Below are 71,586 nucleotides of genomic sequence, written 5' to 3'. Positions count from 1 at the left end.
TTTATATTATGTATTTTCAGGGAAAAGGTGTTGAAATGAATGTTCAAGTCTACTGGAGTCATCATCTTCACTTTTAGCATTTTCTCGCATAAGAGTTTTTATTTTTATTTTGGGACAATGAAGAAATTTTATTTAAAAAAAAAAAAAAAAAAAAAACACTACAACTAAGCAACATCAAGCTGCAAACAAACAGCTATTTATCAAATACAGAAAACATTATTCTCCACACCCACATAACACTCAATCTTGAATAGAAATCTTGACTTTCTTACAGTCCTTAACCATGCTCTAACCTCCTCCCTAATGGCTTTAAATCTGGTTTCATTAGTGATGATGCTGAAAAATATCACCAGTAAGCCACACGGTCTTCGCGCGCTCGAATCAGCACCTGCACAGCAAAAAGAAAAGACCTAATAGAGAGCACCGGTGTGGTGCCGGCCAAATACCCTCCGAAAGTCAAGTCAAAACTATTCTCACAACTCTAGAGTGCTAGAGAGGGTAAATTATGCGTACTGTGGTTTGTGAGGGTGCTTGGGTTTTTATAGTAGTAGGGATTGACCCATTTTCCTTGGAGTAGAAGTCTTTTCCTTGTAGGAGTCTTCTTGGGTGTATTTTACGGGATCCTTTCCATATAGGAATCCCTCTTAGGTTTCTCAAAATGTGGAGGGCAAGTCATTTCCTTACATACGCAAACGTGATTGGCAAGCAATCTTTGACTAATGCCGTCAGCTTACGCTATGCCTTCAGTCTTAATCCCGTCAGCTTCAGGATCCCTTAAGCTTTATGATCCTATCAGCTTCATGACCCTGTCAGCCTTAGGGTGTGCCTTACCGGTGCTTCTCCCTACAAATCTCTTCCGTTGACAGTCATCAAATGAGGGCTGACGGTTTAGTCGTTTCCTGTCACCTATAAACCGTCGGCTTATCTTTTTGTGATTAATCTCTCTTTTATCCTTATCAGTTGCCCCCTACTCCATATCTCCGTCACTTTATATACTGAGGGTTATGGAGTTAACGTTCTTGTTAATTGATCATTGTTATATTCTTTAAGGAAGCAGGAAAATTATTTATGAGGAATTCCTCGAGCCGTCGTGCATTTAATGCTTTGGACAAATGGCGCGTTCTCATTGACTTTGCTTCTGACGAGGGCGTCGTTTCGTCTTCCGCGCACTTCCACTCTTATATATATAAGCGGCTCCTCCTCCTCATTTCCTCTATTTCTTCTTTGCTGATCTTTGAAAGAGAGAGACCATTGCCCTGAATTTCGTCAACTCATTCCTTACTTCCGTCAGCTTGTCCATTGCTGCCATTGAAGCCTTTTTTCTAAGAAAGTCAACTTACCAGTAAGTTCTATTTCCTCTTTTCTTTCATTTTTACTTATGCCTGAATAATTCTTTAGTGAGGACGTCAGCTTAGGTACTTAGATTGGATCCGTCACTTGTAGGTAGTCAGATGTCAAATGACGCGTCGTGTGAGGAGTTGTCAGTCCGCGAAGGAGCGGGCTATGACGAGGCCTTTGGTTCTGGTGATGACTCAGACTTCTCACCTCCGTCAGAGAGAGAAACGTCGGCCCTATCTCCCGACAGTGATGAGAGTTATATTGAGAGGGGTAAGGATGAAGTAGAAGAGGGAAGAGGGGAGAATGGAAGTGACGGAGACAATGTTGATGTTGACGGTGATGAGGAATCTAGTGGAGGGATCTCAGAGGGTCCAGGGGATAACCGTCCTTTCATTCTTCCTGAGGATTGGGCCGTCAACAAGTTTTTTCCTATGATGAGTGATAAGGTTTTTAGGGAGTTGCGCGCCCGTTACCAAATTTCGGACCATATCCCGATCTGTCTCCCTAGAGAGAATGAGAGATACTACTCAAGGAGAACTGTTGACGTTGGCATGTATGATGCCATGTTTGCTGCGGGTCTAAGATTGCCGCTGACGGCCCTACACCGTCAGCTAGTTGATTTTCTGGGCCTATCCGTCACTCAAATCGCCCCGAATGCCTGGAGAACTTTCATAGGTGCTGAAATCCTGTGGGGTCGCCTTAGTGGAGGAAACCCTCAGCTTACCTTGGATGAATTCTTTTACTACTACAAACCCCATCACATCACCTCATCTAAGGGGACATACCATTTTAATGCCCGGAAGAAAAGTTTGAGGCTAGTATCAGATATGCCAGATTCCAATAGGAACTAGAAAAGTAGATATTTCTTTGTTGAGGGGACGGATTGGGTTTGCCGTCAGGAGGAATGGGCGACGATGCCCCATGGTTATTTTGACAATACTTGGGCCTTTGTCAGGGATTCAGGTTAATCCCGTCAACCATGTTTCTTTAGTTTTGAAGTGACGCTACTAACATTCTTTCTCTCTTTTTTTTTTTTTTTTTTTCTTTTCAGCTAATACCCATCCCCACATAACTGACGAACAGGAGGAGTTCATCCATCGGGTTCTCGAAATTCCTTTGGAGGAACGAAAGTGTAGGGATTTGATCACCCTTGACACTATTCATTTATACTGCGGGGGTCCAGAACCGTCAGCTAAAGCCCGAAAATTGGACGACTTTTCTCGCCAACGTGAGTAGATTCCTTATTACCTCCATCAGTCTACTCCTCCGTCTGTTGTTCTAACTGTTCGTTTTTTTTTTTTTTTTGTGTAGAGATGGAATTTGCTAAACAAAGAGTGAGGGTTGCCGCAACCCGTCAGAAGGAGGACAAGAGGGCAAAGGAGGCAAAGGGCAAACCTTGTCAACCCCTAAGACCATTGCTAAGCCTACAAAGAGAAAGCTCGACGGGAGTGATGGCCGTCCGTCTAAAAAGGCCGTCGTCACTCCTGGGGATAGTACTCTAAAGGAAAAATCCCCTCTTAAGCCAAGCCATGGTGCGGGCAAGGGGGTAATGACTTCCTCAAGTCTTGTTAATATGGGCCCCTGCTGCCTCTTAACCCATAAGAACTATGCCGTCAGGGAGGTTGGGTCCTTCATAAAACCGACGAATATAAAGCCTTGTGATTTGTTGGGGACGAAGGATTTAAGGGCGTCAGCCCTTTTTGATCTCACCAAGGTATGCTTGCTACCTTTTGGTCAAATTGGTTTTATTTTGTTTTGATAAACTCTGACTGACGTCTGTGTTCTCTTCTCAGACCTTGGTGTGCGTCAAGGCCCTTCAGGACCGTTGCGTTGCCAAGAAGGGAGTCGTCACCCAGGTCTGGAGGCATAATACAAATCTTATGAATGAACAGGGGCAGTACAAGGATGTCGTCCGTATGCTAAACCAAGAGCTGAAGGAAGTCAAGGAGAAGCTGGCGGAGGCTGACTGTCAAAATGAAAAGCTCCAAAAGGAGGTGACGGATCTAGGCCAAAGGGTGCAGAAGGCTGGGACTAACGCGATTCGAGATTTTAAAGCGTCGCAATCGTTCATTGACTCTTGTATCGAGTATTATGGCACTAGGTTTGACGATTGCCTTAAGCAAGTCGCATTGGCATTCCTAGAGCTGGACTTGTCTGGAATTACAATGGATGATGGAGATGACGGCTCCCCTGAGCCTAATCTTACTTTGGAGAATGATGGTGTCGTTGTTCTGGCCCAGCCTGCTGCAAACCCTTCTACTCCTGCTTCCAACACTCCAGCTGTGATTGTAGATGTTGAAAATCAAAAAGCTAACGAGAATCCTGCTAACGCTCCTGCTCCTTAGTTCTTTTTATTTGTATTTTAACCTTGTATTTCAATCATTTAATGTGTATTTCAATTACTTTTCAAACAATCGTTTAAGTGCCCATTTGGTTTTTTTTTTTTGGGCTTTTATTTGTATACAGTTGCATTTATTACGTGGCATGTTATTCCTGTCGTTTTCATATTTTTTAATCAGTGATTGTGCCAAGCGAAGTCCTGGTAAGCATTCCTGTCTGTTTTGGGAACCCCGTCAGTTTTTCGAACTGGTTTGGAAACTTCGTCGATATGGTCTTTGTGCGATTTATGAGTCTGTCCATCTTATCCTTTTGGGTTGGATAGTCTCGTTAGTTTCACGGGCTTTTCCCTTGGGTTTACGACCTTGTTCGTCATTTTTTAAGGTCCGTCGGCTTGGTAGCTTTATTCACGTAATGGTTTCGTCACTTTTGGTAGCCTGTCGGCTTTACAGCCTCGCCCATCAATTGTCACCACTTTCATCATTTTACTTACTTTAATGTGATCGTCAGTTTTCTAATTTCCACTCATTTTATGTACTTAACGTAAGCCCGTTGGTTCTACAATGGCCTCATCCATTTGGTGAGACCGTCAGCTTTTTTGCTTCCGTCCGTACTTGTGGACTTGATGAGTTTAATATTTTTGTAGGCTCGTTGGTTTTAGAACCATGTCCATATGATGATAGTCTCATCTATTTGGTAAGACCGTCAGCTTTTTAGCTTTAGTCTGTCATGGACTTGATGAGCTTGATATCTTTGTAGGCCGTTGGTTTTAGAACCATGTCCATATGATGATAGTCTCATCTATTTGGTGAGACCGTCAGCTTTTTAGTCCATGCGTTATGGACTTAGTCGTTTACTTTTGTTGTTCACTTTTGTGAACTTAGTCGTCCACTTTTGTGAACTTTAAACTGTAGATTTGTAAAATAGAAACTTCAGTAATTCTTGAATAAACTCCTCTTATTGCCATGCATTTGTAAATAAAAGTAGTTCTAAAACCAAATCCTACCCTTTGGCTTAAAATAAAAAAGAGGTATTGTTGCAAAAAACTAAAGTAAATGATAAAACTGAGGAGTAAGACTAAAATTTGCTGAAATGTAAATAAAAAAGGTTGGTCTTCAAGTTGCCGCTTCTACTGGTAATACTTTTGTAAGTGCTCAGTGTTCCATGGATGTGGCAGCTTCTGTCCGTCTAACATCTCCAGGTGGTAAATGTCTTTCCTCTGCCATGACGTAACTCAGTAAGGTCCTTCCCAATTGGGGCCGAGCATCCCTTGGGTAGGGTCTCTAGCGGCGCCCATGACCTTTCTAAGAATGAGATCTTCAACTTGGAAGTCTCTGTGTCAAACCCGAGAGTTGTAGTGTTTGGCCATGCGGTCCTGGTACCTAGCGAGCCTTTGTTCTGCCGCCGCCCTGATCTCGTCCACTAGGTCAAGCTGTAGTCGCATTGCCTCGTCGTTTTTGTTCTTGTCACGGTTATGCACCCTATAGCTCGTGAGCCCAACTTCGGCCGGGATGACTGCTTCGTTCCCGTACATTAGTCGGAACGGTGTCTTCCTGTGGGTGTCCTTGCCGTCATCCTATATGCCCATAGTATGCTTAGCAATTCTTCAGGCCATATACCCTTTGCCCCCTTAAGCCGAGTCTTGATAATCTTGAGCAAGGGTCGGTTCATGATTTCGACCTGGCCATTAGCCTGAGGGTGGGCGGGGGAGGAGTAGTGGTTCTTTATTCCTAACTGCGAGAAAAAATCCCGAAAGGAGTCGTTGTCGAATTGCCTCCCATTATCCGTGACAAAGACTTTAGGATTGCCAAACCTGCATATGATGCATCTCCGGACAAAACTTCGTACGTTCTTCTCCGTAATGGTGGCCAAAACTTCAGCTTCCACCCACTTTGTAAAGTAGTCAATGCCACTACCAGGAACTTTAGCTATCGTACTGCTGTAGGGAATGGTCCCATAATATCTAATCCTCATTGAGCGAACGACCATGGGGCCGTCATCAAGGTCAGCTCTTCGGTTGGCTGTCTAATAATATTGCTGAATCTTTGGCATTTGTCACAGGTCTTAACATAAGCCTCGGCATCCTTCTGCATGGTGGGCCAATAGTACCCTGCTCGCACAAGCTTGTGCACCAATGATCTTGACCCTGAATGGTTTCCGCAGATTCCCTCGTGTACCTCCCTCATGACGTAGTCTACCTCTTCCGTACCCAAGCATCTCAGATATGGACGGGGGAAGCCTCTTTTGTACAGGACGTCTTTTATTAAGACAAACCTTGCCGCCTGGACCTTCAGCTTTCTTGCAACCTCTTTTTCGTCTGGCAAGACCCCGTTCTTTAAGTATGAAATTAACAGTGCGGTCCAGCTACTGTCAGAGCCTATTTCCTATACGTTGTTGGAATCTATTAGTGGAGAAAGCTGAACAAAAGAGAGTACATTACCAGAGATGATCATATGTTCTGCTGAAGCGGCCTTTGCAAGGCGATCGACTCGCTTGTTTTCTCCTCTAGGGATTTGGACGATTTTGGCCTCTAGGTCATCTACTCTTGCCTTTACTTGATCAAGGTACCTCTTCTTCCTTTCGCCCTTGCACTCGTAGTCTCCATTTACTTGGTTAGTAATGACCTGAGAGTCGTAGTAAACGACTACCCTCGCGGCTCCTGCTGCTTTGGTGAGGTCGAGACCTACTACTAACACTTCATACTCTGATTCATTGTTAGTAGCGGGGAAGTCGAGATGGACCATACATTCAACTGTATCTCCTTCGGGCGATAGTAGTATGATACCGGCCCCTCCAGCTTGTCTGTTGGATGACCCGTCCGTATATATGCTCCAATGAGGGGACTCTTCTACCCCCTTGTCTTCATCATGAGTGAATTCTGCTATGAAGTCTACGACGATCTGTCCTTTGATGGCGGTACTGGATATCAAACTCGCTCAACTCTATAGCCCATAACGCCAGTCGACCCGCAGCTTCAGGATTGCTCATCGCCCGTCGCAAGGGCTTGTCAGTCAGGAAGTTCACCGTATGGGCTTGAAAGTACGGCTTGAGCTTACGAGCCGCAGTAACTAATGCAAAGGCAAGTTTCTCTATAGGTGGGTATCTTTCTTCGGCACCGCGAAGCACTCGACTCACGTAGTATACGGGCTTTTGTACTTTTTCTTCTTCTTTGACTAAGGCAGCGCTGACGGCTATAGGGGAGACTGCTAGATAGAGAAAAAGCTCTTCTCCTGGCTGCGATGGGCTCAGCAATGGCAGGGAGGAGAGATAAGCCTTCAACTCCTTAAATGCCTGCTGACATTCGGCAGTCCACTCGAATGATCTCTTTAGCTTGCGGAAGAAAGGCAAACACTTGTCCGTCGCCCTCGACACGAACCTATTTAGCGCTGCTATTTTTCCGTTGAGGCTTTGTACCTCCTTCACATTTCTCGGTGGCGCCATCTCCATAATGGCCTGGATCTTGTCCAGGTTGGCCTCAATCCCCCTTTGGGACACCATAAATCCTAGGAATTTTCCCGCCGTCACCCTGAAGGCGCACTTTCCTGGATTGAGCTTCATGTTGTAAGAACGAAGGGTGTTGAATGTTTCTTTGAGATCTTCCAAATGATCTTCCCTTCGACTTTTTACTAGCATGTCATCAACGTAGACCTGGACATTCCTCCCAATTTGCTGCGCGAACATTTTATTCATAAGTCTTTGGTATGTTGCGCCCGCATTCTTCAGGCCGAAGGGCATTACTTTGTAACAGAAGAGGTCTTGATTGGTCACAAACGAAGTTTTCTCTTGATCAGCTTCGTGCATTCGAATTTGGTTGTACCCCGAGAAAACGTCCATGAAGTTTAGCAACTGGTGCCGGGCCGTTGAGTCTACTAGGACGTCGACCCTTGGGAGGGGATAGCTATCTTTGGGGCAGGCTTTGTTAAGGTCGGTGAAGTCCACACACATCTGCCACTTCCCGCTAGCTTTCTTAACCATTACTATGTTCGCCAGCCAATCGGGGCAGTAAACTTCCCTAATGAAACTTGCCTACTGTAGTTTGCAGACTTCTTCCGCTATGGCCCGATCTCGTTCGGGAGCAAACACTCTCTTCTTCTGTCGGACGGGTGGAAAGGAGGGCGATACATTTAACCTGTGCACCATGACTGAAAGGTCTATTCCTGGCATATCTTCATGGCTCTAGGCGAATACGTCTCGATTGCCTCTGAGAAAGGTTATGAGCTCTTAACGGATTGCGGGGTTAGCGAGTGTTCCAATTTTGGTTGTTCGGCTAGGATCGGAACTGTCAAAGGGTATCTATTCTAGCTTCTCTACTCGCTCCATCATCGTCTGGTGCTCTTCTATATTTAAGGCGTGGACCTGATCCTCCATCTCCATCATGGCCACATAGCATTCACTCGCGGCCATCTGACTTCCGCGCAGCTCCCCTACTCCATAGTCGGTAGGGAACTTAATCATCAGGTGGTAAGTTGAAGTTACTGCCTTCCATGAATTGAGCGTGGATCATCCGAGGATAGCATTGTAGGCAGATGAGCAATCGACCACTAAGAATGTTACGTCCTTGATTATTTGCTGGGGGTAATCGCCTACCACTACGGACAATGTGACCGTGCCCAGGGAGAATACCCGGCTCCTTCCAAAACCCACGAGCGGGGCATTTGTCGGAATCAATCGCTCCTTGTTGATCCTCATCTGCTGGAACGCCAAGTAGTATAGAATATCTGCTGAACTGCCGTTGTCGACCAACACCCGGTGCATGTTGTAGTCTTCTACCCATAAGCTGATGATGAGCGCATCGTTATGTGGATGGTGAAGGCGTTGCGCATCCTCTTCTGAGTACCTGATAATGGGGCCTTCTCTTCGTGCTATCTTTGGCACGGCCCCTGTCAGCTGAACATTTTGTACCATCCTAAGGTAGGTTTTGCGGGCCTTTTTAGACGACCCGACGACAGTTGTTCCTCCTACGATCATCCTTATGTCCCCTATCGGGGGTCTCGATCGCTCATTATCCCATCGGGAGTGTTGGCCTTATGGGGGTGGATCTGTTTTCTCCTTGCTAACGAACTTCTGCAGTTTTCCTTGTCTGATAAGGGCCTCGATCTGCTGCTTTAGGTCATAGCAATCGGTCGTATCGTGACCATGGTCACGGTGGAAGCGGCAATATTTATCCCTAGACTGTTTGTTGGAATTACTCTTCAGCTTTCCAGGGAACGTCAGAGCCTCCTCGTCCCTGATTTGCATTAGGACTTGATCTATCGGGGCGGTCAATGGAGTGAAGCTTGTGAATCTTCCCCCTAGGGGCTCAGGGCGTCTCTCATCCCTTCGGTCTCCTGTCCTTGCTTTCTTCCGGCCTTGGTCCTACCGGGTGTCTTCCTGCCTTTCTTTTTTCTTAGGCCTCTCTTCTCTGGCCAACAGCGCGTCTTCGGCGTTCATATACTTGGTGGCCCTGTAAAGCACTTCCGACATGGTCTTCGGGTCGTTTTTGTACAGGGAGAACAAAAACTTACCCTTCTTCAGCCCATTCGTGAATGCTGCTACAAGTATCTTATCATCGGTTTCGTCGATCGAGAGTGCCTCCTTATTGAAGCGGGATATGTAGGCCCTCAACGTTTCCTCCTCTCGCTACTTGATGCTCATCAAGCAAGCTGTAGACTTCTTGTACCAATGTCCTCCAATGAAGTGTGCAGTAAATTAAGCGCTTAGCTCCTTGAAGGTGCTGATGGAGTTGGGTGTTAGCCGGCTGAACCAAATTCTTGCCACACCCTTCAGTGTCATAGGGAAGGCCCTACACATGATCGCGTCTGCCACTCCTTGAAGGTGCATCAGGATCTTAAAGATCTCTAGGTGGTCTAGAGGGTCCCTAACTCCGTCATAACTATCTATCTGTGGCATGCGGAACTTACTTGGCAGGGGGAAAGAGTTAACGAGCGCGTTGAACAGTGAGTCAGTTTGGTTAATGAGGTCTTCAAAATCGCTGGACACTCGTCTCTTAAGAGCGTTCATCATAGCTTCCATTTGTTCCTTTATCGCCTGCATCTCTGCAATAATAGGTGGCGAAGCCGTATCTGCGAGGGAAGGGAGGCTCACGTTCTAACGCTCCGGTCTGCTTGGGGCATTACTGGCCTGGGGTCCTTCTTGATTCCTTCTATCAGCGCTGGTTCCTTCTTGATCTGTTCCTTGGTTGTCCAGTGCCGCGATTTTCTGGCGCAACTGCTCTTCCAAGTCGCGATTTTGCTTGCTATGTTCTTCTAGACAAAGCTTCGTACGTTCTTCTCCGTAATAGTGGCCAAAGCTTCAGCTTCCACCCACTTTGTAAAGTAGTCAATGCCCACTACCAGGAACTTCAACTGTCGTACTGCTATAAGAAATGGTCCCATAATATCTAATCCCCACAGACGGCGACAACTGATGATGTTGAAAAATATCACCAGTAAGCCACACAGTTTTCGCGCGCTCGAAACAGCACCTGCACAGCAAAAAGAAAAGACCTAACAGAGAGCACCAGTGTGGTGCCAGCCAAATACCCTCCAAAGGTCAAGTCAAAACTATTCTCACAATTCTAGAGTGTTAGAGAGGGTAAATTATGCGTACCATGGTTTGTGAGGGTGCTTGGGTTTTTATAGTAGTAGGGATTGACCCCTTTTCCTTGGAGTAGAAGACTTTTCCTTATAGGAGTCTTCTTGGGCGTATTTTGTGGGATCCTTTTCATATAGGAATCCCTCTTAGGATTCTCAAAACATGGAGGGCAAGTCATTTCCTTACACACGCAAACGTGATTGGCAAGCAATCTTTGACTAATGTCGTTAGCTTACGCTATGCCTTCAGTCTTAATCCCGTCAGCTTCAAGATCCCTTCAGTTTTATGATCCTGTCAGCTTCATGACCCCGTCAGCCTTAGGGTGTGCCTTACCGGTGCTTCTCCCTACAAATCTCTTCCGTCGACAATCATCAAATGAGGGTTGACGGTTTAGTCGTTTCCTATCACCTATAAACCGTCGGCTTATATTTTTGTGATTAATCTCTCTTTTATCCTTATCAATTAGATTTCATTTACCCTACATCTTCTGTTCATCATTATTTGTTTTTGATACAAAGAACTTAGCCGGTCATTATTATTTGTTGTTTGATTTTAATCTATATTATTAGCTTACGCATATCCCCTTGAGAATCATTGCTCTTTGTTTTGAAGTTCCTTACTTTTCTTTTCCAATTGCATGCATGATATGATTCTTATTTTCTTTTTCCCAATTACAGTTGATATTGGACGAGCACGACGTACAAAGAAAAGCAAGGAAGGTGAAGAAATATCCCAATGAACACCTCAAGGAGGTGGAAATAGTTGGGTTTGCGGGGTGTGCAATAGACATTCAGCTTGTTGTTTACTTACTCGAAAGTGTTGGGTATGTTTTAAAATTTAAGCCCATGATGTTTTGTTGTAAAGCCCAAGCCCATGCTCTAGAATTTTCCTTGACTGGCATGGAAATTTTTGGCAGCAAACAGAACCTTCAATCTTCTCATATTTCCTTATAAAATAGTCAGCCGCACCTTCTCATATTTTGCAAAAAATACATAGCGGCTTGTGACATCAATGGGAAAGAAAATTCCTTTGTTTTTGCCTTTCCTTTTTCACTCTAATCATCTTTAGCTATTTCCTTTTTTCTTTTTAGAGCTCTAAGACCATCAAAATTCTGCATGTATTATATTAGTTGAAAACCAAAAAAAAAAAAAAAATTACTTTGATACTTTAGCTACTCCGTTTTTGTTGGAAAATTTTCTCTTGGGCATTTATGACAAGTTTGAAACTCTGTTTGTGAGTGCACATTAATAGAGTTGTCATTGTATCCTGGAGAGCGACCGCCCGAGCCATTTGCACTGACGGATTCATTCCAGTGGGGGCGAAATTGCTTCTTAAGGACAGCAGATTTAGTTTCGTGCCTTAGCGATAAGTTTTACTTAATCCTTAATTTTATACGCTTTTGCACTTGTCTATTTTGCTTATAAGTTAATTTGAGCATATCTTGTTTTATTGATATATTATTGATATTGCTTTGTAGCTTTGTTAATCAATTTGGACAATTTTCCAAACTATAATTCCAACAATCTTAAGAAGCGATTTATGTTCTAATTGATTAACAAAATGTATGATGTTCCTAATGTTGTCTTTAAATATGAGGCAGCACTTGTTTCGGAAATGAAGTTAGTCAATAACATAACTGATTGGGTAGTGGACACTAGGGCTAATAGACACATTAGCTTCAGCAAGGATTTATTTCTTAATTATAAGGAAGTAATAGATAAAGAGAATGTTTATTTGGGAGACTCTGGTACTGCAAGAGTTGCTAGAAGGGGAAAGGTACTTTTGAAATTTACTTCAAGTAAGTCTTTAGACTTGCACTCTGTTCTTCATGTTCCTAACATGTGTAGAAATTTAGGCCTAAAAATTGTTTTTGAATCTAATAAGATTGTCCTTAGTCAAAATGGTGATTTTGTGGGCATGGGATTTTGTCATGAAGGCTTATTTGTGCTTGAAACTGATTGTGAGAACATGAATATATCTAGCAACTCTTCTGCTTATATTGTTGAGTCTTTGGATCTTTGGCATGGTAGGCTAGGGCATGTGAATGTTACAGCCATCAAAAGAATGAAACAAATGAGCCTAATTCCAAACTTAACTAATTCAGAGCATTCAAAGTATGAAATATGTGTAGAAACAAAACATTTCAAAAAACCTTTCAAAACTGTTGAAAGGAGCTCTGAACTTTTAGAACTCATTCATAGTGACTTAGGAGACTTCAAAAATTATATGAGTAAAGGAGGTAAAAAATATTATATGACATTTATAGATGACTACTCTAGATATACAAGAGTATACCTTTTAAGTAGTAAAGATGAAGCTGAAAACACGTTCATAAAATTTAAGACAAAAGTTGAAAATTAGAAAAATAAGAAAATTAAAAGGCTTAGGTCTGATAGAGGAGGAGAATATGGTTCAGCTTTGTTTAAAAAATTTTGTGAAGAAAATGGTATTATTCGTGAAGTCACTGTACCTCGTACACCTGAACAAAATGGAATAGTTGAGAGGAAAAATAGAACCCTAAAGGATATGATGAATGCCATGCTCATTAGCTTTGGTCTTCCTTCCAGCATGTGGGGGGAGGCTATCCTTTCTGCATGTCATGTATTAAACAAGGTCCCACATAAAAGGATTAGAAAAACTCCATATGAACTATGGGAAGGACGTGAACCAAACTTAGGGTACTTGAAGGTGTGGGGTTGTTTGGCAAAGGTTGGAATTCCTGAACCACATAAAGAAAAGATAGGTCCTAAAACCAAGGATAGTGTTTTCATAGGATATGCACAAAATAGTCCTACCTATAGGTGCTTAGTTTTGGAGACTAACACCATAGTGGAGACTAGGGATGCTGATTTCTTTGAGCATATTTTTCCTATGAAGAGAACAAAACTCACTAATGAGTCATCATCAGTCATACCCCAAGTGAGATCAAGTTCAAACTTAGATGAAAACCACTCAACACAAGAGTCAAGATGTAGTAAAAGACCTAAAAAAGGAACCAACTTTGGGCCTGACTTTATCACTGCTTTTCTCATTGAAGATGACCCAAAAACTTATCAAGAGGCCATGAAATCAGTAGATGCAACCTTTTGGAAGGATGCAATCCATAGTGAGTTAGAATCAATTATGGCTAACCATACATGGGAATTAGTTGAACTCCCTAGAGGATGCAAGACCATTGGTTGCAAATGGGTGTTTAAAAAGAAATTAAAAGCATATGGGTCCATAGACAAATTCAAAGCTAGACTAGTGGCAAAAGGGTATACTCAAAAAGAAGGGATAGATTACTTTGACACTTATTCACCTGTGACAAGATTAACTACAATTAGGATTCTGATTGCTATGGCCTCAATACATAAATTGATTGTTCACCAAATGGATGTCAATATAGCATTTTTAAATGGTGATTTAGATGAAGAAATTTACATGGACCAACCAGAGGGTTTTGTGGTTCAAGGACAAGAAAGTAAAGTGTGTAAACTTAGAAAATCATTGTATGGTTTGAAAAAAGCTCCTAAACAATGGCATGAAAATTTTGATAACACTTTAATTTCTAATGGATTTGTTGTGAATGAATCTGATAGATGTGTGTATAATAAATTCTCTATTGATAGTGGTGTTATCATATGCCTATATATGGATGACATGTTAATTTTAGGAACTGACATGGATGTTGTAAAAAGTACTAAAGATCTCTTATCTTCAAACTTTGATATGAAAGACCTTGGAGAGGCTGATGTAATTTTGGGAATAAAAATCATAAGGAATAGTGAAGGGATTACACTTTCCCAATCACACTATATTGAGAAAGTACTTAAAAAATTCAATCATTTTGATGGTGACCCTGTGAGAACTCCATATGACCCAAGCATACATTTAAAGAAAAATAGAGGGTCTCCTATTGCACAATCTGAGTATGCTAAAATAATTGGTAGTGTGATGTTTCTAATGAATTGTACACGCCCTGATATTGCATATGCTGTTAGTAGACTTAGTAGATATACACATAATCCAGCCTATGAACATTGGAATGCACTAACTCGTCTCTTGAGATATTTGAAAGGCACCATGAATTTGGGCCTTACATATATAGGTCGTCCAACAGTATTAGAAGGCTATTGTGGTGCAAACTAGATATCAGATAATGATGAGACCAACTCCACTAGTGGTTATGTTTTCACCCTAGGTGGAGGAGCTATATCTTGGAAGTCTTCTAAACAAACCTGTAATGCTAGATCAACTATGGAGTTTGAGTTTGTTGCTTTAGAAAAGGCGGGTATTAAAGCTGAGTGACTTAGAAATTTACTTGTTGATATACCAAAATGGTATAAGCCATTACCATCAATATCATTGCATTGTGATTCCCAAGCTGCAATTACATGTGCAAGCAATAAAATTTATAATGGGAAGAAGAGGCATATACGCCTAAGACACAATATAGTGCGGCAACTCATAAGCAATGGTGTAATTGCCATGGAGTTTGTACGGTCAGAAAAGAATCTTGCAGATCCTCTGACCAAAGGGCTAACTAGACAATTGGTCTATGATATATCAAGGGGGATGGGACTTAAGCCTATTGAGTGAATCACCCATGATGACAACCCAACCTATGTCTACAAAGGTTCAATAGGCATCATGGAGAGATTCAAGATAGCACTATTAGTGAGAATGAGATCTTGTTGTCCCTCCCTATGGTGCAGATGGTGCTTACTACCAAACTAGTGAGGTTGAGTTTAAGACTCTTAATGAATTCATAGCTTTTATAGGTGGTGTGTGATAGTACACACTTGATGAATTCAACTATGTGGGTGTGGAGGTGGGGCCGCCTCCTATGAGAGTGAGGGCAAACTCTCTAGAGCACTCATGAAAATCCAAGTGGGGCGCATGGCCAAAATGTGCCAAATCGAGAACTCGTCCAAGAATTCACAAGCAAAGGTGTTCGTATTCTTGTAGTTCATGAAATCTAGTATCACCAAGATTTTGTGAATTCTAGAATACAAATACCAAGTGTTGATTCAAGTCCACAAGACATCAACACTAATTTCATCTTGTGATTGCCCAAAATTTTTAAAAATCAAAATTTTAAAACATGTGGGGGATTGTTGGGTATGTTTTAAAATTTAAGCACATGATATTTTGTTGTAAAACCCAAGCCCATGCTCTAGAATTTTCCTTGGCTGGCGTGGGAATTTTTGGAAGCAAACAAAACCCTCAATCTTCTCATATTTCCTTATAAAATAGTCAGTCGCACCTTCCCATGTTTTGCAGAAAAATGAGCAATATTAACTAGAGGTATTTGTGTAAATTGCAACCCGGATAAAACCATTCAGCCCAGTCCGATTCGACTCGAAATGGTCAAATCTAAAAGGAAAATCGATCGACAACAGATTGATAACTCGAAGGCCTAATTGAAATGGGTTTTAATTTCTGAAACCCATTGAAATAGGTAAAAGTTTTGTTTAGTATATGTAAGGACACGATTCGTGGCGGACCGTAACAGTGTCGGGTTCGCACGTGAAAAGGCCCCTAACAATATCATTTGTAGAGCGTGGGTTTGGAAGGCTAGGCCTTGGTCGACAGGCGGTGGGCTTTTTGTGGTATTCATACAAGTTTCGGTTTTCCTTCACCCCTGGAATCTTTCTCCTGGAGGTGGGCTGGGTGGCTCTGGTTTTTAGCCATTTTTCCCAACCCCCTTCTTTAGGTTACCCCTTTTTCCTTTTATATTCGCTTGCGTTCATTGTCCTTCGTCCACGTATAAGGTCAACCTTTCCAAAATTGATACTTGTCCCATCAACCCATATTCAAAGTCGTTGGGGGTGGTTGTAAAAGCCAAAGACTGCGGCTCTGTCAGGTTCAGAGCATTGAATGGCAGTAAGACAGCTTTCCCTGGATATTTTAGATCTTTCGTCCTGGTTTCGGTCCTATACCGTTTTTACCCTTCCTTCAGGGGGGGACTTTGGGTCTGCCGAGGACTGAGCCGTCCTCGGCGATATCCACAGGCTATTTTGTCGAGCTTGGGCCATAGCCTTCCTCGGCTTGGGCCTTCGGATTTTCCCCAGGTAGATGGGCCCGGCCCGTAAATCATTTGGGCCCCACAATAGCCCCTCAAAACCCGGCTGTCCAACCTCTTGGTTGGAAAGGGGGGTTTTGGTGATGCCAAACCTCTTCCTACGGCCCAATCAACTTGGCCTTTTAATAACGCTGGCGGCTCCTCATCTGTCCAAGAAATGCGCCGGTCTATGAGGCAGCTTTTTGATTTCGTGCTTGATGCGTTCTTATCGTTTGGGTATCCCAAAACGTGCTTTTAATGACCACTATTTACGAGGCTGCTTTAATTCGGCGGTTTGTTTTGATGGGGTGGAGAAACGGAATCAGCATGTTTGTGTTGGCAGATTCCTTTGGATATCTGAACCTATTGAATGTCTCCCGCTCCACCCTCAGTATAAGAAGGAAAAGTGGAGGTTATTGTTTTTTGTAAAGAATTCTCTCTCATCTTTCTGAGATTTGAAATATTTGGCCTCCCCTAGGGTTCATTTTACCCACTGGTTCACAAACTAAATCGTGATACACTTTATCATAACAACGAGTGATGCAGGAGCCAAACCCCTCCCATAAACGCCATGTTCCAATAAAGCTCTTTATGGCTCGATCGGGACAGGGATGGCGAAGACTCAAAATCAACCTCACCCTTCTTTCAGTCAAAATCCGAAGCAGGGACTCGTCACGTCAAACTTTCGGCGTGACTGAGTCGAAAACACCCATCATCAGTACCAGCCGCTCTCCTATGAGCATACCTAGTATGGCTCCAGTGTGTTGGGAGTCAGGATCGAGGCAGGGACTAAATGTCTCTACTTCTTCCTCTCTTCCTTCACTGGGGCTATTCTCCGTCTCCCTTTCTTAGTCTTCCCAGCACCAGTTCCATCCTGGTGCTTTCACTTCTCCCTCTTTTGCTCCTTTTTCTTTCTTTTCATCTCTTCTCTCTTCTTCTCCTCCTTCTTTACTCATGTCCTCCATCTTCTTCATTGATTTCTTCCTTACTATTTCCTCCTCCGCCATTTCTTCCCAAAGAAGGTTCTTATCATAATATGAGCAGTATTGAGGCAAAGATTGGAGAGACTTTGAAGACGAGTTTAAAAGACGCCTAGCAGTTTACTTATCTGTACTACGGATGTAACTATCGCTTAGGCAGTTCACATTTTGTATAGGCTCGTTCGAGCCCTTCTTTGTACATTGTAATAATTTTTCGTACTAATAAAAATCGTTGTTATTTTATTTCGCATGTTTTGTCTCTATGCCTTCTTTTTTTTTTTTTGGATCTACAAACGCTGCTCGGCACAATAATATAGCATCTAAATCAATGACGGCTAAGACCAAAAGATTTGATAATAAAAAGACGTCGCCATAACTTTAATAGAAATGCTTGGCATAATAAGGCCGATCAGTGAAGAGTAATACTTACCCCATGCTAGCCGAGGAGAAAAACGAAGGCTTGATGTCATGTAAGGAATAACCCTTTGAAGATATAGCACCCACCAAATGAGCGGCCTTCTTATATGACTAAGTGCTGGGGCGTTCTACCCCCTTCCTTACACCTTTATTGGCCTTAACCTTTTATGGTGTTTAAGCCGTGGATGAAGTGACCTGACATTTTTATCAAGTAACCCATCTTACGAGATTCAAACCTTTTCTTATCCAAGTATCTGGTTTCCCCATTGGCTTGGGTCCGAGGATCATACAAGGCCTTGGTTCTGTCCAAAACTTGTAATTTTTATAATTTTTTGGTACTTGGTTTCCCCATAGGCTTGAGTCCGAGGACCATACAAGGCCTTGGTTCTGTCCAAAACTGGTAATTTTTATAATTTTTCGTGCTTGGTTTCCCCATAGGCTTGAGTCCGAGGACCATTCAAGGCCTTGGTTCTGTCCCTGGGCCCATATGCTGAACGGGCCTAGGCCGCGAATTCACTGGGCCCACAAATTAAGAGGTGTTTCCATAACCTTTGATCACGCGGTACCTTTTGGCGTCCCAGTGTTCGAGGTGCACCTTCTCGTGACTCCTTTAACCTCAGGGTTGCAGACGACGTTGGAAATCGAGCCAGAGACGTTTTGTCTGTAGCGTTCCTTGGGACGCTGCGCGAATTAAATGCCACCGGTTTACTTCTGGGTACAAATGGGATAGGGGATCACTTCACTTGCACATGAACTCTCCCGTTCCCTTCAGAACTATATTTCTTCCATATCCGGGATCTCTCTTTCTAGTGCCACTGCCTCAAAGCAAGATATCTGAGGCTTGGATAGGGATGAAAGGTCTCCGCACGCTTCAGAGGCACCGAATCCTCAAGGTGATATGGTATGGACAAGGATGGCACAGAGTCAAGCCAGTCCTCCGTCTTGACAGGAGGAAGATGGTATTCCTCCTTCTTTTAGTCAAAATCCGAAGCAGGTTCTGGTCATGCCAGATTTTTGGTATGTCAGAAAAAGGAATTTTCGCCATCAGCGCCGTCTGCCTTATAGCGGGCAAATTTCTGCGGGGGCTTCCCAGCTTCCGGCTCCCTGCACCTTTTCTGTAGATGATGTTAGCCTGAGGTCAGGTCCCCTGCACCTTTTCTGTAGATGGTGTTAGCCTGAGGTCAGGTTCCCTGCACCTTTTCTTCATCGGTGCAGGCCCCAAGTTGGGTTCTTTTGCTACCTGTGTTATGGGCGTGCAAAAGTATTGAGGAGGAATAAGGTCTCGAGGCAGTAGTCAACTTCTCCTCTGTGTTACCTCCTCGGCTTTATCTTCACTCTCTTGTATTCTTCGTTATTTACGTAGTTGGCTTCGATGTAGGCTTTGTTTAGGCTTTGTTTCAGCTTTCCATTGTACACTGTACCGTTTCTTTGTCTTAATAAAATATGTGTCTATTTCTCTATACATATCTTTCTTCTCCGTAACCACTACTTTATGCATGAATATTAAATATGAGCTTGCCCTTAATGATATTCTAGGCAGAGAAACGCCTTAATACAGATTCCTACTAGTTTAGACTTACAAATATTATCAAGCATAACAAGATTAATCATCAATAAATTAAACTCCTGGAACTAACCGGGATAACGGCTGAGTGTTGCACGATGCGTGCTAGAGCGATGTTCGAGTACGATAAACTCTAAGTAATTCGTCCGAGAGGGTAGCCGAGTAGCGAGGGGCTTTGGTTGTGCTTTTGGATAATATGTTGCGCCGTATCGCATCAACCCCTTTGATATTGGGGGATCAGGGGGTAGACCGAGGAATCCACGCAATCAAGGTATTAACCCATCTGTTAACGCGGAGCTCTCTTCGGATGGATTTTGAGGTTTATGTGCCATAGTTTTTTTTTTAAAATAGTTGGTTCCCCATCCAAGTAGTTGGTTTCCCCAGAGGCTTGAGTCCGAGGACTATGCAATGCCTTGGTTCTGTCCAAAACCTAGTTTTCCACATCCAGGTAGTTGGATTCCCCAGAGGCTTGAGTCCGAGGACTATGCAATGCCTTGGTTCTGTCCAAAACCTAGTTTTCCACATCCAGGTAGTTGGTTTCCCCAGAGGCTTGAGTCCGAGGACTATGCAATGCCTTGATTCTGTCCAAAACCTAGTTTTCCATATCCAGATAGTTGGTTTCCCCAGAGGCTTGAGTCCGAGGACTATGCAATGCCTTGGTTCTGTCCAAAACCTAATTTTCTCTTTGTGTGGGATCTTGGCTTTAGGGGAGTTAGCTCCTCAGCCAAGCCCCTAGAGTTTATCCATACGGTTAACGTTACCAAGCCCCTAGTCAAGAAACGCAGTCCCTAACAGAACTTTATACTAGAACTCTATAACCAACGGTTAGAAATATCGAAGAAACTCTATCGACCCACTTCCTATACCAACACACAAGCCTTTCCCACAGACGGCGCCAATTGTAAGGACGCGATTCGTAGCGGACCGTAACAGTGTCGGGTTCGCACGTGAAAAGGCCCCTAACAATATCATTTGTAGAGCGTGGGTTTGAAAGGCTAGGCCTTGGTCGACAGGCGGTGGGCTTTTTGTGGTATTCATACAAGTTTCGGTTTTCCTTCACCCCTGGAGTCTTTCTCCTGGAGGTGGGCTGGGTGGCTCTGGTTTTTGGCCATTTTTCCCAACCCCCTTCTTTAGGTTACCCCTTTTTCCTTTTATATTCGCCTGCGTTCATTGTCCTTCGTCCACGTATAAGGTCAACCTTTCCAAAATTGATACTTGTCCCATCAACCCATATTCAAAGTCGTTGGGGGTGGTTGTAAAAGCCAAAGATTGCGGCTCTGTCAGGTTCAGAGCATTGAATGGTAGTAAGAGCAGCTTTCCCTGGATATTTTAGATCTTTCGTCCTGGTTTCGGTCCTATACCGTTTTTACCCTTCCTTCAGGGGGGGGACTTTGGGTCTGCCGAGAACTGAGCCGTCCTCGGCGATATCCACAGGCTATTTTGTCGAGCTTGGGCCATAGTCTTCCTCGGCTTGGGCCTTCGGATTTTCCCCAGGTAAATGGGCCCGGCCCGTAAATCATTTGGGCCCCACTATATATATGCTCCACTCTTTTTTTGTTTTTTTTTTTTGGTTTTGAACTGCACGTGACAGTGGCCAAACTAGAGGGGAACAAGCCCCACATGCAGTTGAAATGCTTTCTCGATACATGCAATGGCAATGCTTATGCACATGTTAAGTAGTTGACATGGTTATTCACCCAAAAAAAGAAAACTTTGTTGACATCATGGTCATCATCCATTATTCCTATTACTATAAATCTGATTACCACCAAAAATACTATTTAGTATTTAGGATTAGGAGTATGTTTTTAGTCTCATAATTTGCCCTGTTTTATATTGAGCAATCCTACGTTTTAATGAGCTAGTGAAAAAAAAAAAAAAAAAACCCATACATGTATGAATCTTCAATTAAAACTTCCGAAAAGGGCCTTTCTTGTATTTCCAATAAAGATATATAATTGGAACTCCCTCCGCGGCTCACTTAAGATGTATAAAAGATTAAAAGTTCCTCACACACCAATTACCTTTCCTATGATTATTTTACAACACATTTGATTCTAGCAATATAAAAGGTATAACAATTACTTCTAAATGATATTTATTAAACTCATACAACCAGAATATAGCTGAAGAAAGGTTTGATAAAGAATACTTACCAAATTGAGGAAGGAGAGGCATGGGAACTAATAAGTAATAAGCATATGCCTATATATCTATATTCCTATTGCTATGAATGAACATAAACTGCAAGGAAGCTAGAAGGAATGGAAGAATTAAGAAAGACAAATGGGGTACATATATATATGGGAAATTAGTTAGGACATCTTCAGCTTATATATGGCTATGCGTTTTATCCATATGAGGGAGCACAGACGATGCAAGCAAGCAAGAGAATGGCGGAGGAGGCACCATCTTCTTCAAGATTGGAGCTGCTTCTCTTGAACTTGCAAACCTTTCCTTTGTTGCACTGCATTTGCTTCTGCAATTGCTGCTGGTGAAATGGCTGCTGCGGTTGCTGCTGCTTTCCCTTCGTGGCTTCTTCAACTTTGGACACCATTTCTAATTGTTTTTCTCGTGACTTATTTGAGAAACTCACTATAGGTATGTGGAATTTTTGTGTGGCTATATAAATGTGTGTATGAGAGAAAGAAAGACAACTTGTGCATGGGGAACAACATACATGCACCTCCTCTTTTTATAGCCTTTAGTGGTACCAAAATGCCCTTGGAACTTTATTACTAAATAGTGTGGAGATTGGGATCCTAGGGTTCCCACTCCACTTCTTTCCTAAGATATAATTTTACAATTAATATAATATTAAGAAGAAAATGATTTTTGTACAAATGTTGTAAAGAACCACTAAATAAGAAAGAAAATTAAAAGAAGGACAAAATAATACTATCAATAAAGAATGGACAAAGTGCCAATAATTTTATAGTTTAATGGTATTATTCAATTTTCTTCATAGGAAGAATCTGGGTTCGAATCTTTCTCTCCTCTACTTATTTTAAGTAAAATAAATTAAGGATTGCAAAACACTATATAGAGAGAGAATAGAAGGTGGACATTGACCAATGGCTTTGTAAATTTAACACAAAGGAAAATGTGAAACTTTGTAAATAGTAGTTATATTTCCAAGTTTGTTAAATGGAAAGATAGGGTTGAGATTATCAGTTATTTGGCTAAGGGTGAAGCATCTAAAAACTTGTGTAATTTTAATCATGCCTATTACAATCTTATTATCTTACAAAATTTTGGTTTATGACCATATCTAATAAATGGGCATAAGAGATCACAATTCAATTTAGTGGAGATTACTAGAAATCTGCAATATCTAATTAATGTTGCACCAAGATAATTTGAACTTAATTTAAAACAAAAACATGTCTTCAGAACTTTGCCTATCATAATCATCATCATCACATGTGTCTTCATAGCTGTAAGGTTTTGGAAATAGGCATTGGATTCTCTTTGAATCCCCTATCATTGATAAATTAGTTAGTATCTTCTTAGCTGGTATTATAGCTGGTGTTAATTAAGTTAATCAAGTAATACTAGTATATAGTTAGAAGCTAGTTTTTTAACATTCATACTGATATATAAGAAAGACTAATTTCCTTAACAACCATGTATTATCATGATCAGACAAAGGCAATTATTTTTTATGATTGGATTTTATATGTTTTTTTTTTTAAATGTCTTCAGAATATCCTTGAGAAGAAAAATAAAGAATAAACAAAGAAAATTAATCAACGCATGAAATGCCAAAAACAGAGGCTAAATTGTTATATTTTTCAAGTCTGTGCCTTAATAGAGTTTGCTCAGCTAGTCCTTGTCGTTACTTAGTGAGTGGTAGAGCCCTTTCATGTGCAGAGCCATGTGAGCATGTGTCCAGGTTCTCGTCCTAGTTGAGTGAGTCTGACCCGCTTCCACAGACCCCAAAGAGAATTTTTTCCATTATCTAATTATCTTTGCCCACAGTTTCTTTTATTTGCTTTCTATGTTTTTTCTTAATATATATATATGGGTACTAATAATCATGCGGCGGGTTTTGAATAGTTCAACTAGTAAAGTCTTTTATCGTCAAATAATAAGAGATTTGAAATTTTTTTTTGAAAGGAAGAGATTTGAAGTTCAATCTCTATTTACAACAAATATCAATTAGTATCTTGATCTGATAATAAAAAAAGCAATCATCATAGATTGAATATCATAAATTTGCAATACTATTGTATCTATAAAAGAAGAATTATATTAGTTAGATATGTTCAATGATTCATGGCCCGTTTGATCCGAGTAATGTTGTTTGTAGTTTTTTTAAATACGTGTGGGTGAAAAAGTATGTAATGTTGTTTAAAAACTGAAAAGAAGTTGTTTAACAACTCTATTAAACGGAGCCCCAATTTCATGTACTAATAATACTGAGTTTGAATTTTTTTTTTTTTTTTTTGGGGTCATGTATATAGTTTTTACAAGTCCAATTTTTAAAGTACAACTGTACTTTTATCAACATTTAATAATTAAATAAATGTTTCAACAAGAAGCTAACCCAAGCAAACTTTAAGTATTACTATATCCTTTTGGCTTTAATTAGAATTAGATTAGGGATAAAATTACACTTCATTCTTTCGAGGTTCACATAACTTTAAAATGGAGTGCATGCATGAATCTTCCGTGTATTGTTTTGTGGGAATGTATTAAGTAAAATGGTAAAGTAGAGGTACATCTCCCTTTGACTAATTTGACTGGCCTTTTACGTGTGATATGATCTCGAAAGGATGAAAATTCCATTCCACTTTGCTTAGTACTGATAAATTCTATTATTTTTTCCTCAAGCACTAACCTTAGTCATAGCAAAAAAAAAAAAAAGGTCATTTGCTACATTTATATGTTAGTATTGATCAGCCTACTTAAAGCCATATCATGTAGAAACTAGAAAGTAATATATATGGAAACAAACTTTCAGATCCAACACAAAATATGACTGACATAATGTACTCCATCCAATGTCTATTCAAAGATGCTTTTGAATGACTTTGCCAAAATTCCTTATTTCACACAGTAATTAAGTGAAGAACCATGTAGCACCTATATAAGCCGATTGGCATCTTCACCCCTCACACATGTATGGAAATAAATTATCAAACAGCTTAATAATTACGTAAAAATGAAGTAAATATTACTCAAACAGAAGTAAAATGAGAGGGTTGGAAGAGTCGGGATACTAGCACAAATTTTGCCATAACTTGCTAAATATGCGGACCATCAATTTCACACAGGACTGGCTGAACAATAAATACAATTGATGCAATTGTCTAAGGCCCTCAAATAGAAAAAGACTCCCACTTATTAAAAAAATTATATATATATAATATATTTATCTATATTTTTTAATTACAAAAAAAAAAATTAAGTATTGTATTGGTCAATAAAATGTATTAAAAATGCCACATTATATCCTAAAATGCAAAATACTGCACAATAACAATGCACACAACTTGATAAGACACATAGCATTGTACAGTCTTGTCCACAAGCCCCAACACATCATAAGGCCTAAGCTAAGCTGGCCCCCACATGGCCCCACACTAATTAATAAGTTCTCACTTTTTTTTTAATGCAAACTCTTACTTTATCAATTATTATAAATTATCACACTAATTAATAATTTGATGTATATTATATCAATTCATTTGTATTATAGTGATACTAATTTATTGAACTATGTAATAAATTAATTTTTATTTGTGTAGGTTTAGACTTTAAAGTTTTTAAAAAAATCCGCTTAAAATTTTTGTCCAATGCCCCCAAAATTATTGAGCCAGCTCTGATTTCACATGAACCGAATACTGTTTTTCTATTACTCACAGTTACCACTTTAACAAGCCTGTGCAAAAATTGTGTCCTAGACTTCCTCTCTCATTTTCCTGTTTTTGATAAGCTTGTAGAGACCGTGCATTAATTGATGTTTGCTGTAAATAAAGAGTATCAATGAACAGCAAGGTACCAAGCTTCATAAGCTGATGACTGACTTTTGTTGTGATTGAAATAGACAAGCAGTAGTAGTATGGAGAGCACGAGGCCATGAGCTATCCCATAATTCTAAGCATGCAGGGCCATGGTTTCAGAAAATGGGATGTATGCCATTCCGGGAACAAGGCTTTTCGGTTGGTTTGACCCTTCACAGGTTTCATAATGAACTTAGCCAACCAAACTCCATTGCTATATTAACTTATTTAGATCTTTTCTTCGTTAGGTGTTTAATCTTTCATTGTTATAGGCCCCAAATACTATTGAGCCTTACAGAGGAGTGTTCCACAGTTTTGTAATGGTTGGAGTAGTCCTGGTCCTGGCTCTATGATTGATTAATACCTTACCTAAGCTTCTTAAAGCAAACTGAATGCTCACTTAGTGTGTAAAACACTAGTAAATGTTTAGACCCTCAATTATAAAAATACCAATACAAGTTTATACTCAAATAATTGATGTGCGGAATGATAAATATAAGCAATACCCAAATTAGCAAAACACTCTAAACCATAATTAATCACAAACACAGCAGCAATTAAAAGGAATGGAGTAGAGAAGAGAGAAGCAAACACAAAGATAACACCGGTACATGTTATCGAAGAGGAAACCGAAGAACTCGGCAAAAAACCTCTTCGCCGACTTCCAAGCGGTGAAATGATCCACTAAAAAATTAATTTGGATACATGAATAGCAATAGATCCTACAAGTCTAATCTATCCAATGCACTTAAGTCCTCCAAGCTTCTTGCTCCAACAAGGTTACGTCAAACCGTGTCTTCCCTAACTTTTCGAATCCTGCAACAAACTTCATATTGCATCCGCCATCCTTGGCATCTTCCAATGCTTACCAAGCTCCAAAAACATTCTCAACACTCTAAATGGGTGTGGGTTGTGTTTGGGTACAAATTTCCTCTCAATGGATATAACAATGGGAGAGGGAATGAGAAGAAACTACAAAGATTTCTCTCTAAGAATAAATAGCTCTCTCTAAAATAAGGTGGGTCTGTTGTAGAAACCTCTCTTAGAGTTTTTCTCTCAATAGGTTGCTTACAGTTTTTGTAGGTAATGAGGGTATATATAGTATGAGTAATGGGAATCCAAAAAGTCAAAATTTTTAGTAAAACAAGAGAATTTCACGGATCTCTCACGACTGGTAGAAGTCGCGAATCCAAGTCACAAGTTAACCTCCTGGACAGGCTGTACTGAATTGGACACCTTGCCTAACTGTTCACCTTCTTGCATGTGCTTCTTATGTGACCTTCAACTGTCTTGATCAAATCTTCACCACTTAATACTAAACGCATTACAAATAAATCCCACAAAAATACAAGGAAATAAATTTATGCAATTACAACATTTTTTGTCATGAAATAAGCCAACACTAATATTATGAGAAAAATCATAACTTAACACAAACGAACTAAGTTAATAGTCTTTGTTTTGTTTATCTTGAATGGCATCAAGAAATCCAAAAAAAAAAAAAAATCCAAAACAAAACAAAACCTGTCATGCTATCCTTTGTAGAACTGTGTGCATATATATGCGTATGATCTTTGAATAGGACATTTTTCTGATATGGCAGCCTTTGATTTTGATACCGTTTTCTAACACTGAAATGTAACATATTAGTATTAGTCTATTAGACATTATGAATATAGCTCATGTCGAATTCATAAAATAAAAAAATAAAATAAAAAAGAAGAAGAAGAATATAGCTCATGTCATTGACTATTCTTCTGGAAATTCATTCAATTAGATATAGAATCTAAAATTTAATAATAATTAAAATAAAATAAAATAAAATAAACAATTCACATGAATTAATTTGGAAAACCTTCACTCATGTTTTTCTGAGGACAAAATTTTCTTCTACAATGAATTGGAGAAATTTCTTTCATATCATTAAGTGACAATCTTTAAAATAAATAGTTTGTCATATTGGCATGAATTAACATATTTATTATTCAAAAGCAATACTCTTCAAAAAAATAAATTCAAAGGCGATAATTTATTAAATCTAATACTTAAATTCCTTCCAAAAAAGTTTTTCTCTCCTCTCCCTTTAAAAAATAAGTAAAGGTTTGTTTGGTACATATGTTTAAATAACAGTTTTTAGTTTTTTTGAAAATACGTATAGGTGAAAAAATGTGTAAAAAATGTATAATATTATTTGAAAACTGAAAACATGTGTTTGAACTCACATAGCAAACGGGGCCTAAATCATCAGCATCCTATCCTCTCTCTCTCTCTCTCATGTTTGGACTTGTGGATAAAAAGAACTGAGGAAGAAAGAAGTTGCACAACATCCCATTATGGATTAGTTGGACTTGTGCTTCTTTTAACTTGCCCATAGGGAAGCATCTTAAGTTAACAAGGGAGCCCAAAATTTTGGGCCTTCAAATGGTTTGGGCCTGTAACTGTAGGCCTGTAGTTGTTGGCTAACATCTTTCAAAATTGGACCGTGCACCAATTACATTGAATGGCCCAGCAAAAGTGATAGACTATATATCTGGCTCAACTTAAATACATTTTTCAGACATACCTAACAGGCCAACACCCCAAAAAAAACAAACAAAACAAAACAAAAACAAAAACAAAAAAAAAGATTGAAATGGTCCTCCAGTCTTTTAGAGTTGTACACAAGTTATGGCCCCTAGGGCCCCTACCCACTTTCCAAAAGAAAGAAAAGGACAGTAATAGATAATTTAATTGAAATGTTGCTCTTTTCTTTCCATCCAAACAAAAGATGTTTACATTCAAATGTCCATTTCATAATAGGAAGGTTAAAATGTAGTAATACCAAATGGTAGTGTTCAAAATGCAATATAATGACAAAAGCAACAATTTATATGCAAATGTTTCTATGTCTAGCCACCTATCACTTTCACCACAATTTTCTAAGACTTTTAGGTGTGAGATCCATCCACCACACAGCAACAACCGAAAGCACACAAAATGAATTGACCCTATTTGTTGATAGTTATTGGTGGTTTAGACTTTAGATTAATTCCAATTTTTTTTTAAAAAAAAATCTATGACCCATAAATTTTTAAGGTAAAATGTTTGAGTAGCTGAAAACACATGTAATACTGGTCAAAGGCTCTTTGGTTTTGTGTGTCGCCAGCTCCTTGAAAGCCAAGTTGAGGTTTGATCTAACAACTCCTTCTAAGAGTTTGATTTTCCGAAGCAAAAACAAAAAGGGAAACAAATGTAACATCCATAAATGCAAATGATTGCCAGCTACAAAACAACCACGTTAGAGTAATGCTACAAGCATAACATTTTATTTTTCACAACGGTTAAATATGTAAGTTGTCATTCATTTCTGTATGAGTTAATTATATTCACACAATTTTATTATTTATCGTTAACAACTTAACACCTCTCCAATTATGAAAATATTATAATTTTATACTTGTTAGTTACTTTTTTTTTTTTTTTTATGAATTTCTTCATTTATCATTGGCCAGCAAAATGCTAAATGATTGGTTACCCTAGTACAAATTGGACCCATGGTTGGCCATCCCTTCCAACCATATTAACCACAGATTCCAACCTAGAAAAGGATATGTCTTTGGATTTTGGAATTATCAATTCAACCCTAGGTTGGAATGGACTATATCTTATTCCTACTATAATGATAAGATACATACCAAGAAACAAATTTGTCATATACCTTATACCTTATACAGGGTATACCTTTCCGATTTTAGGAGGTGCATTACATCAAAGAATACTCATAAGCTTGAATATACCACCTTGTCAAATAGCTGAAGTGCATTAAATATCAAGACACATCAACAATACATCAAACTAAAGTAATTCCTTAGATCTAGCAAACAAATTCCAACCACAAGTCTGCTTTTTTTTTTTTTTTATAAAAAAAAAAATAGTGCCTCGAGTTACTTTTGAATTTATAATGAATTGGTGCCTCTAATAATTTTAGAAGTAGGAGGCCAATCATTTTCACTATATCAATAGTAAAAAACAAATAATAAAAAGAAAAAACAATGCCATTAAGATTTAAAGAGTGTTATTCACAAGTAATTTCATTTTATCTTGCTAGTATGACACAATGACAGTGTAAGGTAGAACAAGTTGAAGATAAGTCATATACCTAATAAAATCATTAACTTATTGTGGACAACACATTTCCCTAAAGGTAAAAAATGATTGTGTAATTTTTTTTGATGAACAAAAGGGGGGGCGGGGGCGACCATTGTGACTCATCCCCCTAGGCGTGACTATAGGGGCACTCCCCGCTAGGGAATGTTGAATTGAGTCATAGTTACTGTGATATAGGGTGACCACAAACCTCACCCTAGCACTTCGAAAGGGCTGGTAATCAAGAGCTCCTTAGTAAGGATACCCAAATTCCTCCCCAAGTACTTGCCCGAGCTCGAACTAGGGACCACAAATCTGATTCACGGATCCCAACCACTAGGCCACCCCTCTCAAGGCAAAATTGATTGTGTAATTGCTTCCAACCTTAATCGCTACTTAATAGCAAGAGAGGTCTACTTTTCTTTTCAAGTTTTAAAGTAGTTTTGATAACACATGGGAATAGTTTAGCGTGGTTGCCGACCAAAATCCTTATAGAGCCTGCACACAAAATACAACATGAAGACACACACTTCATTAGTCATGAAGGCTTTCTGTTGTGAACGTAGGAGTCTACAACTAAACCATATTTTCTATATTATTTCTCTATATATTTTATCACTCTATCATAGTTATTATTTTCTTATTTATATTTGTTTTTATATGCTATCGTGGTATTAGAGTTATGTTTTATATTTTCTAATATAATATACTTTATTTCACTCTACTTGTACTCTACTTGTGGTCCTTTCAAACCCTATTGAGTTTAGGAGAAAGATGTGCCTAGGTTTACCGAATGAAAAGTATCTCTCAAGGCTTCGACAAGGGTGCCCTAAAGAATGGTAGCGTCACTGATTGTGTAAATGACATAGAGCCCGTGAAATCATTGCTCCCAATTGAAAGAGAGGGTCATTGATTGTTGAAGGCATTGGCCTAATCATTGGAGGACCAAAACAGGTGGATGATAATGGGGTGTAGACGAGGTCAATGAGGAGGAAGACCACATAGACCCACTAATCTCTAAAAATTGGTAACATGGGGGCAAATTGTGTATAAATTTCTGACATGGTAAGTAATATACTTTTAGTCATATTAAGGATAAGGAGTAATTATTTAAAAATTATATGAGCTATAAGTTATAACTAATCGCTAACCCGTGCGATGCACGGGATGGTTAAACAAAATTTATACGCATTCACTTTTATTGGTACAATCATTTGAAAACAATTCTAACTAATACCCAAATGTAAAAGACACATTGACTTACTATTTAAAGTAGTCTTCTGAAGAATTTACACATATTATACAACTGAGCCTTAATTTCTCATCAACGGTTAGAAATATAAACTGCAAATATATAAATAAAGACCATGACTTGAGAATGACGCATTAAACTTCAAATTAAAGTAGTAATGTTACTTTCTCAATCTTTGCTCAGTTGTAATAATAATATAGAGGAAATTCAAAACATGGAAAGAAAATAAAAATTACAACAATTAATTCCATTATCTTTCATGCTATACTTTATAATTGTATGGAATTAAGTCAACTCAATTTAAGTAGTTGTAATAAAATTGGCTTCTACCATCTCTATTCTATAGAGATATGAACATATTGGATTTCTCAAACAATTATCGGTATTGCAATAAAATGATTTATTATTGAAAATAAGAAACAATTAAGCTCATCCCTTAAAGATTTACCTCTTGTACTTGGTAATTTCCATTCAAACTTTAAAATAGATTATTTGCCTTACCTAGATGTTTTCCTTGTGGTGAGGACAAATAAAATGAGACAAGTGTTGCATGACCTTCAAAGCAAAAAAGCTTTCTTCTAGTCAAAAACAAAACTCGTTAAGAGGAGTAAGAGAGAAAGAAATTACTCAATGAAAGACCATGGTGAATGGAGAAAAGATTTTTGAACTTCCAAAGATCCACACAAATTTAAGCCATAGGTGCAAAATGCCAAGTTAAGAAATATAAATATTGATCTACAGGTGCAATTTTTAAATAGAAAATAGCAATTTCATGAACAAAAACCCTAGCAACCAAATAGAAAAACTATAAACTTGATTTCATTTCTCATTTATCAATGATGATGACTAAAGAATAAGTTGATTTAGTCCATAAGAGTGGACAAAATATAATAGATAATAAAATTAAAGAGAGAAAATTTTCGGAGGACAAAATATTATAGATAATTTAAAAGAATTTTGGTTTAATTCCTGAACACCGCAACTCCATAAAATTCATACTAATAATAATATTTTATGATTGCACAGATTTTTTTTTAGAGTGGTTGATCTCAACATTGGCGTGCATTTAATGTTTCACTAAAAGCAAAGGGAAGTAGATCATGTGCATACATCTTTATGAGCAATTTTTGCAAGTCAGGCGTAACAAACGTGTAACCATTTTGTCTTATTCCTACCATCTAAGAACATATCCTCTCTTATAAGTTGATGATGCCAAGTTTTAACATATCCTCTCTTTTTTTTTTCTTTTTTTTTTCCCCAAAGAAATAAAAGGACTTTAAAGACATGTCCAATTTGTTAAAATGCAAGTGCTTCAAGCCATAGAACGATTTAATGAAAATTGCAACTCCATGAATTGAATTTGCAAATGGTATTAACTATTGGCTATTAATGCGATTATTAAGCCATACCACATTAAACATGTTTCTCTATCAAAATATATAAACAAACTAACCTTACAAAAGCTGAACTTTATAAGCTAAAATCTATACCGTGCGTTGTAGATCTTGAATGTTATACCGTGCATTTAGGGCTTCCTATATCTGGAGAGAGAGAGTTTGCAGAAACTAAAGAAAATCTTTCTATAGTTTAAGAAACACAATATACTAAAATTAAAGAGAGAAAATTTTTGGAGGACAAAATATTTTATATAATTTAAAAGAATTTTGGTTTAATTCCTGAAAACCGCAACATCATAAAATTCATACTAATAATAATATTTTATGATAGCGCAGTTAGAATTTTGGTTCTTGAACATTGAATTGGAAATTGATTATATGAGTATTCAATGGTGAACAAAGTACTATGTATTAATTAATATATAAACAAAACTAACATTGAATGCTATACCATGCGTTTAGGGCTTCCTGTGTCTGGAGAGAGAAAGTTTGCAGAAACCGTGACTTTATATTTTTTAACTTGAGAGAGAGGTAGGGTTGCTAAGGTTTTGAGAAGTTATAATGTTTTTATTTTTATTTTTTATTTTTTAAATATTGTGCTGATGTGGAAAATTGTGCTGGAGAGAGAGAGTTTGCAGAAACCATGACTTTATATTTCTTAACTTTAGAGAGAAATAAGGTTGCTAGGGTTTTGAGGAGTTATAATGTTTTTATTTTTATTTTTTATTTTTTAAATATTGTGTTGACATGGAAAATTGTGGTGCCAGCAAAGGCTTCAGTTTTATATATATATATATATATATATATATATATACTAGAACCGACCGTAGTTCGAAATACCAATTTATCATTATCAATCTAAGGATTATAGTTCTTAGTAGATTGAAGGATAACTCCATAACGAAGTTTTTAAAATTCAATTAATCAATTTTGAAAAGGAGTGGATTTGAATCTTACTAATTTCTCAACATTTAAACAAATCATTTCAATATTCATTTAATTATTGACAATATGATAAACTTTATCTAATTAATTTCAAAATAAATTGATAAGATTTTAGAAATTAAATCTTAAAATTCTTTTAAGAACTTTAATGACAATCTCATTATCTTATGACTCTTTTTTCTTTTGATTGTTTGGGCAACATTAAAAAAATTTATAATATTTAACGATTCTTAAGGGTAAATCTTAAATAGTCCTGACATAGTGTTTTGGGCTTTCACAAAACGAGTTAAACTTAAATTTAAAGGGAAAATGAGTATTTGTTCATAATTTACAAACTATGCAGCAAAATACCTATATTTAGAAACTATTTAGCAAAATACCCATATTTTTTTAACTCAATTTTAACAAAATCAAATTATAGGTGGAACTCGACATTTGTAATGTCGAGTTTTATGCATATTTTATCATTAAATTTTTCAAAAAAAAAAATTAAGTGAAATTTGATATTGTTAATGTCAAGTTTCACTTAAAAATATACATAAAATTCAATTTTGAAGATATTAAATTTTACACAAAACTCTCAACTTTATTAAAATTGAGTTTTAAAAATAGGGGCAGCCATAGATTGTAAATTAAGCAGCAAGGACAATGCCCATTTTTCTCCAAATATGGGTCCACCTCGAGTTGGGTATCGAGAACTGGGTGCAATTACACCACACCCACTCATATCAATTTTTACCACTTTCATTTTTAACTTTTTTTTTTTTTTAATGATTAAGATTAAAAATTTATTTTTTAAGCTTTTAATCTCAACCGTGTATATTGCACATGATCTGAATCCCTTTTTTCCGGTTCTTAAATGGGCTCAATAAAGACACTGTTAGGAAAACTTCTAGACTATGAGAAATTATTTGGTCCTCCCAGATCCCAACACCCAATAAAAAAAGGCCACATAACCATCTTTTCTTACTCAACTCCACATCACCCTTACCCATTAACTTAACTATAATTAAAAAATCAAACCAAGGTTAACAAGCATCTCCACTTACCCAGTCGAAAACCCAAAATCAAAATTTCTCTCAACACATCTGCCTCTTTCTTTCCCCCTCCCTCTAGCTCTATTTCCCCAATATCTCAACGCCTTAGACCAAAGACACGATCCATCAAACAAAGGCACCCTTTCAAAAACCTAGTTCTGAAACCCGACATAGAAATTGTCGGTACCAGCATTTCTCGAAACGTATCAATTTCTAAATCAAAGGCGGCAATGACGCACTCACCTCCCCTACAAAGCTTGAATACCTAGTGGAAAGTGCCATTGAGATGAGTCCCACATGGGAGTGGGCCCTCCCATACCTCAATCGGCTTCTTGTAGTGAAAGCCCTCGACCAATTTCCACACGCTGGTTTTCAGAAAAACACAACCACGAGAGGTGCATTGATGGCCTTGACGAGCTTGTAATCGTCGAAAGAGGGAGCATAACTGAACCCATATGCCAAAATAGCGTGATCAAACCCGTAAGGAGTCGGGGCATCAGGTATTTGGGCAGACTCATGGGTAGTCGGGTTGAAAACGAAGGTGTTGGGTTGAGGCTTAAGGCCAAAATACAAGATTTTATGATACAAGGCCAAAGCACATGCTAAGGCAATGGTGTGCATTAAGGAGTGTTAGGTGATGCACAGCTGTGTGCATTGAGGTGTGCATTGGGGTGCGTGGGCTATTGTTGTGTTCTGCGTGGGGTGCTGCTGTGTTGTACCAAGGAGTTGAGCAGTTGGTTGGGATGGTCAGGGGTAGTTAGTTAGTTAGACCGTTGTGTTTTGGTATGGTTGTTTAAATTTGGAGTTGTAATTGCTCTTTAGAAGCTCAATTGTCCTAGCATTAGTTTGTATGTTAGGCTATATTAGCTATGTTAGCTTTTAGTTATTGTATTTGCAAATAATTTTTGTGTTTACAGATGAGGTTGATCTTTGTTTTTGGTGTTTGGATCTCATTGTAAATTTTGTTCATTTTGGCAATAAAATTTCTCAATTGTTAGGCAGCTTGTTGTTGAGTTTGAGCTTGTTCAAATAGTGCCTCTCTCATTGAGTATCAGGGCAAATTATTGGTAATGTTGTTTAAAGGGCAATTTCTCATTGAGAAGTATTTTGTTTTGATGGATGAACTCTTCAAAAAAATAAGGTGCTGATTCATCTTTTTTTCAGTTTTTGATACCATTCAAAGGGAGATATACACAAAAGTTATACAAATGCTGGGTTATACCAGCATATTTTATGTCTTATGTCGTGAAGCCAACCTTATAATCCCAACCAAAACAGCACATTCAATACACTCAAATACAACAACATTCACTATCATATTTGTTACAAGAAAGTGGCACAAGGCTATGGTTATATGTCTACTCTAGAAGAAGGAAAACAAAAAGAAGGAATACTTTACAATGCCAACCAAAACAGCACATCAGAATGAAGAAAGATAATTGAACAAACAATTGAAAACTTCTTACAAAGGCATAGATATTAGACAGGGCCACACCACAAGTTCACAAAAATTGCTTATAATCAACATTTGAATTGAAAATACTTTTCATTGCTATTGGTTATATTCAATTGGACAAATAACAAGTTGAACTATATATTAAGAGCTTAACTAAATCAAGAAACGGAAGAAGGGAAGAAGATGATGGATATGGAGATTAGAGAAAATAGGGAGTGTTGCTTCGAGGGAACTACCTCCAGAACAGAACAGGGGTTAGGGAAAGAAGAGGAGTTTAGCTGAAATGTCTTTCTTACCCCTTTCTCATTCATCAAATCAGATGTATACAATTACAATCAATCCTCATGAGCTGTCAGTAACCAACTACCTCATCCCTTAACTAACTCTACATCATCAACACTATCTACTAACTAACAGACTTAACTACACAACACCTTAGGTTACATTACAACTAAGCACACATTAAGCACCATACAATCAGTTACAACTAAGTACACACTAAGCACCATACAATCAATATCCTAACAACAGTATCCTAACACTATACAATTTTTTACTAGAGGATGAGAAGGCATAACAAAAGAAAATATACAAAAAGGAATGTAATCTAACATTTCCTATAAATAGGCTTATTTTCATTACCTTCGAAATACAAAAATAACTACTGCAGCTTTCACTCCTCTAATCATTAGTTACTTGATTAATCTTCCAACTTGAGAACTTGTCGAAAATCTTCCAAGTTAAATACTCATATGATAACTTCTAAGTCAAATCATTTTTGTCTAGGATTTAGTTGTGTAGAACCATTTGAGAAAGAATTTTGCACAAATAGAGATGGACATTTTTCAGTTATTAGTAACAAGGTGATAACTATTGATACAAATAAATAAATATAATTAATGAAGAATGAAGAATAAATAATAGAAACAGCAAGTATTTTACCTGACTTAGATGATTCAAGAAATCATTACTTTGAAGCATACTCGTGAAGCTGAAATTTGGAGAAGCACTGCTCCAATAGGAAAAGGGGTTCTACATTCAAATTAATTCAAGCTTAAATGTTAGATATTTTTTTAAATGAACATTCAATTACACAAATCAATAATTTATTTATTTTTATTTACTTTTACCTGATTTGGATGTTGAAAATGACTTGGACTAATGGTTGTTGGCATGGCTAGAGGAAGGAATACCTATCAAATATTATAAGAGATTAATATGGCATCATTAAAAATAAATAAATAAATAAATAAGATGCAAGGGGCTTAGATCATACTTGATTATTATAACTCTCATCCATGGGTACACTAGATGGGTGCTTTGGCTGTCAAAGACCTGTATATTGTGGAGCATAGGTTGAGTTTTGTGAATTAATGACAACTGTTCTGAAGGCATATAGTTTCATAGGACAATTATTATTGATAAAGTTAGTAATATTGTTATTTTAATTGGACTTGTGTGCTGCATATGGTACATGAATGACAAATATTCCAAAGGCAATATAGACAAAGTAACATGTATAAGAAAAATTGATAAATACTTGAAAGTCCTCCATATAAAATTGTTTAGAAAAGAATCAATACCTTTAGGGGCATGGCTAGAGCTTGTTGGAAGTTCTCTTGTTGACAATTGTTCTAAAAAAAGAGAGGAAATCATGGGCATTATTCACAACAAACCAATATTTGAACCACACTACTAACATATATATATTTTTTTTTCAATATAAAATTTAAATAAAAGAGCAAAGACTTACTTGATCTTGTAACATCTTTTAATGGCTTCCTTTTACGCTTCTCCAAGTTGCTTATGAGTCTTGCATTTGTAACTCCTTTCGGTCGCACACAGGGGGGATCTAATATTGGCAAACTATTGAGAGAGCAATCTGTCTTCTCAACATCATCAAAGACATTATTAGCAACAATCTTGTTTTCTTTTTCATCACCATCTCTAGTCGCATTTAACTGCTCCATATCATTTTCAACTAATTTTATCATCTCTCTTACTTTTCATTGGCACATTTCAGTATGTCAAGTTGTAACTGCACTTTTTGTGAAAATTTCATAAACCGAGCGTATTAATTCGCTATGGTGTGAAGTCACCAACAACTCATCATTTGCACTTGCTGGTTTTACATGATCACATAAAACACTATCTTTCTTTGCATCTTTTGTCCATCTTTTCAAAATATACTGAATAGGTAGCTCTGTGACATTTTTCACAATAAGTATTCGCAAAGCATGTCGACAAAGTAACCCCAATGTTTCAAACATTTTACAACTACATGTCACAACATTATTTGAGGAGTTAAATTGGACAACACGAATCCTTTGATCACCTCCTTCGATAACTTTATAGGTAAAAGACTCTCCATCAGAATACACATCTGGGTATGTGACCCCCAAGGTAGAAGCAATTTCTAACTCAAATCTTTTGAAAAATGTATGGGTATAAATAGATAATGCATGTTCCAAAAGTCCACAATTCTTGACTATTTGAGAAGATGTACCTTGTTTGCAACGAAAATCTTCTTCTAACTCTTCTACCCGCATATTTTTTGAAACTTTCTCATACTCGTGTACAAATTCTGTTAGCCTCATTGTTTTGCATGCCACATGTTGAAAAACATTATTTACACTCTCACTCCTTGATGAAGCTTTCATTCTTGCAGAGAAAATGTTATGACTAAAAACTGAGCACCACCTTTTCCGATTTTCATACAAAGTGTTAAGCCACTTATTGCCCACCAAATTATAATTTCTAAGTAAGGCATCCCAAGAAGACTCAAACTCTGATTCAGTCTCACAATTATAAAGAATCTTATTGAATCTACTCTTGAATTCAGGAATCCCATAATGCCTTAGTAAATTTTTTGCAGCATTTTTTGAGATATGCCATAAGCACAAGCGATGACATGTATTAGGAAACACAACTCTTATAGCATTCTTCATTGCTTGATATTGGTCAGTAAAAATTGTCTTTGGTTTTTGATTTCCCATTGATTCTAAGAATGTTTCAAACAACCAAGTAAAAGAAACAGTTGTTTTATCCAATAAAAATGCACAGCCAAAAAGTACATTCTTTCAATGATGGTTGACACCTACAAATGGGGCACATATCATATTATACTTGTTAGTTCGATATGTAGTGTCAAAATATATAACATTCCCAAAAGAGTTATAATCAATCCTTGATCTGCCATCTCTCTAAAAAAAATTTGTTATTCGATTTTCTTGATCAACTTGAATTGCATAAAAAAAACATAGGATCTTCTGCTTGCCTCTGTTTAAAGTGGTTTACTAAACTTTGAGCATTTCCAGCCTCAACATTGATTAACTTCTGCTTGTTTACCACATTATAGCAATCTCGTTTTATAAATCCAATATTTTCAAACCCTCCAACTTCTTGAACTAAATAGGAATATGCACTTATTATTCATATACCTGCTTCCTTGAAAGTTTTTATAACACCTAACTGAGCATCAGTTATTTTTTGATTCGGCCTTAGAAATGGCCTTTCTTCTGGCTTTGCAAGCTCATGATTATGAATAGGATTGAAGTGAGTAACCTTCCACTCACCATTTGTCACTGTAAATCGGATACTAGCTTCACAACCGATCCTAGTTTGTAATTTTTTGAACTTCTTATCATCCAAATTGTCACTATCTCGTGCGAATCCTTTTTTTGAACACACATAATCTCGTTGTCTTACAACATGTTTTGCATATCTGATTTTTTCTTTCCGAACACTAAACCCAATTTGAATGGCATAGTCATTGTACAATTTATATGCTTCATCCTCACTACGCACCACCATTACAAGCAAAGTTTCAATATCTTCAACACCTTCCTCATTGACTCTAATATCTGTGATTAAAAACACTACAACATTCAAATGCATCAGCAATAGCAACAACAACAATCAAATGCAAAAAAAAAAAAACAAAAAAAAACAAAACAGAGGAACACAGCAACATTATAATACTGAACTTAAGGTCTTAATTAAAGACTCATTCTAAAATAAAAGACCTGCAATTTAGAGTTAAAAACAAGGCTCATAGTCAGGAAAACTAAATAGAAAGAAAATAAAAATAAAAATTTCATTTTTTTTATCTCGGGCTTTTTATCAAACATGTAGAAGGCACTGCATTATAAACTACATAGAGACATAACAGAGCAAGAAAATAAGACTTTGAGGAGTGAAATGAGACTTTGTAACATACCTTGATCAGCCATGGTTAGTTGCAATGGTGAGCATCGGATTCTGGCAACCACTTCAGTCATGGGGGAAAAGAGGGAAACAAGCTAGAAAAAGTTAGACCCAAGAACAAAGATAGTTCAAAATCTCATAGAGCTTGTTCTTCAATGATGCAGGGAGGTGGAGAGTAGAGAGCTGGGCGGTGAGCAAATAATTTGGGTTTTAGAATTTTTGGTGAAGCGGCAAATAAGCTGAGCGGTGAAGCAGGATTAGAGAAGTGAAAGTGTATTTCAAGTTTTGTTATTTTAATCTCATAGAGCTTGTTCTTCAATGATGCAGGGAGGTGGAGAGAATAGAGCTGGCCGGTGAGCAAATAATTTGGATTTTAGAATTTTTGGTGAAGTGGCAAATTAGCTGGGCGGTGAAGCCGTATTAGAGAAGTGAACAGCGTATTTCAAAGTTTTGTTATTTTAAAAGGCTGAAGTAGTATTGCACAGGTGTGTTGCTGACTCATTTTTTTTTTTAATACATGACTTCTTTTTATTGGTCCATATCAGCAGCAGGACCCCGTCAATGGTCCACCCGGAGGAGCAAATAATTTCTCCTGGACTACCGACCTGGTACTCCAGGTGTCAGGTAACCTTGGGCCTAGAACTCTCCTAACCGAGTAACCGTGACGTAGCAATACACCACCGCTACCGGTATTCCCGGTCTCCCATTTCCCCCTCCTCTTTATATTTAATATTTAAACCCTAAAAATCTTCATTCTTCTCACTAATCTCAACCACTCTCACAGTCTCACTCATAACTCTCACTCTCTCTCTCTCAACTAAGCCATGGGTAATAGCAACAACTTCAGCTAATTTTGTTTTTTCATTTTTTAAATTTCATTGAATATTAAATCGCTACGATCTCTGACGCTCACTTTGTTTTGTTTTGTTTTGTTTTTATTTATTTATTTATTTATTTATTTTTTATTGTGTTAAATTACAGGGAAGGTCAAGATCGGAATCAACGGTATATGATCTTACTATATTTTCGAACGATATGATTTTTTTTTTTTTAATATATTCTTTCGTTTTGGATCTGATGGATTCTGGAAATGTTTTGTGTGAAATTGAGAAATTTTCAGGATTTGGAAGAATTGGACGTTTGGTTGCCAGGGTTGCTCTGCAGAGAGACGATGTTGAACTCGTCGCTGTTAACGATCCTTTCATCACTACCGATTACATGGTATTACTTTGAAATCGCTGTGTATTGGCTTTGGATCAGTGGATTTTGTTCACGAAATTGACCTTGTTATTTGAGCTTATAGATTATAGTTCCTCGCTTAGTATGGTGCTCTTTTTTTTTTCTTTTGATCTGGATCGTTATATTTAGTTTGGATTTGATAGGATTGTTTGGTTAAAAATAGAGCTTTCGTGAGAATCGCTAGTAGTAATGGACATGCATACATGTGTGTGTGTAAATATATGTCTCCATATGTGTGTGTTTTTTTGTTTTTGCTCTGGATCGTTTTATTTAGTTGGGTTGATATACAATTGTTTGGTTAGAACTAAAGAATTTAAACTCTATAAAGGAATTTAATTTTGGGGTAAATAATAAAAATTCAGAGCTTTTCAGTTTGAATTGGAAACTATGTGAGAATCGCTAATACTAATAGACATACGAATATAAGGCCCATTTGGTTAGACGATTTGGGAGCTTAAAGCGGCATTTTTAAAACCCAAAATTCTGTTCAGCAACTACAACTCTTCGTAGCCTTCTTTTTTATTTTTACAAACGCTCATTTTAAACTCAAAACTTTTGGTTAGACATTTTGGAGCTTAAAGCAGCATTTTTAAAACCCAACATTCTGTTCTGCAACAACTCCTCATGGTTTTTTTTTTTTTAACAAACACTCATTTTAAACTCGAAACACTATTTTCCAACTGCTTATACAAACGCCCCCATAAATGCACTTGTTATTATTGTTGTTATGTGTGTGTGTGTCTGGTTTTTTGCGCAGACTCATAGAATTTAATACTTGAGAACTATAAATTATAAACTGAAAGTGATCCTAGGAGTTATTTGCGTTTTCTTTTGTATATTGATTAATGGGGTTCTTTTGGTTTTCCCTGGTGTGTTTTGTGTGGGGGTAGACCTACATGTTCAAGTATGATACAGTTCATGGTCAGTGGAAGCATCATGATATCAAGGTTAAGGACTCTAAGACTCTTCTCTTTGGCGAGAAGGCTGTCACAGTCTTTGGTGTCAGGTACTTTTCTAAACTTTGTGTGATAAATGAATGCAATTGTAATGGATACGTCTTTATATTAGTGAAAATGTGTTGGCGGATTATGGTTGTAATTTGTAAATGCCATTTGAACAATTTGTAGGAACCCAGAGGAGATCCCTTGGGGTGAGTGCGGAGCTGATATTGTTGTAGAGTCCACTGGAGTGTTCACTGACAAGGAAAAGGCTGCTGCTCACTTGAAGGTTTGTCATTGTCATTGCCACTCTTCTATCATATAATTTTTGTTTATAGTTTCATTCCAACCTAGTTTTGCAAAAACCACCCCCTCACTATGCCATCTCCCATCATTTGTAGTACATAATTAGGGCTGAGCCAAATACTACATGTCATAATTTGTTCATTTAATTTTTTTTCTAACACTAGCTGAGCTCAAGATCATCACTAAGCTAAATTACATGCTTAAACTTGGTTCAATTTTTTGTCAAACAAGTTTGAGCTTGTTTACAATCTACTTAATTGACTTATTATTTCTTTATTTATAGGAAACACCACGATTAAAAATGATCATCCCTTGATTAGTCTAAGCTAATAATTGATGATCAAATTATAATTGAGATCATATTATTTGAGTTAATTAGATAGAATTATTTTTGTTTCAGAACTAATAAAAAATTATATTCACTAACCTTTTAGTATTAAGATGGACTATTTGTATTATAAATAAATTGTAAATATAATTTGATCTCTGATGAGCTTATTTACAATCTTACACTATCCAGTTACCAGGCCATGTAATTATATCTACATGAATACATAGACATATAAACACTAGTATCGTCTGTGAGCTTGGATTATCTAATAGTCCGAGTTTAAACATGGGCTTTAGTTTGGTTCATTTGCCAAATAACAACTACAAACATGTCTTTTCTTGAGTGAAACCTGAGTTATTTATAATCAGCTCTCTTCACTTACAGCCCTACATGTCGCTTAGTCAATGTAAATCATTTTTGGCATTTGTTGTGTTAGCCTGCCCAATATTGGTCTTATATTTCATTTTTCAAGTTTATAATCTGTCTCAATATAGTGTGGCCTTGATGCTGTTATCTTACTTGAGTTGGCTTGGTTTGATTGTTAGGGTGGTGCAAAGAAGGTCATCATCTCAGCCCCAAGCAAGGATGCTCCCATGTTTGTAGTGGGTGTCAACGAGCATGAATACAAGCCTGAGCTTAACATCATTTCCAACGCTAGCTGCACTACCAACTGCCTGGCTCCTCTTGCAAAGGTTCTTCTATCAAATTATCTCACACTTCATTTTACGCAATACTGTCCAACTTTGGCACTAGTTGCATTAGAATGCATTTTATTATCTTAATTTATCTTGTATCAATTTTGCAGGTTATTAATGATAGATTTGGCATTGTTGAGGGTCTCATGACTACTGTTCACTCCATCACTGGTGGGTCTACTATTGTCAGTTTTCTCAGCTATTATTCAGGAATTTGCTTCTTCTATTAATTTTGATTTCATTTTTTATACTCTCTGATTCAGCCACCCAGAAAACTGTTGATGGGCCATCTAGCAAGGACTGGAGAGGTGGAAGAGCTGCTTCCTTCAACATTATTCCTAGCAGCACAGGAGCTGCTAAGGTATGGAACTTTATCATTCTGTGTTAAGTTGTAGTTATACAATTTGTATTGTGTACGGTTTTGGTTGATCTGTATCTGGGTTATCATATTTGAAGTACTAATTCCATTTCTTTTTTATGTGAAGGCTGTTGGAAAAGTGTTGCCTGTATTGAATGGGAAATTAACTGGAATGGCTTTCCGTGTTCCTACCGTAGATGTTTCAGTGGTTGACCTCACTGTGAGGCTGCAGAAGGGGGCAACCTATGATCAAATTAAAGCTGCTATCAAGTAAGGGTGGTGAATAATTTTGTGTTATATGCTCTAGTATCTTTGTTTGTATGGTACGTGTTATTGCCATGTGAACCGTGGGGACACGTGGTGATTAATGTTAAGCTGCTTTACCTTCTGACAATTTTGTGGTGAGGGGTTTCTCATCTTGTATATCTCTTGATTTTGGGTGGTTCTCAGGGAGGAGTCTGAGGGGAAATTGAAAGGAATCTTGGGTTACACCGAGGATGACGTGGTTTCCACTGACTTTATTGGTGACAGCAGGTATGGATAAATATACATATCTTTTTAATGGCCTGTCCCACAACTGGAATATGAAACTGACCTGACATTTGTGGATATTCGTTTTTCAAAAGACATGTTTAGGAAAAAATATCTGATCTTATTGGGCCTTTTTCTATGATCTTATCTTCAATGTTTATTTTCTTGTCCCATTAACAGAGGGAACACTTTATTCCCTTGCATCTCATCTGCTGCATTGTTCAATGAAATTTACCAAATTATTGATTGTTTGTTTAACCGTTCAGGTCAAGTATTTTTGATGCAAAGGCTGGAATTGCTTTGAATGATAACTTTGTTAAGCTCGTGTCATGGTATGACAACGAGTGGGGTTACAGGTATTCACTCAATTTCCTTCTTGGATAGATCACAGAACATACGTGTCCACTGTGTTAATTAAAATAAAAATAAAATAAAAAAATGTGTCCCCATATTGGTGTATTGTAGTTTCATTTCTTTTGAGGCAAATTAGAGGGAAAAAATTTGGAGAAGCATGGTGAATGTGTTGCTTATGTTGCACTTTTTATGGTATTTGCAGCTCACGTGTGGTTGACCTGATTGTCCATGTTGCATCCAAGTGTGGTTGATCTGATTGTCCATGTTGCATCCAAGTGAAGACGGCAACGTCTTGTGAGTTTGTAGTTTGTGTTTTTCTCTGCAGCAGCTATGCGAGTGTATAAGGCATGGGTGGTAAATGGTGGCAAGTGAGAATAAAATGGTTTTTTTTCAAGAACTACTTAGTGGTGTTCAACCAAGTCCTATCTCTAGATGTGAATTAGGACAAGTGTAATGATGGGTTAGGTCTTCACCTTTTCTCTTTGAGGAAGTGGTGTTTGAATATTACATGCTTGCGTGTGTTTTGCATTGTTATAATATTCTGAAGATTTATTACTCGCTCCTTTCCCTAACCCGATTCATAAGTGTCATTCATGAGTTTAGCTTCTTTTTTTTATTCTCCCTCACCTTTTACCAATTAAAATAATTTAATTTTTAAATTTTCATCCCACTTTTAACAAATAAGATAGTATGATGTTGAAATGATGCCTATGAGAGGTCATTTAGAAGCGTCTTAGAATATAAGCGAACTGTGCTTGGTAATCCAGGAGCGAATCCAAAGAAGAAAATAAGTGGGAATATTTGATGGGATGGTGAATATAAGGCAATCATGTGCAGAATATTTTGTAGAGTTGGTCTGTAACACAGTAAAGCAACAAAAAGAAATTAGGTACATGGACATAGGAAATGCACGGCATGGTTCGTGAACAATGTCATTATTCAGTCTTTGCTTGTCTTAATTTGTACTTCTAAATGAGGCTAAGCAAGGCTTCAATCAATCAGCCAAAACTTCAACTCGTTTGGATTATCTGCTTATGGAGCACGGGTCATGTTATTTGAAAAATCATTTTTCCTATTTAGAGAGAGTAGGGCCGTTTGGTAGGGTATTTCAAACACTCATTTTTAGTTTTTAAACAATATTTTTTCATTAACATGTATTTCAAAAAATGACAAACAACATTATTTAAACTCTTCTATCAAACGGTCTCTAGAAATTTTGGCATGTAATGGTCATTCTCGGTTATAAAAATACTATAGAGTTTCTGTGATATTTCTGAACACATTGTCTCACTCTCTTTTTAATGTGGTCAGATACCAACGATGCTTGGGTTTAATTTCTTTACAGCTGTTCTAAAAGAAGTGTAAGACCGTGCATTTTAGTCTAGATATGAAATCAAAGCTTATTTTTGATTTAAAGTGTGTGGTACAGATTAAATTTTATTAATACAATGCGTTTTACACTCGTGATGTAACGGGAAACCTCTACAGATCATTTCAGCAACTTTCTGTGCTTTATGAAAGATAAGTCAATAATCCGTGAGCACTTCAATTTATTAGTAAATTGACGTCGTTTTCTTTTCTTTCTTTTCCCCCCAAATTTGCAGAGTTATTAAGCATTTTATTGAGAAGAACTACTTTTAGGAATTACAGTAAATGAATCGTAATCAAATGTAAATTAGCATTTATAAGGCACAATTGACAAATCAATACGAATGGTTGGAATAGAATTTAGAAAATGGTTTTAGTATCATGTCAATTATTTATTTATTTTTTATAAATTCGTGGAAAGTATGATGTCAATTTGAATGCGAAATATGACCTGACTGACTTAGTTCGCTTACTTACAAAACCCTTTTTAACCAAAGGGAAGGCATGAGGCATGTGAATTTATTATTAATGTACAACAATAACCTACCTTACAAAATTCCAATTTCTAGCAGTTCAGGTTCTAATTCTAAATAAGCCATTTGCGTCATTCAAGGGGTACGTAAGGCCATTTTAATATTTTGAGGAGTTCAATTCAAGAAAAACTCTTATTCACCTCCTAAAATTTGACCCCTTTCTCTACAGTGTTAATTATTTAAAAGCAGTAAATGCCGATTTTTTTTTTTTAATCTTTGATTAATCCATCAGTGAACATGAGAGATTGAGAGTCAATAATGAAGTAATTGAGAATTTGAGATTGGATTCTTTACCGTTGTTGAGTTGGGTTTGACTGTACATGTAATGAGAGTTATGCTGTAAAATATTGCTATATGATTTACTATAAATGAATAATAATAATGGCATTAATAGTGTAAAAAATTGATCTTCATTTCTTCTATGGACCATTTTTTATTTTATATTTTTGAGTCAAAAGAAATACGATCAAGGGTATGTTACAACAGGCAAGACAACAATTTTAAATATATGATTCTAATCCAACAGAAAGAATTGAATTAGTTGACCACTTGACTGTGTTGAGGGCCATTTGTGAGAGTCCAGGCAGACAGGAAGAAAGCCCAATAATAAGGGCAATAAGGAATTGTCAAAATAGATAATAAAAAACCATTAGACCCAAACGGCAGGAATAATGGATCACAGGCCCAACAAATAAACAAATGAGTCTTGAAGAAGCAAGTGGGCTCAAAGAAGCCCGAAAGAAAGAAATAGCATCCCATGGGCAGTGTATGAGAAAGAAAAGCGAGAAAGGGCCGCCGCAGGCCCAAGGCAATGCAAACTAAGAGAGTAAGGGGTTTATGGCAAGCTCATGAACCCCAAGGATGAAAATAAGGTTATTGGGCCAGGGAAGCCCAATGAAATTAGTAAAAAGCCCATGGGAGTGTGGAATTAGCAAATGGGTCGAGGAAGCCAAAAGAAAGCAAACGGGCTGTGGATGCCCAAAGGGACATAGGAGCCCATAAGTAAAAGCAAACAGTGGCCATGACAAGTCATTGAGAGAAGGAATAAACGGCTGGCCCAAAAGAGGCCCAGCAGGATTAAGTTATTACGGTAGGAATAACAATACAACATTGCAAGAAATATAGAAAATCGAGAGTGGGCCAAAGAAATGTAAGACCCATCATCAGACAAAGTCCAGCTCTTAAATGGAGCGGGAAACCAAAGAAAAGCCCATATAAGAGGTCAGAAAACACAGACAGAGAGTCTCCAGATCACAACAAACGCATGAGCAGCAGGTAGACTTTTGGACATATCTGAAAGGAAAGCACGCGTAAGGCCCAAGCACCACCAGTCTGTACCCAGCCAATATGGGACGTGGTGGGGCCATGAGCCAGAGGTAAGAGGTAAAAGGGGTATGGTTTGGTGGTGAGGAGAGGGGAAAATACCTATTTTGCGGCTCTTGCCCAAGCCCTTTTGGGAGGTACGTCCTGCTAGGATGATAGACCACCCAAAAGAGGCAAGGTTGAGGGGGGAACCGTTAGGTGCATGCCTTGAGGGAAAGAGAGAGAAAACATTTATATCGTGGCAGGAAAGAGTGCTACGGTGGACTGAGAAATGAAACAAACTTGTTTTTGTCTGGCAAGGGTAAGTGTCACACACCTTTGGTGGTCGGCAAGTACGCCCAGACCAGACAAAGGTGGTTAAGGGGCAAAGTGGTAAAAACTGGCCACGGCAGGCACTATAAAAGGACCTTTGTCGTGCCCTGAAGGAAGGATCGAAAAACAGAGCATTCACGAAGTAAAAAGAAAACAGGGTAAAAGAAAAGAAAAAAGAAAAGAAATAAAACAGAGAAGAAAAGAGAGAAAATTGAGGAAAAAAGAGAGATAGTACAATGGGCATGCACCAGTAGGTCGGTTTCCCTCTCTCCCCCTTTAAATCTTGCTCTCTTCCAAAACGTAACAAGAATTCCTTTTGGGCAATAACCATTCAGGTCTGACTCCCTCAAAGCCATTAATCCCCACGGCAGGATCTTTTCCTGGGAGATTATTTGCATTGAGAGGAGACGTTCTCCCCTCTTTGGCTTTGCTTCGGCAGACCAAACTTAAAACTTGATTTATGCCCATTCTTGATTAGTTCATATTGTTTTCTTTCTCCTTTACTTTCTCTGTAAATGACATTATCACAACTATAATCATGCTTTATAAGTAGGGATTACTTGGCCATTTTATTTAAATAGTTAGAGTACTCTGTTTTGGTTATTATTATTATATCTGTCTGCCGTAACTCATCTGAAACAGTTCTACTTGCCGTAACCCAACTCCTGGCAGGCAAGGCATAATTTGTGCACAAACCGGCCAAAGTTGAGTTACAATTGGACCGGCCCTAACTCCCTTACTCAGAAACATTCGGACCTATTACTGTAGGAGGCAGCCCAGCCCAACACACAATACGCAAAAAAGGCCCCTACAGACTGTAACACCACTAACTCCCATTCCAAAACAATTTTTTTAAAGAAAAATGAAGATTATTATGAGTAGCACAAAAATATAAGTAACTTGGTTCAAATTATAAACTCTTTGTCCTCTGTAATGAAAAGACTTGACAAATTATTTCAAAACCTATTTATAGAATAATGATGATATAAGAAATTAAATCTTGAGATTAAAAAAAAGAATAACAAATTAAATTTTAGAATGTTAAAAGCAACAAATTAAAACTTGAGATTTTAAATAGTAATAAATTAAATCTTAACCCATTTAAGTGGAAAAACATTTTCTTTTGTATTTAATGCAGTCTAAAGTTTTAATTTGTTACCTTTTTAAAACTTTATAATTTAATTTTTTTACCTTATTTTAAATCATATGGATTAATTTGTTATACTCTTAAACTATAGGATTCAAAATGCAATTTTTTTTTTCAAATAATGTATATATTAAGAAAAGATGTAATAAAAAGACTCCAATTGTATAATAGTAATTGTGGGGACTCAATTTGTAACGACCCCAAACTGGTATTGGGTTCGTACGTTAAAGGTCCAAATAATAAAATTTGTAGAGCGTGGATATTCAAGAACTAGGTTAACTCTAAAAGAAAAACGATTAAACCACACGTTTATAGATGGATTAATAGAGTTATAACAATTAATTTTTCCTTTTTGAAACAAGTTCAGTTCTTTTGTTCTTAAGGCTTTCTTTTGAGTACTCTTTGTTTTCTGATGTCCCGATCCCCTTTCTCAATGCTTTCTTTCATGTTATATACTACCTTCTTCACATCATCTTCACCACACGTGTAAGTTGAGTTTAGGGGATCTCTTTCTGTCCCATCTAACACCTTCTGGAACCTTCTACTAGCAGCTGTAAGGCTGCTTCATCACTGTTCAGGCATCACCTCCACATTAATGCGGCCAGAGAGTTGGTTGAGAGGCAATTAATGCGGAGGCAGCTGTTGTTATAGATATTTGTTTGCCTTCTCTTTCTTACCCTTGGTCCCTTATCCCACTTTTAGTGGTGACGTAGCTCCGAAGTATGTTTGTAACAAGGTGGCGTTATGGTCGTTCTCGGACTCATATTGCCGAGAAGGATTTTGTCATCGGAAGAATACTGAACTTACCTTACGTGATATCTACTCTTCCTTTCGTTTGGTTACCCCTATAATCTGGTATGGGCCTCCTTGGACAGTTTTACGTCCTCGGATGGGCCACAGGCCCAATTAACTTGACTTTAATAATTTTAGTGACTAACCTGCCCCCACAGTAATTCACCTCACCCACCCTCTAGTAATTTTTAGTGAGAAATTTAATCCAGTAACACAAAAAAAAAAAAAAAAAAATACATGACTTTTAATGTAACAAACTATCATTTGTGGCGAAAAAAAATAATGATTCATGTAAAAGTAACAAATAATCTATCACAATCTACCACTAAGTAGGAACTTGTAATGAAAGCTCTTTCCGATGAAGGTTCAAATCTCTCCCCCACTAGTCATATTGTTAAAGACATTATGTCTATAACGGAAGCTCTTAAATCTCACTCTTTTTCTCATGTAAGGCGGCAGGACAATTTTGTGGCCTATGCTTTAGTTAGGAGAGTAAGAAGTTATTTTCCTTAATTGGTCTGATTGAAAAATGTTCCACTAAATATGCTGCTTGCTGCTCGAAAACTTAATTTAAAATGAATATTTAAGGCGTTCGTCTAACGCCGTCGCAATAGACGACAATGGACCCAGCTGACAAATAAGTACTTAAGCTACCATTAAACGTTCAAATGGCAATGTCGTAATATGGAGCGAAAATCAGACCCATTACAGTCCAATCAAGTCTCTTCCCTCTTCTCCAACAATAACAGCTCCGTTTAATTCAAATTTTTCCACATGTTCGATCTCTCCGCCAAATCAAATATTAGTTATAACATTAAAATTTTAAGCCTCTCTCTCTCTCTCTCTAAAACTTCAACTTCAAAAGCCTCTCTCTCTCTCTCTCTAAAATTGGATTCAAATTAAATGCTCGAATTCTCTGATTTTATTTATTTATTTAATTCTAAAAAACCCTAAAATCACTGTAATTTATGGTTTTTGATTCCTATCTGTAATGGCGACATCGGCGTTCAAATCCACGACGAAGAGAACTTCGATAGGAGCTGCCACGTCATCTTCCACCGATGACTCCGCCGCCGCCGCCTCCAACCGCAGCTCCTCGGCCGCAGCTCGCCTCCGCCGCTCTCGCAGCCTCAGCCGATTCTCTCGCCCGAGCTACTCTGGACGCGATGCCTTCGACGACGACGTCGTGGTTCCGGCGCCGAGAGGGAAGTTCGTCAACACGACGCGTGGCTCCGGGTTCCCGGAGATCAGCCTCGACGACCTCGCCATCGAGTTTTTCGACTCCTCCGGCGATCGGGGACGCTCTTCGGCTAAGAGAATCTCCGATGACGTTACCGGAGATTTGAAATCTTCGTCTTCGTCGGCGTCGCAGAGGCGAGGGAGGTCGGTGTCGAGGCAGAGCGCGAGAGCTGCGAGTGGCGGAGATGGGAGGGGCAGTGTGTGTAATAATTCCGGCGGAGGAAGGGTAGTTTCGGAAAGTAATCCGAGACGACGTCGCTCCGTTTCGGTGGTTCGGTATCAGATTAGCGATTCGGAGGTGAAATTTTCATTCTTTTGGAATTTGAAATTGAATGATTTCATTTTTATCATTGATTAATTTCTAGCTTCACAATTACATGCTTTGGTTTGAGTTAATTTTCTGTGGTTTTATATACATTGATACACAGTTATATAATGTGTACACATAATTGTCTTTGCTTGAAAATTTACTGCAAATAATGTGATGTGCAAAATGGGGTTAGTTTACTATAATGGTTATCGGGTACATCCGAATGAGTGACAATTACGATATTATGGTTTTCGTTTTATGATTATTGTTCTTTATCATCAGTACAAGATGCCAATGGCTTTTTTTTATTTTATTTTATTTTATATGTGGGCGTGATTTGATCTCATGTCAAGTATTGAAGGGCAAGAGTTGAGCTATCTAGTACTCATAATATGTTGTGGATTCATAGTTATTAGGATAATGAGGTGATAAGTTATAGGCTTTGGCCTCCTCTCTTAATGTAATTATGAGAATTTACTGTTGCATTGGGATGCTTTTCTTTGAGAAACATATAATGGGTTTTTTTTTACAACCTATGTATATATGCTCTTTGCTATCGAAAATGATGAATTGTTTTAAGGACGTTTACGGAATACCTGGTAGCAAGTTTCATGGACAAATAGTTTTATTGGTGGCAAGGTTATATATTATCATTATTGCTTTGCTAATCAAGAGCGTGCATTTCTTCCTAGCTATGGGTGAAGGTGGAGAAAATATCTGACTTGTTTATGGTTTTTTAAACAACAGAGTGATCTAGACCATTCTCAGAATTCAAGCAATCGTGCTAATCCGAAGAGCGTTGGTAGTGGAAACAAACAGACGCGACCAGCAGTTTCAAATCAAAGACAAGTATTGAGAAGGTCTTTTAGTCAAAAAGATTTGAAGTCTCATGATGGCTATTCTGTAAGATTCTTTCTTCTCTTATGGCTTGTAGTGTTATTACTCTTGTTTATCTATGTTGAAAATGGTGGGGAGAAAAAAGGGCTTGGAGTTTTATAATAAAGATGTTTACAAACAGGTTCTGATTCTTGGGTATAGAGCTGTATATACCTATATTTTAAATCCTATTTAATATTATTTAAAGATTTTCTCATCAGACTTGATCTGAGTTGAATTTAAAACTATGTCCATGGATCTTTCAGAGCCAGTCTTCAGTCCTTACTGATGATGAAGGAAGGGATGGTCGTTCCAGTAGAAGTGGGATTGAGAAGACAATACGGGCAGTTTATGCACAAAAGAAGGTTGATTATTTTGCATAAAATGGCAGTAATACAATAACGTCAGTCAGTTGTATATTTTTACCTAGACCAAAAGGGAAAATAAAATTGTATTTTTATGTCAGCTACTAACTGTTCTCATCCTTTTCACCCATCAGGCCGAGCACCCTTCTGAGGATGATGTTAACGGTGGACTGTATGCAGTAATGAGAAATGAACTTAGAAATGCTGTGGAGGAGATCAAAATGGAACTTGAACAAGTCAGTAACTTTAGTGTGGTGTAGAACTTGTCAATATGTCTTTAGTTGTGAATTTGGTTGAATCTTTGTTATGTTTACAGAAACTTACTAGTGCTCCTTGCAAGTTATGCAGGCAATGGAGAAAAAAAAAACCTCCTCTGATTCAGCAAGTGGGGATTGCATGCAGTCCAATGATTCTGATGTTCTTCAGGCCGTCTCTTCAATCAGAAGGAATTACTCCACCAAATTGGGGCAGGTATTTCAATCTATTTTAATGGTGATTGGTAACTTCACCCCTTGGTGTAGTACTCTTGTATATATGAAAAGAAACCATTGGAAACTCTTTCTTTCATTGTTTTTGACCTGCAAAATCTTTCCAGCTCTCACTTATGGGGTATTGCTGCATGTATCCTTTTGTCAGTTTATGAAAATTATATCTTGTTAATTTTTTGACATAAACATGTTATCTTGCTGGATGTTTGATTTTAATTTACAGCTTTCTAAGCTTGTGTTGCAGTATTTTGATCATTTGTGGGTTGTCCATTAATTAGCCGTAACTGGTATTTAGGATGGTTTGTTGTGTGTTTTATGAATGTTAAATCTTGTTAATTTATTGACATATATATGTTATCTTGTTGAATGTTTGAATAAATTGGCACAACTTTCTAAGCTTGAGTTGCAGTGTTTTGATCATCTGTGGAACTAATTGGGAAAGTAATACTGGTTTTTCCCAACTTTCTAACTGTTAAACTGATGCCTTCATTCAATGTGTTTTAGTAAGTCGTGAAACTAAACTGCTTTATGTATCAGCTTTGTTAAACTGAAGCCGTAATTCGATTTGTCTTTTAGTAAGTTGTGAAGTCAAACTGCTTTATTTATCAGGGTTGCCTTTGACATGAAAAAGAGCCAATTAAATTACTTTTTAACTAGCTAATGAAGACAACACATGATGTCTGTTATTCAGGGCAGATAATTATCATACACACACACACACACATCAGCCATTTTCTTTGGGTTCTATAGTATGGAATTGCTTGTTAGAGAATATATAATTTGATTTGAGTGTTGCATCCAACAAGTTGCTCTTGAGACTCATCTTTTGAAGAAATTTCTGAATACTGATGGATCTTATTATGTGACTTCACAGTCAGAGAAGCATAAACAAGATCTCTTGGCTAAAAGAGTATTGGAGGAGCAACGTGGTAGGGAGCTGTCTAAGATTGTGAAGGAAATGCTTCCTGATACAAAGAAAAATGCTGTAGAAAAACCTGCACGAGCCAGAAGGGTACTCTCTTTTGCACTGTAGTAGGGTTGCATTTATGTCTCAAGTCTTTTGACAGTAGTTTGATTGTTTCAAAATAATATTCCTCTCTTCTGTGGGTAAAATTTATAGACTTTATTAACTTTTTTACTTGATATATGTTTTGCCAGAGGAGTAATGACCGAAGTAGGATGTCAAAGCGATTGACTGAGGAGGCAGAGAAGTATATTGAGGACTTCATTTCTAATGTTGAAGATACAACAGACATTTCATCTCTTGACGGAGAAAGGAGTGATACTAGCTCATCTATAGGAGTAATTGTAAAGCCAGAAACTCTTTATAGTCCGGCAGTATATAATTCTCTTCCTGTTGAAATGGATGGGGTTGTACTGCCTTGGTTACAGTGGGAAACTAGTAATGAAGGTACTCCTCAATCATGCAAGAGTAAGGCGGAGCCTCCTATGACTCCAAATACATTACGCAATGCAGCTCAGGTAATCTCTAAATACACAACTAAGCATAGTAACATGCAATTCTTACTTCATAGGCCACAGAAAAAATGTTTAATTTTAAAATCCATTCCTAAAACTTTCCTTTTTCTGTATCTTTAATCATCATTCGACTCATTTCTTTGAAATGCATATTATAGGGAGTGTATACTGCACAAGACCAAAGTAATTGTTCTACCAGCAGTCGTGGGAGTTGGAGCCCTGGAGTTATTGTCAACCTGTCAATGAACATAGAAGAAGATACAGGTAGAAAATTTGGAGAACCTGTTAATTATCGTAGCCAATCTTGTTCTGGTGAATCGAGAGGGGGGTTATGGCTTGACATGGATGATTACCTCAAGCCTCAAAGCACTGAAGAATTTATCATTGAAAGGTGGAAGCAAAAAGAGAGAATTAGTTCAGGCAGTCTTCTGCTTTGTAATCACATGTTTTTTTAGCTATAATCCCTTTTTGAAGGTTTTGTACCCCACATTTAGACTACAGTAATTACTTCTTACTCTGTATAGATAACTTGTTTTTAGTATCTTTTTATTTTTATTTTTAAAAGTAGCTGTAGACGTTCATCTTAGAAAAGTGCTTAGTGCACTAACTGATCCTTTCTATCATAGTTTAGTTGTGTTGTATACCATTAATTATCTTATTATGCTTTGGATATATGTATCCTCTCTTATGGCCTGTTTGGAAGTTTAGAGAGGGAGGAGAGTAGAGGGGAATGGTTATCCTCCACTTTGTTTGGATGTTTTTAAAATTAGTAAAGGGGAAGGGAGTAATTAGTCTTTCCTCTTATTTGGATGATTTAAAAATTAGGAAGGAGAGGAGAGAAAATGATTTAAATAGACAAATTGATTTTTATTTGAAAATGGACTTGCAACATCGGTCTATGCTTAATTTGTTAAATTAAATAATTATTTAATCAACATTCTCATTTCATCAAATACCACTAATAATAATATAAAACTACTATTAACTATTATTCCCATAAAAATAATAATATTAATTTTTATTACCTCAAAAAAAATTATAATAAAAAATCAAAAACTTCTCCCAATTTCCTCAACTTTCTCGAGAAACAAACAATTTCCACAGTTTCTCACTCCCTAAACACCCATGGCAGCACAGTAGCCACCTTCAACCCCAAAACCTAAGCCTACAAATCCCAAGACCACCGATTCACCTCCCCACCAATCCTAGCCTCTCTCTCACCTCTTTCCTCTTCCAAAACTTCCCCACATAGCCTCGCTCTCATCGACGCCGATTCCAACGAAATCCTAACCTTTTGCCAGCTCAAACTCTAGGTCTCCAAGCTCGCCCACTCTCTGCTCCATCTCAACGTTCACACAAACGATGTCGTCCTCATCGTTGTTGAGAAATCAATGATTTCGAAGAAGATGAACGTCGACTCGTTTGGATTGGAGATGGAATCGGAATCAGATTTGGAGGAGAGTGGTTTTGGTGGCGCTGGGATCACTGATGAGGTTATGGCTTTCGCGAGGAATATCGGGATGCATCCAGAGACGTGGTTGGATTTTCCGATTAATGAAGAAGAAGACTTGGACGGTATCTGCGTTCTTTTTTTTTTTTCTTCTTTAGATTCAAATCAGCAACCAAAAAGTCAATGCTTAAATTTTCTCATGAAACAAACAAGATTATTTATATAATTAATTTGTAATTTTGTTAATTTAGAAAGGGTAAATTGGAGAATTCATTTGGTTAATAATTTATCTACTTTACTCTCCCTCCAAATCTCTCCAATTTGAGGGAATTAAAAATGAGGGGTTAGAGGTGGTTGAAACCCCTCCAAATCCCTCTTCCTCATTCCTTAAAAAACTTTCAAACAAGGTAATTGAATTACTCTCTCTCTACTCTACTCCCCCTCATTTTTTTAACATCCAAACAAGCCATTAATGTGTGGATTTTGAAGCTGTGTGAGATCAACACATTGTGAGAGAAATGATGTATGTAACTACATATCCATTGCATAAGATACTTTCTTGTATAATAAGTTGCTTTAAAGGTCAGTGTACTAACTAGCATTTATGCATTCTTTTGCTTTGTAAAGATTTTCATTAGTTCTAATTTAAAAGCATGACAAATCTCATTGCTTTGAGGCTAAGTTATAATATTTGTTTGCTATAACTAGGGGTGGCAATTTTTATCTATATCTATGAATCAGTCTATTACTCATCTTATTTGGATAAGTTTTAACCCAACTCATTTGAGTATTTGAGTTAAAAGGATAAAGACCCATTTGGTTAATTAATTAGATGGATCTAAATGGATAAATCCACTAATATTCACTAAACTTATCTAAAATTTAAAATTAAATAAACCCACTAATACCCACTAAACCTTCTAAAATCTAAAACTTAAATAAATCTCACTCTCCCTCAAATTTTCTTAGTAACCAAACACTTTCCCAAACAATAAGTGTCATGGCCCATTTAGCGCCAATTGTTTAGCACCTCAGATTTTCTCACTATGTGGAGATGATGAAGTGGACACACAAACACTTCCCTCAGATCTCTAAACATTTTCCCAGAGAGAGAGAGAGAGAGAGAGAGAGAATTCAATTCTTTCAAGCCCTAAAATTTTTCAAAGAACGAAGAGAAGCCCTAGCTTTTTCAGAGTTAGCCATGGACAACGAGAATCGAGCAACGATGTCGTCTTCTTCTTTGTCGAATTCGAGTGCGTTCTCCTTCGTATCCAAAGGTTGGCGAGAGGTTCGTGACTTGGCAGACGCGGATATCCAACTCATGCGCCACCGAGCCAACTCGTTCAAGAACTTAGCGACGTCGTTCCACTGAGAGCTCGAGAATTTCTTCAACTCGGCTACAACTTCGTTTTCTGTGCCGGCGATACGAAGATCGATTTCGTGAAGAGGCTCCAGCCGAAGCTTTCGGAGTTCAGACGGGCGTACTTGTCTCCAGATTTCAGCAAGAAAGTTTTGGAAAAGTGGACTCCCGAGAGTTTTGGGGGGAGTGGAAGAGTGAGGTTGAAGGAGATGAAGCAGCACAGAGAAAAAAAAGTTTCTCTCTGTGTGGCTGAGAAATGAATTTTGTGAAGGGGAAATGAAAGGAAAGGATAGGAAAATTGATTTTTGAACTTTTTAATTTTTGTTTTTAAAGTTTTTAACCGGTTATTTATTTATTTGGGTCATATTGGGTTAAATGGACGGGTTATTAATTAAATGGATTGAGCGGGTAATGGATAATTAATTTATATATAAACGGATCATAAATGGATAAATGGATAATTACACACCCAATCCATTTATGACCCAACCCGCACATTTGCCGCCCTTAGCTATAACCCAATGATTTTTGTTTAGTCAAAGAGTACAATTTTGGGAAGGGAATAACAAATCTAACCTTACTGGTAAGTTGGGCTTCCACTATGGTAAAAAGTACCCATATGGTTTTCCAGTCTAAATTAGTAATCATGTTTTTTGGGTCATGAATTGTATGGTAAGTTTTTTTTTAAGATGAAATTGTATGGTAAGTTAGTACTACTAAATAAACAATCCTAAAATTTCCTCACTAGTAAATAAAAGAGGGGAAAAAAATCTTTGAATAATTTTGATGAAGTTAAGAGCTTTATTATTATAATTATTTTGTTGAAGTCCTAATTTATTTTAATTAGTATTGGATAATAAATAATGATAGAGATATGTTTTATTTATTCAAATAAATGAGTTTGGATTAGGATGAGTTTTATTGATAGATTATAGGCATTAAGCTGTCAGTATTTAATTTATTTGGAAAGTCTCTTTAGGAGGTATAATCTTTGAATAATTTTGATGAAGTTAAGAGCTTTATTACTATTATTATTTTGTTAAAGTCCTAATTTATTTTAATTAGTATTGGATAATAAATAATGATAGAGATATGTTTTATTTATTCAAATAAATGAGTTTGGATTAGGATGAGTTTTATTGATAGATTATAGGCATTAAGCTGTCAGTATTTAATTTATTTGGAAAGTCTCTTTAGGAGGTATAATCTTTGAATAATTTTGATGAAGTTAAGAGCTTTATTACTATTATTATTTTGTTAAAGTCCTAATTTATTTTCATTAGTATTGGATAATAAATAATGATAGAGATATGTTTTATTTATTCAAATAAATGAGTTTGGATTAGGATGAGTTTTATTGATAGATTATAGGCATTAAGCTGTTAGTATTTAATTTATTTGGAAAGTCTCCTTAGGAGGTATAATCTTTGAATAATTTTGATGAAGTTAAGAGCTTTATTACTATTATTATTTTGTTAAAGTCCTAATTTATTTTAATTAGTATTGGATACTAAATAATGATAGAGATATGTTTTATTTATTCAAATAAATGAGTTTGGATTAGGATGAGTTTTATTGATAGATTATAGGCATTAAGCTGTTAGTATTTAATTTATTTGGAAAGTCTCTTTAGGAGGTATAATCTTTGAATAATTTTGATGAAGTTAAGAGCTTTATTACTATTATTATTTTGTTAAAGTCCTAATTTATTTTAATTAGTATTGGATAATAAATAATGATTGAGATATGTTTTATTTATTCAAATAAATGAGTTTGGATTAGGATGAGTTTTATTGATAGATTATAGGCATTAAGCTGTTAGTATTTGCCAACGGGAGCTTGGCTCAGCTGGGTATGATTCGTTCGATTTACCTAATACGCTCAGGTTCGATTCCTGCTACCAGTAAGAGTCCGTTGGTGGGCATCACATCCCTAAGCGTGTGTGCTCTGCCCAGGGGTTTAATATAACCATAAACACTCCCCCTTTTTTTTGTCTCAAAAAAAAGTTGTTAGTATTTAATTTATTTGGAAAGTCTCTTTAGGAGGTATTAGTTCCCTACAAGTAAACCAAAAATAAAAAATAAAAATTTGTTCATATTTGTCTTTGTTTGTTTCACTGTTCTTATACATGGCATCAAGTGCCTGCCATGCCTTTTTAAGCCAAATGTCAATCACGCAAGTGTTACCCAAAACTTCAAAGAGTTGGTTTCTTTGGTTGAAACAATTTGCTCATACACACATTTTGTGTCTATACTGGTATACCCAATTACTCAAACAGTCAGACCTCAAAACTACCTGATTTTTTTTTTTTTTTTTTGCACTAGATTTTAGGAGTTTTTACATTTTACACGAAGATGCTTGACTAATTCCATCAACAACTCAGATTCTCAGAATCATAACCGACTTTGGTCTACAATTCAAATAGATCCATCTAAAAGTTCAAACAAATATTAGTACAAATATAAAAGTATATTTAATGTTATATTATTGAAAGCCTTTTAAATTAGGATACTAGAGGATTAAGATCCTCTAAAATTCTTCTAAAAAAAAAAAAAAATCCTCTAAAGTTTGTAGGTAACTCCATGTTCCTAAATTTTATCCATTCATTTTGAAATGAGAAGATTAAAATTTATTTTTAAAAAATAATTTTGATTATATATCACTATTTTGATATATGTTTATATTATTTATTTATGATGTCACAAAATTCAATCAATTTATTTTAAAATATGTAGATAAAAACTTTATGAATTTAATGGTGGAGTCATATAAGAACTCTAGGGGATTATTGTGATTCTTCTCAAAAAAGAAAAAGAAAAAGAAGAGATTATTTTGATTGACAACAGATCAAATGGCTTTGAAATAGATCCATTTTTTGTCATGAAAGTTTGGCAGCTTTAGAAGTGTGCTATGCGTACATGACTTAGTCCCATGCAATTGAAGCACTTTTTTATTTTGTTTTTTTAGAAACAAACACGCACTAATTACACTCTCATTTTGTTTTATTTTTTGATCACACGATATTGAAGGACGTTTAAGTTACCTAGAAGGAAACTAACTCTTAATGTTTGCCCTTATTATACGGTATATAAGGATCTATTACAACTCCACTTTGCATTCCTTGATTTGGTGATGGGAAGACAGTCATCAAGATCTTTCACATTCTTTGATACTTCCTCATCTGGATTCTGAGGCTCCATGTTTTGTTTTTTTTTTGTTGTGTAATAGATTCTTCCGATTCAAGATTTTGGAATTTGGGAATTTCAGTAATTACGGGCTTGTTTGGTATGAGGATTTAAATATAGTTTTTTGTTTTTAAAATTATAAAATGGTGGGTCCCATGCTTAAATCTATTGTTTGGTTGATTGATGTTCTCTAAATATAGTTTTAAGAAAATTGCATCATATTTTCCTAGTTTAGAATACAGCGAGGATGTTTGTAGGATACTGAAAATATTTTTAATGGCATAATTGTAAATAAATTAAAAATAGTGGATCTATAGATTTGTCCAAACTCTTCTATCTCTAAAATTAAGGAGCATATCTTTATCACAAAAAAATTTTCATACTTTAAATTAGAAACTTATCATTATATAAATAAATAAATAAACTAAAAAAAAAGTACATGATATGTATTCCCTTATCATTATAAAAATAAAACATAATATACAGATTTATCCAAACTCTTATATCTCTAAAATTAAGGAGCTTATTTTTATCACAAAAAAATTCTCATATTTCAGATTAGAAACTTATCATTACACCAAAAAAAAAAAAAAAGTACAAGATATCTATTCCCTTATCATTATATAAAAAATAAAAAAAATAAAAAAATTTTAATATACAGATTTGTCTAAACTATTCTATCTCTTAAAATTAAAGAGCTTATCTTTATCACAAAAAAAAATTCTCACATTTCAAATTAAAAACTTATCATTATATAAATAAATTTTTTTTAAAAAAAGTACACGATATCTATTCTCTTATCATTAAAAAAAAAATGTGATATACAAATTTCAAACGTTACTTTTTGTAAACTTAAAAAAAATTAATAATCTTAGAAATAGGAATGGCCTCCCAAATATTTTTTTTTTTTCCTCAGTATTTTGAAAATTGCTCTTAAAAGTAGAAGTCAAATACTTATAATATAAAATTTATTATTTGAAAATTAGTTTTATTTTCAATTTAAAAAAAATTGTTTTCGTATTGTTTTGAAAACAAAAACAAAAATCTTCCTTCCAAATAGGTAACGCACACTGATATTAGGTTTGGAATTATTTAATCTCTTACTATTGACTGACGCTGATATTGGATTTGTTCACAACACAACCAAAAAAACAAACAAACATGGAGCCTCAGAATCCAGGGAAGGAGGAAGTATCAAAGAATGTGAAAGATCTTGATGACTGGCTTCCCATCACCAAATCAAGGAGTGCAAAGTGGTGGTACTCTGCTTTCCACAATGTCACTGCCATGGTTGGCGCTGGAGTCCTTGGTCTCCCTTATGCCATGTCTCAACTTGGATGGTATGTCATATTTTAACTATGCAAACTATAAATGGGTTCTTGTTAGTTTAACTTGTAAAATCAAGAATTCGATTGATGTCTTGGCCTAATGTTAAAGAACAATTATCATGGAGCCAATGCTATAGACTAAAATTATATTTTTATAAATAGTTCACATGTTTCACATCAGATTCGATACATATGTATAAGTCTACATATATAAAAGTATATAAACAATCTGGTGGTAAAGAACAATTATCATGGAGCTGATGCTATAGACTCAAAATATATTTTTATGAATAGTAAACATGTTTAACATATATGATATATGATTAAAGTTTACATATATAAAGTATATAAACAATCGGGTTTATATATATAAAGGTATATAGGGTTTTAAATTTTTAAGTAGTTAGAACGTCTTCTATTTTAGTCTTGACATTATGAGATGATGATTGTGATTATGTTATTGAGGTGGGTTTGTGTGTATTTTAGGGGTCCTGGTGTTGCTGTAATGGTTTTGTCATGGATTATCACTCTGTATACCTTATGGCAAATGGTGGAAATGCACGAGATAGTACCTGGAAAGAGGTTTGACAGGTACCATGAGTTGGGTCAGCATGCTTTTGGTGAAAAGCTAGGCCTTTGGATTGTGGTGCCCCAACAACTAATGGTGGAAATTGGTGTGAACATAGTGTATATGATCACTGGTGGGAACTCCCTGAAGAAGATTCATGATATATCATGCCCTGGATGCAAATCTATCAAAACCACCTACTTCATCATGATCTTTGCATCAGTTCAATTTGTTCTTTCCCACCTCCCCAGTTTCAATTCAATCACCGGTATCTCTTTTGCCGCGGCTGCCATGTCCTTGAGGTATTATCTTCTTTTAAGAACTCATATGATTCTTGGGGTTTACTTTGAAATATGCACTTGTATCAATGAATATACTTTAAGATCATAGTAAGTAACCAACCATAAACCTTCAAAGTATCAAAGAGAATTCCACCCCAAAATCATTACTATTAAAGTTTTATTTGAGAAATGCTAAAATGTTACCTGGAAAATTTTAAAATATTATAAATCTTACTTTGAAAGTGTGTCACATCAACAATATAATAGATAAATTCCTGAATTACTTTCTTATTCCGTATTTTTAAAGTAGAAAGACTACACTTATTAAACTTATTCTTATATGCAAATGTTGACACTCTGACTAATTGTTTCCACAGTTATTCTACCATTGCTTGGGTAGCTTCAGCTAACAAAGGTGTTCAACCAGATGTGCAATATGGTCCAAGGGCTTCAACCACCACAGGAAGTGTGTTTAACTTCTTTTCTGCTTTGGGTGATGTAGCTTTTGCCTATGCTGGACATAATGTGGTCTTGGAGATCCAAGCAACCATACCTTCTACACCTGAGAAGCCCTCCAAGAAACCTATGTGGAAAGGTGTAATTGTGGCCTATATAGTGGTGGCCTTGTGTTATTTCCCTGTTTCCATGGTTGGTTATAAGGTTTTTGGAAAGGATGTTGAGGATAACATCCTGATATCGCTTGAGAAGCCCAGGTGGCTCATTGCAACCGCTAACATGTTCGTTGTTATTCATGTCATTGGTAGTTACCAGGTATGATTCAATAGGAAAATACTACTTTTATAAAGTTTGTGCATCAAGTGTTACCACAATTCATCCCTACTGATTGTTTTCAAATCTAGTTCAGTTGCCACATATGTAACTTTTTGTTTTTAGAAAATCAATGTCAGGGTTGAATTTCACGTGCAATTTTTTTTTTTCAAATAACATTCTTTAATTCATTAATTACTATATATGTTTGATATAAAGCTTCCTTGAGCAGCGTTTTTATTTCTTTTAATTAATAAACGCTATGTTTGTGCAATGTAGATTTTTGCAATGCCAGTTTTTGACATGATAGAAGCATTTTTCATTATGAAGATGAATTTCAAGCCGACTAAGTTCCTTCGTTTCCTAATACGCAATGGATATGTTGGTAAGCATTTTTCTTTACCATTGTTTTTCTTGATTGTGCTTAGTTCTCTTACTCTTTTGGAGTTTCCTCTAGTGGTTAGTTTCAACACTTGGGGGGTTCTTTCCAGATAAGCCTCATGAAGAACCTTATATTCCTTGGGGAGGCTCTACTTCAACCCCACGGAAATACCCTTTAATAAATAATGACAATTAATTGACGTTCTTCATCTTTGGGTGCAGCACTTACCATGTTCCTCGCAATTACATTCCCTTTCTTTGGTGGGCTCCTCAGTTTCTTTGGAGGATTTGCTTTTGCTCCCACAACATACTATGTATGGCACAATATCTATACTTTCTTAATGTAAGAAATTTGATAAAAGCTTTGGTTATCTAATTCTCATTGTTTTGCAGCTACCTTGCATCATGTGGTTGGCCATTTGTAAACCAAAAAGGTTTAGCTTATCTTGGTTCACAAATTGGGTATGTTAACAAGAAAATTTCTTTTTGGTCTTGCACATTTTCTTTTCTAACACCTCTATCCAGATTTTTTTTATGCCATCTGATTTGATTTGATTTTTTTTTTTTTTTGGGTTGGCAATTTCAGTTCTGCATTATAGTTGGGGTCACGTTGATGATCTTAGCCCCTATTGGTGCTCTGAGGCAGATCGTACTTCAAGCCAAGGAATACAAATTTTACTCTTGACTGCCTTTTTGGAAGGATGGTACAAAATACTTTGATGTAACAAATTGTATGCTGTGCTTGTGATGTGATATTGCATGGCTATTTGGTGGGTTTTCTTCAACCACCCACCCCCCAGAATAAAAAAAAATTTAAAAAAAAAAAATAAAGAGGAAGAAAAATGTTTGAATGTACATATGCTAATTTAGATTTTGTTGGTAGCTAGTGTGGTAATCAAGAAGACTTTATTGATGTTGTGAACCATTTGGTGTAGGATTTTAGCATAAAAAAGCTCAATATTTAAGATTTGGGCAAGTTCTGGATCCCCATGGTAACAGGCTCACCACATCAACAATAGGAATGACATATGCAATGGGGTTTAGGGTTTGATTTTATCTGCCTTAAACAATAAATAAATCCTAGGATCGAGGTGATTTACATGTCAATGGAGATTTGAGTTTTTCTCATATTTTCATGTAACCTGTTTCTATATACAGTCCTTAGGTTAGTATCCAAATGTTCTTGATCAAAAGCCAGTATCATCAATAAGCAAAACAGCCTGAATTCATATTTCTAAACAACAGAACGAGTATGAACTCTATTGACTAGTTGTGACATTCATGTAACAATAAGGACCAATCTATTTTCTATTCAATCCGTATCTCCATATAGAGTAACTTCAACTAAACTTCATTAATTTAAATGATAAGTTTTGAGTATAGAGTTACTATACTAACCATCTTATTATATAAAATGGTTCTTTGAACACATTAAATGGCTGGATATATGTATTCTGTATAGAGTAGTGATAAGATACCATTTTTTTCTTTCTCAAAAAAAAAAAAAAAAAAAAAGATACCATTTTTTCTAGTTTAGAATCTATAATAATGGGAAATTTCCTACCATTCATGCAACCATTTTATTTGTTGAAATAGTAATTTTCTATGGTTTATTGCTTGTTGTAGTAAACCTACAAAGTTTACCACTATGAGTCTATGATATTGTTTTATGACAAAATTTTATGATCCTATTTTAACCAGAAATGGTAAACAATGAACCATTTACACCTTGGCATTCCCATAAACGACAATCGTATAGATTTCGTAACAAAAATGACACATCGACTTTGGACCCAACAAAGCGGCCCACTAATTGTATCTACCTATGAAAGGCATTGATTCCACAGTGTAAGAAACTAAGGCCCATGTTCAAATTTACAATTGTTCCTAAATGAAAAACTTAAAAATTAAAAAAGTTTAAGCTAAGCTATTTCTTTTTTTCTTTTTCTTTTTTGGGTGAAATTTTATTATTGTTGTTGTTATTATTTTCTCTGTGTGCTGCTGCTGCATTGAACTAATCTAAAATCATGTATGCTTACATGATAAATGCTATTGTTCATAATAAATCTTAGGTGACAGGTTGTTATAAACTGTTATCATAGACAAAAAAAAGTAATTTTAGTGTTAAATTCAAATTAAAACCAATAACAACTTATCACCTAATATTTATTATAAAAATGTTATGAAAATATTATGAATATAATACTTCTCATGCTTATATTGGGAATATGAAGAGTTTAATAGAGAGAGACAATTCTCATTATGCACCAAACACTAGGGGGGAAAAAGGCTTATTTTATTTTATAAAAAAGGCTCATTTTTAACATTGCCATATAAACTATACTACTTTTTAAGTGATTTCTCATATTTCAGATCCTTATTTTGTGGTTCAAAAATATCCCTACACCTAATGCTTATATTAGGAATATGAAGAGTTTAATAGAGGAGGAAAGACAATCCTCTTCATGCACCAAACACTTGGGAAAAAAAAAGGCCATTTTTATATTATAAAAAAAAGGCTCCTTTTTAACATTGTCATATAATCTATACTACTATTTAAGTGGTTTCTCCTGTTTTTTATCCTCATTTTGTGATTCAAAAATACTCATACACCCAATGTTTAAACATAGATAAAATAGGACCACTCTAGTTGGCTTTCAAACTCAACTCTCACATATTTCTTCAATCACTAGAAAACTCACCCCCTTTTTTTACTTCCTTTTTTTCCCCCTTTATCAAGACTTATATGTGTCTTTTGTCTCTCTCTCTCTTTCTTTTTTTTTTTTTTTTTTCTTTTTTTTTTTAATTTGCAATTTTCTTACTAGTCTCATCACATGTGCTTTGCGCGTGCAATGGGGCTCTTTTATTTATTTTATTTTACTATTTTGGTCTAGTGTACGTGACATTAGGAATTAAGGAAACTGGAAGTCAAAAAAAAATACAAAGAAATTAAATAAAAGAAATTGGTGAGTCTTGATAAAGTAAAAAAAAAAAAAAAATTAGAACATGGTCTTGAGGGAAATATCAATGTGGATTGAGAAGATCTTTCTTTTAAAAAAAAAATTTGGATAAGTTTGTTTTGAAGACATGAATTTGTAGGAGAGTGTCTTATTTTGTAGGCATTTTAAGTGGAGTTGAAGATATATTTTTACCAAGTTGTCCTCAAGTTTGTCCCTATTGAACTTAGGATCTAGGTGTATTTCTGAACTATATAAAAGTTCAGTCCAAAGAGGGGTATCCTTATATATATACAACTACTACTACTACTACTATTTTTTTTTTATAAGACTTCTACTACTATTTAAGGGGCTTCCCTTATTTGGATTAGATTATTTTTTTCTTCTAAAATACCCTTACAACCTATGTTTAAGTACGGGCAAAACTTAAGGGTAACACTGTAAAAATATATCTCCAACAATTTAAACTACTTTTAACTTCTTTTTAAAAATTAAAAACAAGAAACCTAATATAAAAAAATCCCCACGTTCTATCAAAAAAGTTATCTACTCTGTTGTAAAAAAAAAAAAAAATATATATATATATATATATATCTGCCCACATTCCTAATTTGAAAAAAAATAAATAAACGTTCTATCCAAAAAAGCCTACTCTGGCCACTTCCTCTTTTTTTTTTTTTTTTTTTTTTTTTTTTTTTTTCAAATTTGTGGATAACTATACGTTTAAAAAATCTTCAATAAAAAATAAAAATAAAAATAAAAAAACTCAAGTAAAATACTAATGTTTAAAATGCTAAAATTTCAAATAAAATTACCACTCTCCCAAAATTACAAGTTATCTGTATATATACTCAATAACTTAAAAAAACTCCCCACGTATTTACCTTCCCCATGTTTTCTAAATAGAACTTCTCACAAACAAAAACACTTCACATTACTCTATTATGTCTACTAGCCTCACGCGTGTGCTCAGAAACTCTTCTATTTTTTTTTGTAGAGGTTAATAATTTGAATTCATTATAATTTGGAATTACTACATTTTTCAATCATAAAATACCTAGGGGTGTGATGAAAAGAATATTTCATCTACAAACGCATAACATTCATCACATTCCTAGATATTTTGTAATTGGAAAATGTAGTAATCCCAAATTATAATGAATTCAAATTATTAACCTCTAAAAAAAAAAGAAAAAAAAAGCCTCTAATCATGCGCATGAGTGCATGCTCAGAGGCTAGTGTGTGTGTGTGTATATATATATATATATATATTTTTTTTTTTTCCTGAATGGCAAGCCAACTGCCAAAACAAAACATAAATAAATGTCCTCTGCCTTCCTTCTCTTTTTCACTGAGACATAAGTAGAGATAATTCCTTAGCACTCATATTTGTATGCGGGTCTTTATTTTATACAAGTTTATAATATTGAAAAGATTCCTTTGACTCATTTTAGGTGTTCAAACTTGAAACACTCTTCTATACTAGAATTGATGTGTATTTCAAATGTTCATTTTGTACATAGAAAAATAAAGAAAGAACTGCAAAAACAAAATAGAAACACAAATTGTTTTTTGAATTAAAAAAAAAAAAAAAAAAAAAAGCCTCTGAATAAGCGCGTCCTGAATTATATTTCATTTTATTAGTTGATTTGGTTTAAAGGTGTACATTTCTCTTCTACATTGAAAGTCCTACAGTTAAATGTAGAAGATGAATAATTACCATTAATGTGATTGTGTTTATATTAAGGTACATGTTGATTTGGTTTGGCATACTCATTTCTTTCCTTTTCAAGAACTTGGTTTATACACCTTTACAATTTGGGTGGAACCCTGAAAGAGTGTTATTTTTTGCAATCAATGGTTAATGTGGATTTTGGGTTGAGTTAAAAGAGATAAATGAATAGAAAATTATGACACTTAGATCCCCCCCAAAAAAAAAAAAAAGAGTCTCATTACATGCGCAAAGCGCATTTGATGGGGCTAGTTATTATTAATAGGCCTGATTTTAGCCCATTTGGACTCGCTTTTAGGGTATTTATTCATCGTCTTAGAGTGGGGTTTTATGTAGTCTTTTTTTTTTAATTTTTTATTTTTTATAGAGTAAACAGTAATACTTATTAGAACATACATGAAAATAGTAATACTAGTATTTTAAACTGGATTTATAATACATTTCATAACCAGAGAACAATTACAAAAAAACCTAATAATTATTTTATGTATTCATGTTCTGTAATTGTTGTGATGTTGCTTCATAAATGACAGAGACGAATCAACACACTAATAAGTGGTAGAGCTCATATTTTGGAGTAAAAAGGACAAGTAATACATGGACCAAGGTCAAGAGTCATGGCCCTACGGTTTATAGTTTACCAAAATGTATGAACTATTAACATTGATAAAGTATGCCAAGTCCGAATTTGAATAGGTAACCTGATCCTGTGATAAAGAAACTACATAAAGACAAGTTTAAATTATCAAATAATCACAATGCTAGTGATCTAATCTATATATACTATAAAATCAAAGCATCTAATTTTTTTTAGACTTTTATGAAAGCTTATCACATAAATTTTGAAGCTCTCACAATGTTTCACATTAGCAATATTTTTATTTTTATTTTTAAAATTTTTAAGTTTTATTTTTTAAAAGACCCAACTCTTTGACTACCCTCTAACAAGGAAGAGCAAAAGAAGGAAACTAGTGTGGCCTTATTAAAACTTACAAGAGAGCAAGTTGAGGGACTAAAGAACAGAGCCAATAATGAGGCGACACTAGTTTCCTTCTTTTGCTCTTCCTTGGCATCCAGGCTCCTGATCACGAGTGGAGACTTTGTGGGGTATGCTATGTGATCAAAGCGCAGCTTCATAAGCGGTTCACTTGATTTCAACACAGTTCGATCAAGAAATGGTATCTCATCATCCTCCAAATCGCATCCTTGAGCCAACTTTGCCCATAAGTTGAAGTTATTTGTAGATCGTCCATCAACCATGGTATGAGATATAGCTGTTCCAACACAAATGCCACCATAGCTAAATCTTGTCAATTGTGCCAGGAACAAAGGCCACTCCTTAATTGGAGTAGTATAATCAATCTTGGGGACAAGATCTTTGACTACACCAATAGGCGCAAAATCACCAATATCATCCAATTTTGCGTCAGCATAAGCTTCCAATACTTGCACTCCCATTGCATGCAATCAAGTTCTAACTAGCTGCCTTCTTTCTAGCGTAGCTGGCTAGCTAGGGTGTAGAAGTGAATCAATGCATGACTTAAGGCATTTTTTGTCTTCTCGAATGAAGATGGGATGTTGTTGTTGGGTTTGTAAATGTGTATGACTGGTGTATGAGTCCATCGTGCTGCTTGATCAATCTCAGATAACTGCAATATGCCACTTGGAGTAGGCTCGCTTAGAATGACCATGGAATTAGACTTGATGCTGATGCTTATCATTTTGTTTTGCAAATTAAGGTAATAACCCCTAACTTCCTTTAAAAACTTCTTTTGGAAACCCTTCACCTTGCCATAAAAACTGCTTTGGTCATTGGATACCGCTTATTTGCTGAAAACTGAAAACTTATTGCTGAAAACACTATAACAAAATAATTTTTAACCCACCCATTATTGCGACCCATTGAACAAAATCCAGTTCAAGAAGATGACTAGATCCATCTTTCCATGAAGAAGGTTACCCCAGTTGTCCTAAATCCGGGTCAAAAGGATAATCATTTGGGAAAAACTGATGTTACAAAAAGTTGCCTATTGATACCGTCAGGTCATCTATCCCAACCCAAAATTTCTCTAGGTTCTTTTGAATTATATGTAAAATTCATAGCACATATATGCATGGTTAAAGGAAATAGAGAATTTATAAATAATCACATAAAATTTGTAACTCATATGGAATTTGTTAATATTTTTTTTGTTATTTGTATTTGATAGTGCTTGCTTCTCACAATATTGAGTGAGAGAATTGAAAAGGAGTTAATAAATAACAGTTTAGAAAAGTCAATCCCACAACGTATTGTCCATGAAACTATTATCATGATGTATGCATTTTTACAAAACATCGGTATATACAAAACAAGCTCTATAGATTAAGGTATATTGACAGAGGGACAGGCATGAAAAAGAATTAGGGATTCATTTTTTAAAAGGAAGGGACTATTTTTGAAAAGCTCTGGATGTCTAGTTTCTATAGGCTCCCAGTTTTGGTCAATGACGAGGTACAATTGCCCAAGATGTCACGTCTGGAAGAGAGGTGATGCCGTGTTGGAAATTCCACAACTTTTTTTTTTTTTTTTTTTGAAAAATTCATTTCTTCCAATTTGTGGCAAATATCATTGAGCCCTTTTTGTGAGAGATAGTTGAGATATTATATTTCAATCTTGTTCAGATGGATTGCTCCAATTTTAGAAAACAAAGAGGAAAGGAATTTTAAGAAAAAGATTCATGGGTTTTTCTTTTAAAGAAAGAGGTTTTTTTTTTTAAAAAAAAATCTCCAGTTTCTTCTAATTGAATTAATGTTGTATATGGAAAAGGAATGTTTTGAATTATTTTCTTTCAATACGTTTCTTACTTCTTATTTGATTATATTAATAGAAATCAATCACATGCTGATGCTAAAAAATAAAATCAGTTAC

At 36.3% G+C, this 71,586-nt stretch overlaps 6 protein-coding genes across 6 annotated transcripts; 3 read left to right on the top strand and 3 right to left on the bottom strand.

The window, feature by feature from the left end:
* Positions 1–21,328: 21,328 nt before the first annotated feature.
* On the bottom strand, positions 21,329–21,915 carry LOC115962583. Its single transcript, XM_031081441.1, has one exon. It carries the CDS (start codon positions 21,810–21,812, stop codon positions 21,606–21,608), a length of 207 nt encoding a protein of 68 aa, XP_030937301.1. The 5' UTR covers positions 21,813–21,915; the 3' UTR covers positions 21,329–21,605.
* A 16,828-nt stretch (positions 21,916–38,743) lies between these two features.
* LOC115963036 (protein FAR1-RELATED SEQUENCE 5-like) lies at positions 38,744–40,092 on the bottom strand. Its single transcript, XM_031081921.1, has 2 exons — positions 39,695–40,092; positions 38,744–39,353 (listed from the first exon to the last, which is right to left on the bottom strand). Exons 1-2 carry the CDS (start codon positions 39,753–39,755, stop codon positions 38,908–38,910), a joined length of 507 nt encoding a protein of 168 aa, XP_030937781.1. The 5' UTR covers positions 39,756–40,092; the 3' UTR covers positions 38,744–38,907.
* A 339-nt stretch (positions 40,093–40,431) lies between these two features.
* LOC115965423 (glyceraldehyde-3-phosphate dehydrogenase, cytosolic) lies at positions 40,432–45,040 on the top strand. The gene is made up of 12 exons (XM_031084641.1): positions 40,432–40,509; positions 40,663–40,686; positions 40,802–40,902; positions 41,811–41,926; positions 42,048–42,147; positions 43,041–43,187; positions 43,301–43,361; positions 43,454–43,551; positions 43,676–43,818; positions 43,999–44,082; positions 44,346–44,435; positions 44,636–45,040. Exons 1-12 carry the CDS (start codon positions 40,506–40,508, stop codon positions 44,682–44,684), a joined length of 1,017 nt encoding a protein of 338 aa, XP_030940501.1. The 5' UTR covers positions 40,432–40,505; the 3' UTR covers positions 44,685–45,040.
* A 5,628-nt stretch (positions 45,041–50,668) lies between these two features.
* Positions 50,669–55,220, top strand: LOC115965422 (NKAP family protein CG6066). The gene is made up of 8 exons (XM_031084640.1): positions 50,669–51,445; positions 52,205–52,360; positions 52,600–52,698; positions 52,833–52,934; positions 53,047–53,169; positions 54,061–54,198; positions 54,345–54,668; positions 54,824–55,220. The coding sequence occupies exons 1-8, from the start codon at positions 50,900–50,902 to the stop codon at positions 55,118–55,120; spliced, it is 1,785 nt and encodes a 594-aa protein (XP_030940500.1). The 5' UTR covers positions 50,669–50,899; the 3' UTR covers positions 55,121–55,220.
* A 6,339-nt stretch (positions 55,221–61,559) lies between these two features.
* On the top strand, positions 61,560–64,972 carry LOC115965421 (lysine histidine transporter 1-like). Its single transcript, XM_031084638.1, has 7 exons — positions 61,560–62,000; positions 62,475–62,858; positions 63,215–63,608; positions 63,885–63,990; positions 64,209–64,300; positions 64,380–64,448; positions 64,573–64,972. The coding sequence occupies exons 1-7, from the start codon at positions 61,822–61,824 to the stop codon at positions 64,669–64,671; spliced, it is 1,323 nt and encodes a 440-aa protein (XP_030940498.1). The 5' UTR covers positions 61,560–61,821; the 3' UTR covers positions 64,672–64,972.
* Positions 64,973–69,581: 4,609 nt separating this feature from the next.
* LOC115964233 (spermidine hydroxycinnamoyl transferase-like) lies at positions 69,582–70,170 on the bottom strand. The gene has a single exon (XM_031083590.1). It carries the CDS (start codon positions 70,131–70,133, stop codon positions 69,582–69,584), a length of 552 nt encoding a protein of 183 aa, XP_030939450.1. The 5' UTR covers positions 70,134–70,170.
* Between the last annotated feature and the right edge of the window lie 1,416 nt (positions 70,171–71,586).

The sequence above is a fragment of the Quercus lobata genome, chromosome 10 (assembly GCF_001633185.2).
Source record: "Quercus lobata isolate SW786 chromosome 10, ValleyOak3.0 Primary Assembly, whole genome shotgun sequence".
Lineage (NCBI taxonomy): Eukaryota > Viridiplantae > Streptophyta > Magnoliopsida > Fagales > Fagaceae > Quercus > Quercus lobata.
The sequence above is the reverse complement of the archived record's forward strand: the minus strand, read 5'-3'. Positions and strand labels throughout refer to the sequence as shown.

Coding starts and splice junctions, on each gene's coding strand:
- LOC115965423 (XM_031084641.1), top strand. Junction 43,552..43,675: donor GCAGCACAGGAGCTGCTAAG/GTATGGAACTTT, acceptor TTTTATGTGAAG/GCTGTTGGAAAAGTGTTGCC. Junction 44,436..44,635: donor GACAACGAGTGGGGTTACAG/GTATTCACTCAA, acceptor TGGTATTTGCAG/CTCACGTGTGGTTGACCTGA.
- LOC115965421 (XM_031084638.1), top strand. CDS start 61,822: ATGGAGCCTCAGAATCCAGGGAAGGAGGAAGTATCAAAGAATGTGAAA. Junction 63,609..63,884: donor ATGTCATTGGTAGTTACCAG/GTATGATTCAAT, acceptor TGTGCAATGTAG/ATTTTTGCAATGCCAGTTTT. Junction 64,449..64,572: donor TATCTTGGTTCACAAATTGG/GTATGTTAACAA, acceptor TGGCAATTTCAG/TTCTGCATTATAGTTGGGGT.
- LOC115962583 (XM_031081441.1), bottom strand. CDS start 21,812: ATGGTGTCCAAAGTTGAAGAAGCCACGAAGGGAAAGCAGCAGCAACCG.
- LOC115965422 (XM_031084640.1), top strand. CDS start 50,900: ATGGCGACATCGGCGTTCAAATCCACGACGAAGAGAACTTCGATAGGA. Junction 52,935..53,046: donor TCAAAATGGAACTTGAACAA/GTCAGTAACTTT, acceptor CAAGTTATGCAG/GCAATGGAGAAAAAAAAAAC. Junction 54,199..54,344: donor AACCTGCACGAGCCAGAAGG/GTACTCTCTTTT, acceptor ATGTTTTGCCAG/AGGAGTAATGACCGAAGTAG.
- LOC115964233 (XM_031083590.1), bottom strand. CDS start 70,133: ATGGGAGTGCAAGTATTGGAAGCTTATGCTGACGCAAAATTGGATGAT.
- LOC115963036 (XM_031081921.1), bottom strand. CDS start 39,755: ATGACTGAAGTGGTTGCCAGAATCCGATGCTCACCATTGCAACTAACC. Junction 39,354..39,694: donor ACTAACCATGGCTGATCAAG/GTATGTTACAAA, acceptor TGAATGTTGTAG/TGTTTTTAATCACAGATATT.